The following is a 55,393-nucleotide window of genomic DNA, read 5'->3' on the forward strand; positions in this document are numbered from 1 at the left end:
CAGTCACGAAAGGGGCTAGGCCGCTGGAGATTTACCACAGCAGGTAATAGACCTGTTTTTTAAAGATAACACAAATATTTCATCTAGAAGCAGACAGAGAGGGTTACAATATGCAGTGGAAAAGTACGTTCATGAGATACACATTTACCTTAGACCTCCATGGTGAAGGCAAGCATTAGCTATAGATAACGACTCAAGCATTACTTACAGTTGACTTGATTGAAGATTACAAGAACTATGACGATAATCCATGATGACTACTATTGCTGATACATTTAGTTTAAGGCTAGTGGTCCAACGCAGTATACGAGCTAGACCCGACAGTTGTGTCACTAGTCACTAGAATGAGGAAAAAAGTGAGAGCTGTCACTTGCCAACAATCCTCCTCCATAAAGGGGTGAGACGTCAGAGAATGGTATGCTGCACATTCTAGTGTATCAGGTCAAATGATTGATTACACTAACTATAAATGTATAGTGATAGAGACCAAAGTAAAAATACCTAATAATAAAATAGACCTAGAGGGCGACAGTGGCTTGGGAGTAGAGCAGTCGTCTGGTAATCCGGAGGTTCCCGGTTTGATTCTCGCTCCTCCCGGGCAGCGTGTCGAAGTGTCCTTGAGCAAGACACTGATGAGCAGGTTGGCACCTTGCATGGTTGCCTCCACCGTCGGTGTGTGAATGTGTGAGTGAATGGGTAAGATGTGAGAAACAAATTGTAAAGCGCTTTGGATAAAAGCGCTATATAAATACAGCCATTTACCATTTACCAAAATACCTGTAAATCACAGTAAATGGGTACAGGTCAGGACATAGCTTTTCTTATAACACTAAGTATAAGTTATATTTAATATAAATATAAATAAATGCATATACAACACATTCTCAAGATAGATCACTCTGATTAGAAAAGAAAACATGTAAATATGAATATAAGAAAATATGTACTGTACTTTTACTTTTGAAACTTAATACAGTACTGTAGTGATTGTAATGGTACATAATTCACCCACATACCTATTGTTAGGAACATTCTAGAAAATGTGTGCCGCCCGAACATTCTGGAACGTGTGTGATGATGTCATGGCAGTACATTCCAGAACCTTAGTCCTGCCTGATCATTCTGGAACGTTGGTGATGATGTCATAGTAGACCTATGATTAGTCTACAGGACTTGCCAGTAGCAATGCTATATGTATTAAGATGTAGCCTGCTGCCTAGGCCTACAACTTTTGAAAACGTTGTATGTTTTATGTCAACTGCTCACTGTGACATAATTTGCTCGATGTGCAGCTTGGACCCTGTGAATGGCAGCTTGCATAGGAATAAACTTACATATGAACATTTATAAACACAACTGTTTTTTAAACCAAACAGCATGCATCCATTCTTCCCATTGGCATGGACCTTGAGTCAAAAAGTCAAATGAGTAGGCTACATCAATATACTTTATCCTTTAGCTAAGGTTCAGGTAGCAGCCAGACACAGGTCACTGAATACTTTTTATTTTTGCTCTTATGAATGCAGTGGGAATAGACACTTTACTTTTTCCCTTTCAGCTCTAAGAATAAAAGGCTCATTCCCTATCTTACTGAAACCCTGCATTAGCAGGCAGTATCAGAAACATGTTTTTATGGATTCTCAGTGAAACTCTGGTATAGTTTCAACCAGCTTTGTCGACTGCATCTGGAAAGGGTGATAGCCTGTGCCTACATAGGTGTATTGGCTAGTCGTGGGCTATGTTGCTTTTTAATGGTGCAATGTTCACAATTATGGTATCAACAAACCGATGACTAGTTGACTAGAATAGAGAAAGATTAAAAGTTTAAATGTGTTAAGATGACCAGTCGTGATCAGTGGGTCAATTCCAATGGCGGGCTATTATAGCTCGCCATTACTATTACTATACTACTATTGTGTATTCCATGTTTTGTTGTTCTGCAGCCATGTTAATGTTAATCAACCGTAGAGACCCCCAAAATCTGAAGTATGAGCCATCAGCCATGACAGTTGCCCCTTTCACTCAATTTCCCATAATCCCTTGCGTTTCGCAGTAGGCGCATGCGTGCTCGGCGCTAGTCTCGTGGGGCAGTTGCGTTTGTTTATGCGCTCGCTGAGAAAAGCGTAATGGCGGCCGACGACAGTCAGTGATGAGCTAGCGAAAATAATAGCAAATATTCTTGCTAGTAGTTACATCAACCGCGTTTAGTCAGAGACGACCAGGGGTGAGAAAAACCCAGTCGCCAAGATGCAGATAACTCTGAAAACCCTCCAACAGCAAACCTTTAAAGTCGACATTGACGGAGAGGAGACGGTGAGAGAGTTGAAACCATGCATTGACGATGAAGGGGGTGGAGTGGGAGCCGGCTATACCCTGAGCCGCCATGATGACATATACTCCCATTACGTTTCATATGAACGAGCCACATACACGGTGGTTTGTAGGGTCTTTAGCTAAACGTTTCTTTCTGAAAATGTGACTGTCGCATGAAGAGAACAGGTTGAGAGAGAGGTGGATTATTGGGTCAAATGAAGCCCACTACACTAGCTAATGTTGGCTTAACTATTTGGCTAAATAAACGTGCTCCATGTCAGCAGATAGACAGAGCCCGGGGAAGGAAGGTGCCAAGTGGAAATGGATGAGTTGAACACTGGTCAGCTAACACAGCCAACTTGCTAACGTTATATTATTACTATTAGTTTATTACTAACTGTTAACAGTTAGCCAACAACATGTTTAGTCATGTTAGCTAACGTAGCTAAGTTGGTATGTTACTTGGCTAACGGTTAATTACATTGACATGTGCTGTTAGTAAATGTCACAATGATTGGGTAACTTCAAGTGTCTAGTTAAGTAGCTCACTTTACCTCATGCTAACTTTAGGTCTAACGTTAGTTCAGAGTCAGACTAGCTGATGTTACCCTAATTTACCGCATAGGCCATGATGACTAAACTATATATAGAGATTTTATGCAAATTCGAAACTCTTAATTTACTTAACATTAACATTTTGAGTCAATTCCAGATAATAACCCAAGGCCTTTTAAAATCATCCTTGCCATAACCTTGCAGTTAGGTGACATTAGTTTTGAAAGAGGTCACCAGTGTTGGTTAACCTGATTAAATATAACTCACACAAGGAAGAAGAAGAAAAATGCTTGACTTGTTTGTATTCCAGTTGTGCTACAGTTATGGACTCTTATTTCATATCTCATTACTGTCGGGCCAACTCCTAGTCTTTCGAGGTCGGACTCGGTTAGGCCTACATTGGGATCTTCCAGTTTAGGGAATCTTTTGGCATTGGTATGGATCTATGGCTTTGGAGTCATTTGACACCTCAACAATCAGCTTTTCCTGCAGTAGTGTCATGCGCCTCTCAATTTTGTACTTTGAACCAAGTGTGATTGATTGACTGTCATATTATCTCCACAGGTAAAGACATTAAAGGAAAAGATTGAACATGAAAAGGGGAAGGATGGTTTTCCTGTGGCCGGACAGAAACTGATATATGCAGGTATGTTAGAGTGGTGTGATCTTCTGTTTGTCCTTCCCTACATCCGCCTTAAAGTCTCGGTCAAGTGAGAATAATGTGTTCTGAGTTAACTGTTAGGGTTGCCACAGTGATTGGAATTTCCCATGACTAATAAACTCATGACATTACCGGTGACAACGGACAATGATGGTCAATATCTGTAGAGTGCTTACTTTGTTTTTTAAGGTTACACTACATTGATCCACCGTGTCTTTCCGTCTAGATCTGTTTTTAATTTTCAATGATTAGTATCCATTTCTTGGACAGACAGAGTTCACTTTAGGTTCTAATTAAAAATAAAACCAACCTTCTGTCACTTTTCTATCTGTGACAGATTGATCACATACTGCGCAAACATACTGTTGCTGGTCTGGACTGGTCCTCTGAGCTCCTCTCCACTCGAGCTTTTGCTGCTGTGGGGTTTAATCCAAAATATTTCCAAATCCTCCACTATCATTGTGCAATGTGTCGTGTCATCGACGGTGATACCTAAAAATAGCTGCTGTCTGCGCAGACATGCTCAGTTTATAATGTTGTCTGACTTACACGCTTGATAACACGGTTAGTATTTTACAAATGAGCATTTTTTATTTGAATGTGCTCACCGATAGATATGCAACTAAATGTTTTTATTTTATTTTATATATATATATATATATATATATATATATATATATATATATATATAAAAGAAAAAGCATACGCCAGTGGGGGGGGGGGTGGGCAAGTAACATACTCAGTGGATGCCTGAACACCGGTATCACAGACTACTGCAGCAAGCCTATTCTGCTACACAGGGAATGTGTTGAAATCTTTAGGAAACCCCTCGTTGCATCATCAGTAGTATAAAAAAAAGGGGGGGGGGGAAATTATATGAATATGGTGAGTATGAGTATGGCGCTAATCTTTTTAACATTTTCCATTCACATACATGATGCGGGATAGGTAGAAACACCCTATGGTCATACTTAAACATTGTAATAACAACGGTGCTAAATAAAATATCAATTAACTCATTGGACACCACCGCTTAACACTTTGGTTGCCACTGGTTAACATGGTAAAACATGGTTGAATGCCAGCACCCACTTCAATGATAGCGTTGTGAACGCTAAATTATGGCTATGTGTCTAATCTGCCCGTCGCTTATCAATTACTTGTTTGCAGTCAACATTGTCGAAACGGATCGTTTTTTTAATCGGTTCATTTCCGTTTTATAGCACTTTGAAAAGCCCTCGTTTTCTTGAAAGTTTCAGGAAAATATAAAGATTCCGTGATAAACGGCATTTACTGGAATATTCTGGAATACACATGACTGTATGAACGAATAATGGACTCTGTGAAGCGCTCTGAGTCAGAGCAACAGTCAGTCAGAGAAGAGCGCTATATAAATCCAATCCATTATTATTATTATTAAAAACATGTGTCATTTTTCGGCCTATTTATGAATAGTTTTCAAATAAATGCTAGATTATCGATAGTATATGTGTACTTATGCACGCTAGAGAAGCGATCTGAAAAATCTATTCTCATTTCCTGATCAGCGCACACACACACATACACATGGGGCAAACGCTGATATATAGGTGAAAACAGATCCGATTACCCCAAGACTGGTAAAATAGATTCCTTACCTCATATCAGATGTTCTCCAAAAAGATTATTCCAATTCCTGATCGCCATTCCAAATATCGATCGCGTTTATTGATTCAGCGCTGGGTACTGTAAATATGTATTCCACGTTGTTTTCCGGCTCGGCAATCACTTCGGTCTCTTCAGATGCCTCGCCGGATAAGTAAAATGAGGAAACTGGACCCCCCCCCCCCATCAGTCTAATCCAATGGGGTGCAGTTACACAGGGAGAGACGATAGGGGGTGGTATTTTCCCAATGGAGCTCAGAGAGTTTGGAGCACTAGCGTGAGGCTCGATTGATGAAATATGAATTCAAATCGCTAATAAAAAAAATACGACAAACAAACGCTATATAGCGTTGCTGGCATTTAACTGCCGGCATGAACTAACGACAAAGCGTCCGTGGCACTCAAAGTGTTAAGTGCGCCAGAGGGCGGTAGAATGCCATCGCTTTAATCAATGGGAGGAGTGGGAGATTTGCGAGTGCTTAAAATATATCTTAAATTATGGCTATGGGTAGGCCTGCCACGATAACACATTTTGCTGGGCGATTAATTGCCCCCGAAAATATCGCGATAAGCGATATTATTGCGACCGGTTAGAGCATTTTTTTTGAGAAATTTATTTCCCAAAACTTTTATTTTGAAGCCCACCGCTCCGTCTTTTCCGGTTTTAGACTTTTATTTTGAAGCCCACCGACCGGACCGGAAGTATTGTTGCGATTATCCTAAGCAGAACATATGAGCCGACAACATGTCTCGTCCGGTTGTTTTTGAGCTAATAACAAATGTTGAGATTGTTGGTGAACAACTAACTTTAGGTTAGTTTTAACGTTAGCTACTAACGTTAGATGCAGCTACTACAGGCAATCAACGATGAGGAGGAAGCGTCAAAGCAGTATATAATAGAATAGCTGTGGTGCGTAGGCACTGCAGCACGACTCGAAAATACCGGAGTGTTATAATAAATTAATTCATGTTTAACTTGTCCCCGTGTCCAGTCCTTTGACCAGCCCCACCCGTTCATTGTAAACAATGATGCATGTAATTGTATTAACGTTATTCTGTGTTGTACTTGTAGCTATGCTATACGTTGTATTTCGTTTGTTAGCTAATGTTGTTAGCATGGAATGAGAATCAAAGCTCTATCATTCATCTTTATTTAGCAGTCCAGTTTCTCCGGGCAGTAGCGAGTAACTACTTGGGTCTAAAAATAGCTAACGTTACACTACAAATAATGCTACTTGGTTAAAAGGAGCCACACTATTGAGAAATGTAGTTAAGCTGTGGCGTTGCCCCACGGGGCTCCCGTGCTGTACTCTAGTAACGTCAGCGACCCGCCTCCCAACACGGACAGTGACTGACAAGCGGCACTGGTTCCGCCTCATTAAAACAAACGCGCAAATAGCAATTAATCGCGCCCGTCAAAATCATTGCATTCATTTTAATTATCGCAGCAATTAATCGATTTATTGCTTATCGCGGCAGGCCTAGCTATGGGTCTAATACACCCGTCGCTTATCAATGAGTTGCTTGCAGTCAACATGTACAAAACGGATTGTTTTTTCATCGGTACATTTCCGTTTTATACCGTTTTGAATAAGAGTATCGTTTTGGTGATTTCTAGTCATTCCAGAGAAAGATGCGATAATAGCCCTTTAGTGGAATACACAAAACACGTTGTAATTATTCGGCTGATTTATGAATAGTTTTCAAATAAACTCTAGATTATTGATGGTATATGTGTCCTCATGCACGATACAGAAGCGGGCTGAAAAATCGCTTATCCGTGCATTGGTCGGCGCCAACGGCATGCACACACAGACACGTTGTGATCGCTGTGAAAGAAACATCTGATTAACCCAAGATTGGTAACATAGAGTCCTTACCTCACATCTGATGTCCTGCAAAAAGATTAATCCAATTCCTGATCGCCATTCCAAATATTGGTCGCGTTTATTGATCCAACGTTATATATCCAAAACACATAATCCACGTTGCTCAGAGTGTCCCCAGGCAATGTGGTATAATATACTGCATGCCCGAGAAGGAAAACCTGGACCGGACTTTTTTTTTTGATGCACAGTCCCAGCCAATCCAATCCAATTTGATGCAATACCATCCGGGAGACGATAGCCGGCGGTATTTGCCCTTTTGCGAGTTCCCAACGATAACATCAGGTTGGATGGATGAAAATGAATGGATATCGCTAATAAAAGAAATAACGATTAAAACCTGACTATACTCGTGATTGGCGCTCAAGCGTATGCGAGTTAACCCGACTATACTCGTGACTGGCGTCCAATAAGTTACCATGCATATATTTTACATGCATTAGCTGCTAACGACAACATGTTGATAACAAAAATATCTCATCTCTGGACATCAAGATATGCTTTTGCATAGATCAGGGTTTCCGTTAGAAAAAATTGTTGCCGGTCTCCGTGACCTGCAAGATTTCAATCTACCGGACAAATGAGATTAATTCCGGTCATAGTTTATTGAGCTTTAAAACAATTGATAGGCAGGCTATATAAAGAATGTCATCCTCAAGGCATGTAGATTTATAATATTATTACTTAAAACTAGGCTACTTTTGCATATACAGTCATTAATATATTCCAAATAAAATAAGTCCCTCGATACTCCGTGCTGCTGCTGACTTGAAATAAAATAGACCGCGTATGTGGGCAGTCGGTCCGACACTAAACAGCAGTCTGTTATAATCACATTTTTATGAGCTAACGAATTCCGTTATATTGGACATTTGTATTAATTATATCAAGCGAAGAACTGAGAAAGCAGAGAGACGGCAACATTATCGTGGTTTGCGTGACGACTCTCTCCACCTCGCAACGACTTATTTGCAAAGAGTATGGCGCTGCAGAGCAGCTGATTTAGCTGTTATTGGCTCTTTTCTGGGAACCGCACAGCAGCGCCCCCCACCCAACATTGGCTGAAAATGGCTGAATTGGAGTACTGCTGGAATACTGCATTGTGCCACTGTTGCTCTGGCTCTGCAGCTTCACAAAAGTTCGCACACCCAGCACTAAGCTCTCGCTGACAACGTCGTTGTCATTATTAGAAGCAACGAGGAAACAAATGTAATGATCGTTTCGTTCATCGCATAGGCTATTTAATTTTAGCCTATTTTAATACAATTCAAATAATCAAATTGTGTTTAGACTCAGGGAATTATTTTCACCGGACATTAAGACCGGAGAGATTAAATATGTCGGACTTCAACAGATTTTGCCGGTCAAATACCGGTAATTACCGGCTAACGGAAACGCTGGCATAGATGTTAGATGATCACATGCAACCATCATATTTCTATTTATTGCAATAGATAATGGCAAAAAGGTTGAATACAAAATCGTAATTATTCCATTGTAGAAATCGTCGGAAAGGAGAGACGCACAATTTCTATCTTGCGACAACACCAAGTAGTGTGTCATTTATTATCCTTTTAGCACAAGTGACAGCTGTCAGATCTATGCTGTGCTAAACTCTGACAGCTCCTCGTCACCAAACATTTTATCAATGACATTCCACCAGCGCGTCTTCTCTAAGCCCAACCCCCAAAACCAACCTCATTAAAGTGACGGTGCCCCATCAATACATCAAAACAATCTAATGGTGAATTATGTCCATAGCACCCACTACACCATAAACAATATCTTTTATATCAAAGCCCCTTTGAGTCTCCTTTTATTTATAGACGGAGAATCAATCAATAACTACAAGTTCTCATTACATTGGTAGGTAAAGGTTATTGATTTGTCTAGTTGTATGAAAATAAACATGAGGGTTACAAATAAAAAACTTGAAAGCTTTCATATACACATAATTGAAGAATGTTAATATCAATATTGATATCTGCTTGCCCTTTACAGCTCTTTCTATAAGGAAGATGCATTAGCAAACCTCACCAGGTTGCCACTCCCAACATTTTCCAGATTTAAAGTCGGTGGAAAATGCTACATTTTCTAATTATCTTCACCAGCCTGAAAGCTTCTGTTCAAATTGGTTTGTATCAGGGCATATGCAACAATATGCATTATGAACATTGCAGTTCTCATGTCTTTTGAAAACATGTTCCAGAGCCGTTGTCACAAGGTTGTTACCAGCTAATACTTGTAGACTGATTAATATTGTTGTTTCCTCCTAGGTAAAATCCTTAACGATGACACAGCCCTCAAGGAATACAAAATCGACGAGAAGAACTTTGTGGTCGTCATGGTGGCAAAGGTGCGGATTTGAGATTTGTCTTTTTTTTAACGGAACATGCTTGGTTTGGAGAACATCAGCTTTTATTTGTTGGAACTAGGGCTGCACGATTAATCGTAAAAAATAATCAATCTCGATTCATAGACGTATGCAATCATTTCTAAATGACGACGATGAAATGGAGATCAGTTGCATTAAAACACTCCTATTCCCCTATGCATTCACATCACGCTGCATTCACGTGTTGACTTATTTGCTTCGGAACAATCCCAGTTGTGATATCAATCACACTTACACAATGTAAAGCAAAACACGATATTAATTCAACGGTCAATATATTTTCTTACTTTTGTGTTGACTTGTCGCCAGATTCCTGTTTTTGGGTTCCAGGTGAGAGGTATGAGCTGGACAACACAACGGTTCCATAGCCTGAAGTCTTATAGTCATACAGTCCAAAGTTTATAATCCCACAGAAAATTAGCAGCGTTTCCCAGCCCGCCACAGTCTAATTAGTCCCGCCACAGTTGTATAATGAACCAAAAAAAAAATGTCATTAAATATATATATTTTTTTCTATTTAAAATATATATATAAAGTTTGCCAATAGGGATGTATCAGTAGTATTGGCAGTGGCAGTAGTCGTAATAGTAATCCACTATTATTTTATTTTCTAAAAAATAAACCAGTTCAACACAGGTAACCACTTTTGCTTCATTTCTTTGATGGCTCAAATGTATGCTCTAGTCCAGTGGTTCCCAAACCTCTCCTCGAGACACCCCAGCCGTTCCATGTATTTGTTAAATTCCACCACCAGCACACCTTGATTCAACTAATAAAGGGCTAGTTAAGTTGAATCAGGTGTGCTGGTGGTGGAATTTAACAAATACCTTGAACGGCTGGGGTGCTTCGAGGAGAGGATTGGGAAGCTCTAGTCGATTTTGTGTTTTGAGCACAAAGTTCATCATAGATCTAGCCTCTTCATTTTGCTCTCAAAGTGCACCAGATTGATGCATTTAACTTTAAAATGTACAAACAAATAAAGTTCCGGGGGGCATGCCCCCGGACCCCCCTAGAGGGTCGGAGGTTCACCCCCCCATAGTCTCTGAAAATCCTGTGGGAAACACAGATGAGTGTTGTAGATGTTTTGTAATGTGTGTACCGGTAAAAACAGTAATTATCCAAGATGGCTGTCCACTTCATAACAGTCTTGACGCCAGAGTCGGGACAAAGATCTGAACCGAAAGTGGTAATTTGACGAAGCATGGGTGTAAGGGAGGAAAAGAGACTTGAGTTATTTTGTATTTGTTTGTTACAAGATACTTTTAAGTTTAAGCCAAGCACTTTCATATATGTTATGTTTAAGTCGAGCACTTTGATATGTTATGTTGTCTGTTTAAGAGAGTGCAATAAATGTTTTAAATAAGAATCGTGTGAGAATCGAGATCTCAATTCTTGGGAAAAATCGTGATTCACATTTTAGCAAGAATCGTGCAGCCCTAGTTGGAGCGTCTCGCCTTTGACCGTCCCCTTTATAAAACTCTGAATAGAAGCTACCACCAAGTTGCTGTTTCAAGTTTCTTTATTAGATGTCATAGTAAAATACAGAATACTTTTCCATAAAATGCTTTTTTCTGTGGTGTTTAGTAAACCATGTCTGTTCAAGGCCATTGACTCGTGTCCTGAACAGCCCCCGTTTGGTACACATGAGCAAGTAGCTCACACTGTGATCACCACTGACAACGGCAGATGGTTAATTAACTTTCCATGTCATTGTAGGAGAGCGTGCGGGCGAGAGGAAACGTACTTTACTATTCACTGTATGTGGATGATAATGGAGCACAGAGGCTACGTTCACACTGTATGCCTTTACTGCTCAATTCTCATTTATTGCTCTGATCCAATTTGTAATTCTTTTTTGGCTGTTCACATAAAAGAAAATGTGGCTAATATCAGATTCCAGTGTGAATCGGTCACACTCCTGAACTGACCCGCATGGGCAAATGAACAATAACGAATATGGACGTAAACATGAAGGACACTGCAGTTTATGGTTTTGTTTATAAGTTGGCCAGTTAATTCGGATGATAATGCAGGGTGAGAAGGAGGTGAAAGAGAGCCATTTCGACCGGTTATGAGACATCCCCTCGAGTTTTGCTTGTGCAGAAGCTGTCTTCCATGTTTGTATTTACCAAATGACTCCCTCCATAGAATTGTGATGAATGTCACCCAGCAATGAATGAGTGACCTAAAAGTTGCTTGTTAATTCTGATATGACTGTTCAGACTGAGGTTGCATTGCAGTGCACAAAAAAAAGGTCAGATTCCATGTGAATTGTGCCGTTCACACTGTTTGGGCAGTGTGAACGTAGCCAAGGGAAAGGGAAGCGACGTCGTGTCACTCCAGCCACCTCCGCGTTGGCCCTACCACGGTCATTAGACAGGAGCCCACTGTGCAGACTCTACTGTCCTGCTACCTGTTGCAGCGTCTCCTCCTGACACTCACAGTTGCCTCAGCGGCTCATGCAAGGATTAAATATGCGTCAACAGAGCTACAGTATGGCCTCCCTTTTCCTGGAGAGCGGCCACTGTTACAAACGGTGGCAGGTCACATCCTTGGAAAAGGTTGAGAAAGTGTGTTTGTGTTCAATCTGTGTCTGCAGGTGCCCATGCTAATGTGGGTATAATTCAGGGAGAAGTCGGTGTGTGTGCGAGTTCCCCCGGGGATGAAAAACATTGACTAAAATCCACTCTTGTTTTTCAGCCTAAAGCAGCCCCAGCGGCGGCCCAGCCTTCCCCCGCCGCCTCGGCCTCCAGCGCCACGGCCCCCGCTGTGTCTGCGTCGGGCTCCCACGACCCACCAGAGGCGGCTTCTAAAGAGGACAAGCCGGAGGAGACGCCCCCCACGACCGCTGCCCCGGCGTCCACCCCCGTCAGGTAGAACAGGGGATAGATCTACCAAAATGTCAAATATCAAAGTCTCCCGTCTGTAGCCGTGTCTCAATTTAGGGGTTGTAGCCTTTCGAAGGCTGCGTTTTGAAGACAGCATGTGTCGAGTTGCGTCACAGCGGCTCGACCCAAGGCTGTCCCAGTTCGAAAGCTCCTTCAAATGCTGAGCTAGGACCATTGTTATACAGTTTATATTTATATTTAATATATTTTCCAGTAACCAGAGAAAGTAACTATTTTTAGATGTGATGACCGATGATATCTGGTCAGTTTGTCCAAATAATGGCTGTTTGAAAATTTGTCCTGCTATTTTCCTTATCTGTAATTTATTAATCTCTCCATTTAGTAGCTAGATAAAATTTTGTTGAAGTGGCAATAATCAAATAATCTGGATAAAAAATAAATTGCTTTATTTGTCTGATTCAGATGATGCTAACTGGAGCCTCCCTTGATCATATATGGGCATATGTGACCAGGCACAGATAATAGGGTCTTGTTTTCTCAAAATTGAAAATGTTTGCACTCAAAATTGGCAATATCTCCATTTCGACCCATTTCTGAATTGCCCGACATTTTGGGGTTTTCGTAGGAATCGTGAGCTCCCACTTTGGCGTCCGCAGTCGATTTATGCCTCAGAGGACAGCGGTTTGTTTACAAACCAATGTACTTTCTAAGAGATATATCATTTATAGTATTACTATCTGTCCATTCTCATTGTCACTTGAGTGCATAAACCGTGCCTTCATAATGGCTTAAAGAAAATAAAAATCCATCAGTTGGTTGTCATTTTATAGCGTCGTGAATATAAGGTTTATCGCGCTTTTCGTCTAGTCTTTTTCCCAGGAAGCTATATAATAGGCTAAATGTTGGCGCCGTTATATCAAACGCCATTTCTGCTGTATATATACGAATGAAATAAAACAAACTGTGTAGCATCCGGACTATTACAGAGCATCTATGGATGAAATGGGGGTGGCGGGGAACGCCGATTTTAAAACAATGTCCAATCCAGCTGTAATTTGGGGGAATAGTGTCCTACCGTCAGGCCATGTGATCGCCGGCAGCATTTCTTCATTAGTCATCGGATTCTGGTAGATCGATATGTACATTGGCTAATCATAAATCCCATTATTCCAGGCTGAAAAATACGTTCGGTAACTGGATCAAAGATGGAGGGTCTTCGTTTGGAATCGAGGCTCATATGATCCGCCCACAGGACTGTAAAATATATATTTTTTAAAATCCCCTCAATGATACTGCAGTGGAGCGATGGCGCCCCTAAGCGGATCTGGCCGGTAGTGCATGTTTCAAAAATCAAATATGTGGGTAGGTAATGGATCTCGATAGCGGACGTTAATAACGTTATAAATATGGAATAAACCAATAACAACTTGCCACGAGTATATACGTGGCTCTGGTCCACAACGCATGGAATCGAAACACGTATATACTCGTGGACGGACGGCATAGTGTTAACAAGACGGGTTAGACTGTGCCGGGTCACATGTGTGTGCCGTGACGCGAGGGCGTCCCCAATCTTGGCACCAAGAGGATTCCTCTTGTTGACTGTGTCCTTCGAAGGCTATAACCCCTGAATTGAGACACAACTTGTGTCTTATAATGCTGTGGTGACTTTATGTCCACATCTCAGCGATGTCTCGCAAATGTCTGCTCTTCTCTTGCAGTTCCTCTGGCCTCACTACAAATGCAAACATATTTGAAGAAGCAACTTCGGCCCTGGGTAAGACCTCCTTTCAATATCAGATTTGAGATTAACATAGATAAGTTATTGTTTGACCAACATTCTGGTACCATTCATAGATGGCAGATATGTGACAGAAAAACTGCTATATCTGAGGGCTAGACAGATATATGGCCAGCTCGTATTGTAAATTACGTTGGATTTTATTAATCCCTGTGGGGAAATTATTCCTCACCATTTAGGAGCAGTAGGCCACCACAGACAGGCTCTTGATCGACGCCCGGGGACCAACTCGGATTGTAACGTCAGTACCTTGGTCAAGGGGAAAGATGGGAGTGATGGGCATGAGTAATCGATTACTCTAGTACTCGCCGTTTCAACTGAACTTGAGTGGTTTTTTGAGAAAAAAAAAACCCGGGCTCTGAAATCCCGCGGGCGTGAGTTGTTGCAGGAAGCTTGGAGCTGGAAATTGGAATTAGATTAGATTGTACTTTATTGTCATATTTGCATACAACGAGATTTGGGACTCAAACTTGAGGTGCAGTAATAAAATCACACAAGTAATAAAAGTGAACATAAAATACTATAGAAGAAACATAAAATAATATACAAGAAACATAAAATACTATACAGAAACATAAAATACTATACAATAAGGCAATGTTACAATAATAGATTGCTGTGGAGCATGGATAGTACACTTAACGTTACCGCAACATGTTTGTTAGCTTAGCATAATCTAAAATGTGTGTATTTCCAAATTGTGCCGACAACATGTCGCCTACTTTGCGTAGCGTTCATAGACTAGTATTGAGACTGACATGCCGTTCCATGAGCGGAGTGACCTCCTGCAGACACAGTGGAGGTAATGTAATTATTACAAATGGTAACTGACTGTTTTGATTGATGATATGCATTAAGCATCGGGCGACATGGGGAGGTAGAGTCGGGTCTGATAATCCGGAGGTTCCCGGGCACCATGTCGAAGTGTCCTTGAGCAAGACACTTAACCCCTAACTGCTCCTGATGAGCAGGTTGGCACCTTGCATGGTTGCCTCTGCCATTGGTGTGTGAATGGGTAAAATGTGATGAACAAATTGTAAAGCGCTTTGGATAAAAGTAATTCATGAGAGTACTCTAACTGGGAGACATTACTCGTGCCCTACTACCTAACATGCATGTCTTTTGGTGTTAGAGGAAACGGATGGAGAGAATACGCAAACCTTACACAGAAAGGAGGTCCTGTTGGGTTTCAACCCAGAACCTTTTTGCTATGAGGCAACAGTGCTAACCACTATGCATGATATATTGGTCTGTTAGCCCCAAGAGCCGTCTATAAAGTACCTAATAGAATTCCCTAACCCTAACCCTAATAGAACCCTGCGGTATGCTTAAATGTTTTTTTTTTCTTTTTTTTAATATATATATATAAGTAACATACCTACATGTTTCATCTCATTTTCATATTTTAAGCACAAGGCTATTGTGTGATACAGATTTTCTCATTTTCTTTTTGGGGTGTCATTAAAATAATAGTTTTGCTGAAATAATTTATAAATATTTCTAGATTATAAAGTGAGGGATATTTGCAAAGACATACATTTTCCATACTTAAAACTATAATGGCAGTTATCGAAAATGTAAGTATTTTTCTCATCACATTGAACTAGTTTTTTTTTTTATTTAACCTTTATTTTACCAGGTAGTCACTTGAGATCAACAATCTTTTTCGAGCAAGACCTGGACCAGGTTTCTACATTGTTGAGTTCCCAAATATCGAAATCGTCATTGGAGCCAAATATCTCCTCTAACCCTAATCTGAAATCCGCTGTGTGTGTCTCAGTGACAGGTCAGTCATATGAGAACATGGTAACTGAGATGATGCTGATGGGCTACGAGAGAGAGCAGGTGGTGGCAGCGCTCAGAGCCAGCTTCAACAACCCTGACAGAGCCGTGGAATACCTGCTCACGGTAAAGACACCATGTTATTCGCCTACCCAAGGAACAGCCTTCCTCCTCTACCTAGAATTCAGATGCAGAACACTCACGATTGTGATGTCATGTGGATGTAAACCATTGGGCTGATCATGCATTAGACCAGGGGTTCCCAAACATTTCAGGCCGGGGCCCAGAAAATAAGGCGTCAGAGAGCCGCGGCCCAATGCACATCGTCTGGCTTTTTTTTATTTTTATTTTTTTGCCAGGCGACCGATTTTTTAAGCCAAATATCACTTCAAACCTATTAAGTTAGTTCAAGTTAGTTATTCATTTATATGTGCTATTTATGAGAGGGCTAACTTGTTGCAAAATAATAATGATAATAATAATAGCCTCATTAAAATACTATTGTTGCTTCGGTTGTTTTCAGCGTTTTATGTGCATAATCTGTTATTTAGTTTGAAATGTTCGTTGAAATAAGTAGATTTTTCGTTTTTCTTTATTTATTAAGTTAATATAAAACCATATAGTCACATTTTAGAATACAATAGAATAGAATTTTTGAATACAACTAGAAACACTGTCCTGGCCTGCTTCTAAGTTCAGTGGCCTGACAAAAAAAAATTAAATAAAAAAATAAAAAATAAAAAAAAATGTTTTATATTTTTTTTAAATTTTTTTGTAATTTTTTTTTTTAATTATCTCGCGGCCCATCCGTGGCTGCTCGCGGCCCACCTTTGGGTCGCGACCCCGACTTTGGGAACCACTGCATTAGACAGTGAGTGCATGGAGTGCTGATTTTGTGGGCCTGTAATTTATAATAAAATGCAAGATACTTGTGTCCTAATGATGGGGATAAACGCTCAATGAATAAACCCTATCCCCCCGCCACACATCTATGCTGCTCTTGTTTATTCGGAGGACTGAGAAGAGGGAAGAGAGGTGGGTGGTGACCGATATCCGGGAGGACCAGGCTTCACTCCCCCCCCCCCCCCCCCCCCCCCAAAAACCCAATCCCCCTATTTATAATAAAACACAAGATACTTGTGCCCTTAACACATTGGGTGCCATGCAGTATGCCCATCTTTACCACTCTCTGCCAGTGCTGTAAGCCTATGGAGTGGCTCACCTTCTTTGCAGGGCTATAACTTTTTAAATATTATACAGGGTTCGTACGGGTGCTGGAAATCCTTGAAAATGCTTGTATTTCAATGTGCTGTTTTCAAGGTTTTAAATGTGCTTGAATTGTGTATAAAGTGCTGGAAAGTTATTGAAATTGTAATTGCACTTTATACTTTCATAATAAATCGCTATCTGACTGAATAGTTAGTTTTTTAGACAGAAATAAAATAAGTCGGAGCGACTCGAGCGAGCCTATTTTGCGTTCACCTTTCACGCAAAATGAAATGTGGCTGGGCTCGACCCGTAGTGTTTTTTTACCTGTGCCATCTGAGAACAGCGCGCGCACGGCCAACATGCCGGGAGGCTGTCGTTTTAATGAGCTCTGGCTTGGAGATATAAAATATAAGTCATGGTTAAAAAGAGGAGAAAATCCCAGAGTAGCCATGTGCAACATATGCAGAAAGGACTTGCAGATCTTTACCATCTTTCGAGCCACATGAAAGGTGAGCCAATGAGCATGGATGTTATTAACGTGTCTCGGCCTGGCTCGCCGAGTTTGAGACTACAAGACTCCACACCTGTCTCCGTAAATGTTCGTTATAAAAATACCACTTCAATAATCGAAATAGTCAAGTAACAGGCAATACAATCCAATACAATATTGGAATTAGCTTCTAACGTTAGCTTCTAACCAAGTTATCCATGAGGACTATGCTAAGCTAACTAGCGTTAGCTGCTAACCCTGGAAAATGCTCAAAGCGGACTCCACAACACTACCGTAGTTCCATTCGTGAGGAAAGGGGGTGGGTTATATTGACGACGCTTGACAACAGAAGTTTAAACATAACTTCATATTTATTGGTTATTCGTTTCTTTATATCATCCAGTTGTCATCTCCGTGTGTTAAACTCTTCCTGTTTACATTCGAGTGTGACATCATCACCTACGGCAGCTTAGACGATCAAAACGCGAACCTAGAACAAAACCCGAGGGGGGGGCTCTCGCCCGTTCTCGCCCCCTCTCTCTCTCTCTCTCTCTCTCTCGCGCTCTATCTCTACATTCAATGATTTAAAGTAGCCAAACGTTACAGTATAAATACTAACTGGATAGTTGATGATATAAACATTTTATTTCATTATCTGAAATATTCTAAAATCATTAAGTCTGCTATAAGCCATTATCCCTTTGTGTGTGATTATTATTTTCTCACAGTAGTGTATATACGTGTGTTTGGCTAAAGTGGATAGAAAACACAGTACTGTGCAAAAGTCTTAGGCACCCAAGAGTTTTTATATAAATGGTCTTGGATGTAAATCTTTTTTATTATTGTGTCAGTAGACTACTCTTAGTACATTTTCATTAAATTTTTTTTAAAGCATCTTCATGGTTTAATAATGCAAACATATGTTGCAGGGACTTATTATAATCATCATATTGTCGTGACTGTATGCATCAAAGGGTTAAATCAAGCATTTTTAAGTGCTTTAGAGTAGTGATGCACGATATATCGGCCGCCGATATGGCCGTTTTTTGTACACATCGGTATCGGTCCGATATCAAGATAGGGCCGATAAAAACAAAAACAAAATGTTTTTTTTCTTAACTTTTTTTTCTTTTTACATGTTTTGGCCTTAAATATTTTCAAAATATCAGTAATTTCTGAAAATAAGTTACAAAAGTAAAAAAAAGTATGCGCTTTGGAAAATAGCTCTTTATTTGATTATCATAAAAAAGTGTTTTCTATACAGAGATATCGACATCGGTAAATATCGGCCAGAACAGCAATATTAATATCGGTTATCGGTATCGGCCACAATTTTCACATCAGTGCATCACTACTTTAGAGGAAATGTAAAAATATCGCGATATATATCGTGTATCGTGATATGGCCAAAAAATATCGCGATATCATTTAGAGCAGGGGTTCTCAACCTTTCTGCTGCCAAGGCACCCCTGTGTTCAATAAAATATTCCAGGGCACCCCTACATACGATAAAGACTTTCCCGGTCCTGTCTTTTTTGCTACAATGATGATACAATGACTCTTTATTTGCCGTGCTGTCGTTGAGATGTTTTGTTGTTTGTTTGTCTTTGTTGCTTGTTGGTGAATCTGCAAATATGAATTGCCCCACGCGGGATCAATAAGTTGTCTGAATCTGATGACAAACGTTTTTTTTTAAATACAGAAAAGGATCACTAAAGTGCTATCTGTTGCAGCTGCACTGTTCTCCATAAAAATAGCATATTTGTATAAGTTTGACAATTTCTCAAAAACAGAAAATCATGTATTTTTTTTAAATACAGAAAAGGATCACCAAGTTACCATTTCTCAAAAAATATAAATAAATACAGAAAATAAGCACTTGTTCACTCAGTGGACATTTCTAGCTCAATGCGAGGTCCGCTGCTGCTGGCTAATAATACGGTCAATACGTGGGGAGATCTTTGACAAGGCAACACGCATGTCATCATCAAGGCTCAACTTGGCCCTATATTTTGTTTTCAGAGCTGTCATGGATGAAAAGCCAGCTTCACACAGATATGTGGGGCTGAATGGTATCAACACCTTAACTGCAGCATCATGAGATACTTGGTACTCAGCACCACACTCTGAAACTAGCTCTCCAGGTGGTATCAGATGAGATTTCAATGAGTTCTTCCAAGAGTTTGGATGGAGATGTGTCAGGAAGCTTTGTCTCAATGTTGTCTGTAAAGTTTTTTTTTATCCAGAGTAACTTGGTGATCCTTTTCTGTGTTTTATTAAATAATGATTTTCAGATTTTTAGAAATGGTCAAACTTATCCAAATATGGTATTTTCATGGAAAACAGTGCAGCTGCAACAGATAGCACTTTAGGGATAATTTTCTGTAATCCAAAAAGAATTAGGATTCACTATAAAGTGCATGTTCACTATAAAGTGCCACGTTTTGATATATTGAGCTTTAAACTTTAAGTGCATTTTTTGGAACACGCAACCTAAAACACCTTCCTCTCCCAAACCGTTCCTGCAATTGTTTTATGTTGCATGATGATCATGGATACATTTATTATGTATTGTATTTTTTATGTTTAAATATCAACATAATCTGTCTGTCCACCCTCAGTACATTTACTATCAATATAATATAGTAGTCTGACTTCATCATCTTTTCAAACGCACACACATAGAGGGAGAATGCCCCCCCCCCCCCCTCCTTCCCAGTCATCCTTCCAAGTCCCCACCCTGCTGTTCTCTGTCGCTCTGAACAGGGCTTTAGCTTGTTGTTAGCTTATGGTAACGGGACATTAATTCCGGTCTTAAACACAACGTGGTCATAAAGGAATGGCAAGGATTGCAAAGCATGTTATATGCATTTGACCCGTTGCGGAATAAAACAGCAGGGATTTGTTTTGGGTCGCAAAAACACTACCCTTGCTGTGTTTCAATGTCCGCGTTCCAGATCCAGACGCTACTGCTGCTGCTGAGCTGAGAGACGCTACTGCTCACTGCTCAGCTGCATCCTATTGGCTGTGTGCTGGAGCGGATATGAGTCACGACTAGGGGTGGGAATCACCAGTTTCATCATGATACGATACGATATCGATTCTTTGGACAACGATACGATATTTGCCGATATCACAAAGTCTCTCACGATACAATACGATACGATTAGATTCAGGTGCCTGCGATCGATATGAGATGATATCATATGCCCATTTAACACAATCAGTAACATTTAGATCAACAAAAAAAAGGTAATGAAAATATCATTTGACATTTGTATTTTTGAGCTCTTCCAGACATTTAAAGGAAAATCAATCTATTGTTTTTAATACAAATAGACCTCCTGTTCACTGTAAAGTGCCACTTTTTATATATTGAGCTTTAAACTTTAAGCTACATTTTTTGGAACTCAAAACTCACAACCTCCCTCTCCCAAACCGTTCCTACAACAATTTGTTGATGTTGCATGATCATGTATAGGCCTACATTTATTATGTATTATATTGTTTATGTTTAAATAACATTTAAACATCAAACTCCTCTGACCTCATCTGGTCTTTCCAAAGACGCGCGCACACACACACACAGAAAGGGAGAATGCTATGCTGTAACGTCTACACACACGGAGCTACTGCTGTTGTTCTTGGGCGGATATGAGACTCGCCACAGGATTTTCAAAATAAGAGTATCGATATGAATCGATCTTATTACATCGCATCGATCCGATTCGATTGTTGATAATTACATCGATGTATCGATCTGGATCGATGTATCGTCCCACCCCTAGTCACGACACCACGGATTTTCAAAATAAGAGTATCATAATGACCTTAATGTTGCTAGCTTTTGGAGCCTAGTTATTATAGCTGGAGCTGCGCGTGGGCATAAATGAGACCCGCTATAGGATTTTCAAAATAAGACTGTTGTCATTCTATATTTTTAAAGAACATTGCCAGGCATCTCGCGGAACCCCTGACAGCTCTCCGCGGAACCCCTGTGTGCCGCGGAACCCCTGTTGAGAACCACTGATTTAGAGGCCATATCGCCCAGCCCTACATCAGGGTCCCCATGTTCAATTCATCATGACATTTATAACATACACGACATACAGATATACAGTACGTTACTGCATAACACATCGGCTCAGCCAGGTTATATATGATGCCAACTCTACATCATTTTGGTTGTTTATAGCACAATAACATCTGATTTAATGTGATGGAAGAAGTGAAATAATCATTTTGAGTAAATATTTAATTTACCACAGCCGCATAAGATGCTGGAAAATCTTGAAAATGCACCTTGAAAGTGCTTGCATTTTGCCTTGGAAAAGGTGTACAAACCCTGATTATAGCTATATCGACATTACTATGGCCCATTCAACATCGGGTATCTATCGTTCCGGATGTGGGAACGTTATATTTTTCCATTCATACATTGTCGTGTTTGTACCGTAGAGAATATAAGTATGTTTTTAGACTGTATAGCAGTAATTCCTAGAACGCGCGCTATAGGCCCTGACGCGTATTATACATTATCGATTGCCGTTTTCGTCCCTATACACGCTATATAAAAAATGTCAAATGCATATGATCGCTATACATTATGCTCCCATCATGCGTGAAGGAAAGGGGGGGGGGGGGGGTCGTTTATGATTCCTTGATTGTCACTAACGGCTTTCTTTAGTAAGACACCATACGTTGATCGGACAGATTCCAATGAAATAAATGGACAATTGAGCTGGAAATAACGTTAGATTCCTCTTACCTCCGGCTGGTGCGTCTAAAAAAATTAATAAAAATCTATTTGACGTCGATCTGCTAGATCCATTTTCCGTTTGTATGACGCAATAAACGCCAAAAGCATATTGATTCTTGCGTCTCGAAAGTGACCCAATGCACTCGAGGTGTGTATATTGATCCATGTTACAAGATGCACCGAGCGCCACTTCCGGTTTAGAGTGGAGTGTAACTCGCCCGAAATCCACCAGGCGGCGGCATTGAGGCGTTGCAATATCAGACAGGGTCCAGCTGGCTCCCGGAGGCTTCCTGGATGAATTATGAATGCCAATAGCGAATAAAAGAAATAACGATCGTAACGAGTTTACTCGTTGTTGGCACTCAATGCATGGCGGCCAATAATGAGTATAGATAATTGCCAATAACGAGTATACTCGTTATTGGCAATTAATGTGTTAATGATGAGGATAAATGCTCAATCAAGAAACTCAACCCCCTTGTCAAACATCTATGCTACTCATGGGGATCAAATAAAAGGTCATCATATGTGTGTGTTGGGGGGGGGGGGGGGGGGGGGGGCTACTTCCCATTTTGCCACGTGGAATGCACCCGATTGGATACATGACGTGCTGGTGCTCTAGTGCGACATCTAGTGGCTGAATGTTATCTATAGCACCTTTTAACAAACATGTTCCACACATTCAAGAAACTCAAAATACGTCCCCTTTAACAATGAAGGGATGTGAAAAACATACACACAGTCGACACAGAGCAGTTTTAACCGAGTACAAGAATGACCCTAAGCGCTTGACTTGGGGACAAGAACCAAGCCTGATTCATGACTCGAATGCTGGGACGGATATGCAAATCTGTAGAGCATGTGAAATGATGCACATGTCTCATTGGTCTGCCCTTGGACAGTGCTGTAATTTACTTTTCAGATTCATTGAAGACTTGATTTAGCATGACTTGTCTGGATCTGGGCTTGTGCCAAAAGCTGGAAGGGTGAACAAATGCCTTTGCAGCTCTAGTAGCTCTCTTCAACAAACACTACTCTGGATTAGTGTTGTCACCATGCTGGAATGTCTAACAGTCCATACAATACCTTGAGAGATATCGATATTTGATACTGTTTTCGATACTACTGGTATTGGGCCCTGTTCAGTTTCTTAGCTTCATATGGGTTTGTATTAGGGATGCACCGAAATTTCGGCTTTTGGCCGAAAGAGTTTTTTCACCGAAAATATGTCACCGAAACAGAAACAACATGTAACCTAACGCGTGTTGTTGTGATGATGTCGCGCTGTCGGGAGTCGCGCTGTTTCTATGTAAACTCTGCGCGCAACGCGTCCAATAAATGCGTCTTTAACATGCTTTTATATCCTTATTTACTATATGCCCGTCGCGGTTAATCACTGAGTGATCTAATATGCATATTTTTTTTTATCCACTTTTTCTCCCATCCCAATTTCGTATCATCCAATTTCAACCCTCCCCTGTCACGAACGCTGTTTCTTGCCTCCCACAAGCCGGCTGCAATGTGGACTAAGTCATACATAGCACGAGTCCCCTCCGATACTTGAGGTAACAGCAGTCGCATCTTTTCACCTGCACAGCGCAATCTCTCAGTGGCGAGGAGTAATGCGTGGGAGGCTCACGCTGCCCCCGACACTTCCTGATTCTACTGCGCAGGCGCACCAACCGACCTGTAGGAGTCGCTGTCCACAACGCCCGATCCCCACCCATCAGTTTCCCACCCCCTAATACGGCCAATGTGTATTAGTACGGACGACCAGCTAAACTGAAAGCAATGTGGAGCGCTGGGCTCGAACAGGCGAGCCCAGCGTCTCCAGTATTCGTGGCGAGCGCCTTGCCCACTACGCCACATAGCCGCCCTAATATGCATATTATTCAGAGCGAGAGGGGGGGGGGTTGTGTTTCTCACATTGACGCTGTCTGTCGCGTCTACTGTGCCGAGTAAAGCGAGCACATTCAGCTGGGGACTAGAAAGGTGCGCTCAGTAGAGCACAGATGTCCGCTGCGCAGCCAGAGAAAAGATGGAATTAATGTACTGTATGCATTCAGAAGTGCTGAATAAATGTTTTATATACCCAAAATAGTGATTATTTATTATTTAAGTTAAGTTTTGCCATAATCATATATTTTTCCATAATCATAATGTTCCACAACATTGGTATAAAAAAAAATTCTATTCTATGAATCATTTTCGGGCTTTCGGTTTTCGGCCAACTGTTTTCTATTTTCGGTATCTGTTTAGGCCAAGAATTTCCCATTCGGTGCATCCCTAGTTTGTATCATACATCAGCTGGTATGAGTTGTTTTAATATAGCTGATAGGGTAGGCTATGAGTTGTTTTAATATAGCTGATGGGGTAGGCTATGAGTTGTTTTAACACATTCCAGGCCAACCCCGAGATATCTCTGGTTAACTCGCCATGCGCTGGGCGCCAAGACCTGAGATATCTCGGGTTTTAATCGATATTTCTTTTATTAGCTATATCCATACATTTTTCATCCATCCAGCCTGACGTTATAATTGGGAATGGGTCTGAGCTCGCAAAGGGCAAATACCGCCGCCTAACGTCCCCCGGGTGGTATTGCACATCATTGGAATCCCTCTGGCTGGGGCTGTGCATCGATCTAAGAAGTCCGGTCCAGGTTTTACTTCTCGTGCATGCAGTATCGTTATAACGGATGGACTGGGGACACTCGGAGCAGCGTGGATTATGTGTTTTGGACATATAACGTTGGATCAATAAACGCGATCAATATTTGGAATGGCGATCAGGAATTGGATTAATCTTTTTGCACTACATCAGATGTGAGGTAAGGACTTTATGTTACGAATCTTGGGTTAATCCGATGTTTCTTTCACCGACATCGGAGCGTGTGTGTGAGGTACGGAGAAGCGATTTTTCAGACCCTCTTCTGTTTGCGCATGATGACTCGTATAATATCGATAATCTAGTATTTATTTGAAAACTATTCATAAATCAAGCGACAAATGGCACGATTTCTAAGGAAATACATTTAAACTTGATTTGCTGGAGTTTATTGAGATTAGAATATATAAAATATATTCATATTCATCACGGTATAAAGCGGAAATGTATGTATGACATTTTTTTCGTTTCGTGCATGTTGACTGGAAGCAACTCACTGACGATCAACGTGTTATTTAGATCTATTGCTATTATATATATATATATATATATATATATATATATATATATTAGGGCTGTCCGTTTATCGCATAATTAATTACACTGCAAATGATCGCGTTATGAAAATTAACTCAAAATTAATTACAATTTTTTTTTTATTAATTCATTCATTCCATAAGAACGTAGAATACACATTTACATTTTTTTTTTTTTTTTTTTATAAACTTTGACCAGTCAGCTGGTTCTTTTAGCGTTTGTTTATCGCTTTTTCTGGTCAAGCATGACCGACAGAAACAGGTTGAATGGGGTATAGATCGGGGGAAAGACACTCTGAGAAAATACGGCGAGTCCGGGAGTCGAACTCGTGTACCCCAGTTCCGTGACGCGCACGGTTGTCCCCGACGCCGAAATAGCGTTCGAGGTACGCGGTGAGCTACTGGAGCTCCCCTTACAGACTTTTTTTTTATATGGGCCATTTGCATGTTCTTGGTATCTGATTCTAGGGCCATCTATGCATCTCAGGGAATGTATTCCCAGTGTCAAAAATACTGTGTCTGTTACTAGGCTTGAGTAAATTGTAATGAACCAAATAAGAATATCAATTACATTTTTTTTTTTTATCTTTGACTGTGAATAACACTATGCTCAAATTGACCAGACCTGAAAAATCTAAGCAAATTAATAGATGGAAGATGATTAAACCGTTTTTGTAGATACAGTACTGAATTCTGCCATTTGAAATATGATTATAGAATATCAGGCATAAAATGGTTATGTGATTAAAATGCGATTAATTACCGGTAATTACAAATCCTGTAATTAATTAGATACATTTTTTAAATTGCCTAACAGCACTAATATATATATATATATATATATATATTTTTTTTTTTCTAGGGATGCTCGACATTGGCTTTTTTACCGATATACTGATATTGTCCAACTCTTAATTACCGATATCAACCGATACCGATATATGCAGGGTTCCCCCCCCCCCAAATGGAATAATTTCAGGTAATTAACATTACATATCTCTTGTTGTGGAATTAACATTATGCATACTTTTTTTTTTTTTTTAAGATTTATTTTCTTGGCGTTTTATCACTTTATTACTACTGGGCAGTCCAGTAGGGAGATACGGAGGAGAAATGGGAGACAGAGTGGGGGAAGACATTTGGGAAATAACGACGGATTCGGGAATCGAACCCGGGTCGCCCGTGTCGTGGCTGATGTGGTTTGCCACTGGGGCGCCCCCATTATGCATACTTTTGACAATAAATAAAATCAGAATTTGTTCTTACTTGCTTGCCTGGATAAATAAAGGTTATAGAAATGTAAAAAAGAAAAAGAAAATTCTATTTTATTTTTGAAAACCGATACCGATATTTTCTGATATCACATGTTAATGCCGATATCGGCCGATAATATCGGACAGCCCTAATATTTTCTATTTTTCTCCCATCCCAATTTCGCCTCGCCAATAGACCACTACACTTCCGCGTTACATTGAAATCGGGGAGGAGATTGCGGGGGGAGCAAATGAATGAATGTGGATGAGAGCCGTGATGTAAGTGGTTGCAGATACGGCTGTGGGGGTGCTAGAGACATGATCGAATAGACGTTTATGCGCCTCAATCTCCTGAACACGGCGCGACCCATTCCTAATCGATCAGAACTAAATCGGCAGAGAAAAAGCCCATTTTAAAGCACCTATTCCGCATGCACATGCGCAGATTGCCCATGGAGTCTGGATGACGCACGAATGAATGTGGACTGTTCCATCAGAGGGGGGAGCTTCGGTGGCCAGTGTCCTTTCAGCCGAACAGGATAATGAAGAAATTATCCCACTAAATGGCCAGACGCGTCTTATGGCGACATCTACAATTACCTCATTGAGTCTCCAGGTAGACTAATGTTTATATTTAAGTGCAGCGGTCTGCAGCCACTCACATTACCACCGAAGCTCCGCCCTCCGTGGATTCCTGCGGCAATGGAAAGCCACTACAGCTCTCTTGAGAAGTGGGGTAACGTGGGCTGATTTTGGTAGATTGGAGATCAGGTGGGCCGCTGTGTTATGTATGAGTTGAAGTGGCTTGGTGGAGGAAGCCGGTAAACCAGCTAGCGGTGCATTGCAGTAGTCAAGGCGAGACATGGCAATACAGTGACCTGCAAATTTTTTTCAAGTGAAGTGGAAGAGACGAGAGTTTTTAGGGAGTCCCTTGAACACGGAGTGAGAAGGCAGGGCCATTCCGTTTAGATATTTTTGACAACACTACTCTGTATTATTGTGTTGTACGTCCCATATCTGGTCTTTAGAAAGACCAGATGACGTCAGAGGAGTTTGATAGTATTTACTGAGGATTGTCAGATAATGTACCCTGTGTGGTTGTCATATTTCAGGGAATCCCAGCTGGAGAGGAGGGCCACGCAGGAGGAGTTGACCCGGTGCTGCCAATAGTGGGAGGAACTCAAACCGTGTCCACGGGCGGGATGACGGTCCCTGCTAACACTGGATCAACAAGTGCTGGAGGTGAGTGTGTGTGATTCACAGGCAAAGGCAATTCGTTTTGCAGCAAGACATGGATACAAGATGATAAAATAGAAAAGGCCTACATAGGGTACATCTAACGGACTCTGGGAAAACGACAGTGATCCCAGCCCGACCTTCTCAATCATAGAATTGCATACAAGAATGAAGTGCTGACTTTCGGGACATCAATTGCAAAGATTAACATATCATTGATATAAATACAACATGGATATGCCAGCACACTTATGTAAACAACATGGCCAACCATGTCATCATAAACAAAATCCACACACTGAAGTTAGCCACGGTCAGCAGCATCGTGAAACATTGTTGCATCCAATCCAATCCACTTTATTTATAAAGCACATTTAAAAACAACAAAATTGACCAAGTTGCTGTACAATTCCCACAACAAATATATACATAAAAGGATTAAAAAGATAAAAGCACACAATAAAACATATATAATATGTCGCATAAAAAAGGCAGGTCTCTTAAACTGTGTGAAAACCAAAAGCCAAAGGAAATAAACGTGTTTTGAGGCGTGATTTAAATACCTGCAGAGTGGGGGCCTGCAGAGGCAGCTCATTCCAGAGCTTTGGGGCTGCCACTGCGAAAGCACGGTCCTCCCAAAGCTTCAGCCTGGACTTAGGAACAGCCAGGAGGAGCTGGTCAGAGGACCTGCGGGACCTTGGAGGAACATGAGGTTCCAGCAGGTCTGAGAGGTAACCCGGTGCCAAGCCGTTCAGACATTTAAAAGCAAACGGTAAAACCTCAAAATCAATCCTAAAACGCACAGGAAGCCAGTGGAGCGAAGCCAGTACAGAGGAAATGTGCTCTCGCTTACGTGTTCCAGTTAGCAGACGAGCAGCAGCGTTCTGGACTAACTGTAAGCGGGAGAGGGAGGTCTGACTGATGCCAACATACAAGGCATTACAATAACCAAGACGAGAGGTCTTGACTAGCATGTATAACATTTTCAAAAACACTAAAAAAAAAAAGGTGTGACCTTGGACACGATGGACAGCCTCCTATGCTGAAAAAAGCTCTTCCCACTACAACATTTATCTGTTGGTCCATCTTAAGGTCACAGTCGATCTTTACCCCTAGATTGGTGACAGTTGGCTTCACAAAGTCCATGGGGGCCCACGTCACCAGGAGGAGACGCATGCGCATTGCTGTGACCAAACACCATAGCTTCAGTTTTACAGTCATTAAAATATAAATTATTTAGTGCCAACCATGCTTTGACATCTTCAAGGCACGCTAACAATGGTTTTAAAGGGTTAGGATTGTTTCTTTTCAATGGCATCATCATCAAAGACCATCACTACTAAGTATCTACCAGCTTCCTGCAACAACTCACACCTCACAGAATTTCAGAGTGAGTTATCTTTTTCATTGGCACAAACTAGCATTTTTGGTGGATGTAAATAGAGAAATAACAAAAAAAATCAGAACACCCTCAAAAATCACTCTAGTTCAGTTGAAATGAAATTGTACTCAAGTAATTACTCACGCCCATCCAGTCTTTACAGGGTTAAATCTGAACCTGGAGCCATACGGTAGGATCTGAGTCACTTTAACCTTCAGCACCACCTGTCTGTTGGACAGGTCAGGGAGGTCACTTTAACCTTCAGCACCACCTGTCTGTTGGACAGGTCAGTGAGGTCACTTTAACCTTCAGCACCACCTGTCTGTTGGACAGGTCAGTGAGGTCACTTTAACCTTCAGCACCACCTGTCTGTTGGACAGGTCAGGGAGGTCACTTTAACCTTCAGCACCACCTGTCTGTTGGACAGGTCAGTGAGGTCACTTTAACCTTCAGCACCACCTGTCTGTTGGACAGGTCAGTGAGGTCACTTTAACCTTCAGCACCACCTGTCTGTTGGACAGGTCAGGGAGGTCACTTTAACCTTCAGCACCACCTGTCTGTTGGACAGGTCAGGGAGGTCACTTTAACCTTCAGCACCACCTGTCTGTTGGACAGGTCAGGGAGGTCACTTTAACCTTCAGCACCACCTGTCTGTTGGACAGGTCAGTGAGGTCACTTTAACCTTCAGCACCACCTGTCTGTTGGACAGGTCAGTGAGGTCACTTTAACCTTCAGCACCACCTGTCTGTTGGACAGGTCAGTGAGGTCACTTTAACCTTCAGCACCACCTGTCTGTTGGACAGGTCAGTGAGGTCACTTTAACCTTCAGCACCACCTGTCTGTTGGACAGGTCAGGGAGGTCACTTTAACCTTCAGCACCACCTGTCTGTTGGACAGGTCAGGGAGGTCACTTTAACCTTCAGCACTACCTGTCTGGTGTGCAGAACTCTGCGTCTGTTCCCCTCTAGAGGTCTCTGTACCTCTGTCTGTTCCCCTCTAGAGGCCTCTATACCTCTGTCTGTTCCCCTCTAGAGGTCTCTGTACCTCTGTCTGTTCCCCTCTAGAGGCCTCTATACCTCTGTCTGTTCCCCTCTAGAGGTCTCTGTACCTCTGTCTGTTCCCCTCTAGAGACCTCTATACCTCTGTCTGTTCCCCTCTAGAGGCCTCTATACCTCTGTCTGTTCCCCTCTAGAGGTCTCTGTACCTCTGTCTGTTCCCCTCTAGAGGCCTCTATACCTCTGTCTGTTCCCCTCTAGAGGTCTCTGTACCTCTGTCTGTTCCCCTCTAGAGGCCTCTATACCTCTGTCTGTTCCCCTCTAGAGGTCTCTGTACCTCTGTCTGTTCCCCTCTAGAGGTCTCTGTACCTCTGTCTGTTCCCCTCTAGAGGTCTCTGTACCTCTGTCTGTTCACCTCTAGAGGCCTCTATACCTCTGTCTGTTCACCTCTAGAGGTCTCTGTACCTCTGTCTGTTCCCCTCTAGAGGCCTCTATACCTCTGTCTGTTCCCCTCTAGAGGTCTCTGTACCTCTGTCTGTTCTCCTCTAGAGGTCTCTGTACCTCTGTCTGTTCTCCTCTAGAGGTCTCTATACCTCTGTCTGTTCACCTCTAGATGCCTCTATACCTCTGTCTGTTCCCCTCTAGAGGTCTCTGTACCTCTGTCTGTTCCCCTCTAGAGGTCTCTGTCTCTGTCTGTTCCCCCTCTAGAGGTCTCTATCTCTGTCTGTTCTCCTCTAGAGGTCTCTGTACCTCTGTCTGTTCTCCTCTAGAGGTCTCTGTACCTCTGTCTGTTCTCCTCTAGAGGTCTCTATACCTCTGTCTGTTCACCTCTAGATGTCTCTATCTCTGTCTGTTCACCTCTAGAGGTCTCTATCTCTGTCTGTTCCCCCTCTAGAGGTATCTATCTCTGTCTGTTCCCCCTCTAGAGGTCTCTATCTCTGTCTGTTCCCCCTCTAGAGGTCTCTATCTCTGTCTGTTCCCCCTCTAGAGGTCTCTGTCTCTGTCTGTTCCCCTCTAGAGGTCTCTGTCTGTTCTCCTCTAGAGGTCTCTGTCTGTTCTCCTCTAGAGGTCTCTGTACCTCTGTCTGTTCTCCTCTAGAGGTCTCTGTACCTCTGTCTGTTCCCCTCTAGAGGCCTCTGTACCTCTGTCTATTCTCCTAGAGGTCTCTGTACCTCTGTGTCTGTTCTCCTCTAGAGGTCTCTGTACCTCTGTCTGTTCTCCTCTAGAGGTCTCTCTGTACCTCTGTCTATTCTCCTAGAGTTCTCTGTACCTCTGTGTCTGTTCTCCTCTAGAGGTCTCTGTACCTCTGTCTGTTCCCCTCTAGAGGCCTCTATACCTCTGTTCCCCTCTAGAGGCCTCTATACCTCTGTCTGTTCCCCTCTAGAGGTCTCTATACCTCTGTCTGTTCCCCTCTAGAGGTCTCTATACCTCTGTCTGTTCCCCTCTAGAGGTCTCTATACCTCTGTCTGTTCCCCTCTAGAGGTCTCTATACCTCTGTCTGTTCCCCTCTAGAGGTCTCTACCTCTGTCTGTTCCCCCTCTAGAGGTCTCTATCTCTGTCTGTTCCCCTCTAGAGGTCTCTGTCTGTTCTCCTCTAGAGGTCTCTGTCTGTTCTCCTCTAGAGGTCTCTGTCTGTTCTCCTCTAGAGGTCTCTGTACCTCTGTGTCTGTTCTCCTCTAGAGGTCTCTGTACCTCTGTCTGTTCTCCTCTAGAGGTCTCTCTGTACCTCTGTCTATTCTCCTAGAGGTCTCTGTACCTCTGTGTCTGTTCTCCTCTAGAGGTCTCTGTACCTCTGTCTGTTCCCCTCTAGAGGCCTCGATACCTCTGTTCCCCTCTAGAGGTCTCTGTACCTCTGTCTGTTCCCCTCTAGAGGCCTCTATACCTCTGTCTGTTCCCCTCTAGAGGCCTCTGTACCTCTGTCTGTTCCCCTCTAGAGGTCTCTGTACCTCTGTCTGTTCCCCTCTAGAGGTCTCTGTACCTCGTCTGTTCCCCTCTAGAGGTCTCTGTACCTCTGTCTGTTCTTCTCTAGAGGTCTCTGTACCTCGTCTGTTCCCCTCTAGAGGTCTCTATCTCTGCGTCTGTTCCCCTCTAGAGGTCTCTGTACCTCTGTCTGTTCCCCTCTAGAGGCCTCTGTACCTCGTCTGTTCCCCTCTAGAGGTCTCTATCTCTGCGTCTGTTCCCCTCTAGAGGCCTCTGTACCTCTGTCTGTTCCCCTCTAGAGGCCTCTGTACCTCTGTCTGTTCCCCTCTAGAGGTCTCTGTACCTCGTCTGTTCCCCTCTAGAGGTCTCTATCTCTGCGTCTGTTCCCCTCTAGAGGTCTCTATCTCTGCGTCTGTTCCCCTCTAGAGGCCTCTGTACCTCGTCTGTTCCCCTCTAGAGGTCTCTATCTCTGCGTCTGTTCCCCTCTAGATGTCTCTATCTCTGCGTCTGTTCCCCTCTAGAGGCCTCTGTACCTCTGCGTCTCTGCAGGCTTTGGTTGGTTTACTCTCCCTCTCTCCCTCCAGGCAACCCTCTGGGCTTCCTGAGCAACCAGCCCCAGTTCCACATGATGAGACAGCTGATCCACCAGAACCCAGCCCTGCTCCCGGCCCTGCTTGCGCAGATCGGCAGGGAGAACCCAGAGCTTCTGCAGGTAATGGAACTGACCGCATGGGTCAGGGTGTTGAGACAAGTGGAGCCGCGAGGACCCCTCATGAAGGCTTCTTCTTACACATGTTAGAGGAATGGTTCATAGAGCTGAATTAACCACATAGCGTGCACCGGGACGTATACGTACCTTTCATACAAGAATTGCAGCCCAAAGTGCAATAATGTAGACATTAGATTCAAATGTATTGTCATTATACAGCACTAGTACAGTACAACGAAAATAAGTTTTGGCATCCAACCAGAGTTCAAATGTAGCAGTAATGTGCAGCAATAGACAATGTACAGGATATTAAACTGGGTACAAAATATACAAATGAGTACTGCTGATTGTAGTGCTAATCAGATGTATGTACAGAGTTGTATCATATGTACAGTGATACAGATGTAAAGATGGTACGGTAGTAGTCATACTGTCCAGCAGCGTAACTACTAGCAAGAGTAGGATATGTACAGATATAAAATAAAAGCAATAAATAAAGTGCAGACATAAAATTTGTATAAAATAAACAATAATCAGAATAAAAGCAATGCATAAAGTGCAGATGTAAAAATAGACAGTTTAACCTCAGTTTAACACGCACCCATTTTTTATTTGAACTCGAGGACTGCATACTTTTTTTGCAAAGCTTAGCTTTATACTCTATACTTATAGCACATGCATGAGCCTGGTGTCTTTTGAAAGATAACATTCTGAAGTTACTAATGCAAAAAAGGTAAATCACTTTTAGTGCTAATGAAATAGAGTAACAGAGGTCTGAACTTGAGTTGGACTTGAACTTGTGTACTCATATTTTCCTGTAGTGGTTGCAAGATTCCATATCCCAATATTCCAGCATAGAGGTATAAACAAGCATAAGGAAAACACTGTGGTTCCATAGCCTGAAGTCTTATGTAGTACCGGTCCAAATTTGATGAACATCCGTTCAGAAATTGTTTTTTTGAGAGACGTCAGAGTAAAACCAAAAAAAAAAATAAAAAAAAAAAAGCTTTCCAAAATCCATTTCCTTATCCACCGCCATGTGTTCTGAAGTCTGATTCACTTCCCCGCTTTTGCTCGTCAACGTTCACCTAGTTCCCTTATTCGCACCCCCCCACGTGGGGTATTGTTGGAAAGGTACACGCGCTGGCTACAACGCTGACTAATCATTTTCGCCATCAGCGGATGATTGGCAGTTCTGGAGCATCTGGAGTCCGGGGTGGTCATCTGACGAGCGGTGCGTAAAAAGACGCTTGTCTGATATATTGTCATGTAACTCGAGAACCGAGGCACGGATTCGGTTGAGTGAGGTGGCGTTCGAACGGCAACAAATGGATCTTTCGAACGGTAAATGCAGCCGCTAGACAGTAAGGTTAGTTAGTTAGTTTTTAATTTCGGATAATGGTATGGGTATCTGATCGGTACTCGGTATCGGCCCATACCCAAAGGCAGGTATTGGATAGGTTTCATCACGATACGATATCGATTCTTTGGACAACGATACGATATTTGCCGATATCACAGTCTGCCACGATATGATACGATTCAATTCAGGTGCCTGCGATCAATATGAGATGATATTATATGCCCATTTAACACAATCATGAACTCAAAAAAGGCAACGGAAATATCATTTGACATTTTTATTTTTGAGCTCTTCCAGACATTTAAATGAAAAACAATCTATTGTTTTTAATACAAATAGACCACCCGTTCACTGTAAAGTAGGGGTGTAACGATTCAACCCCACGATTCGATTACGATTCTTCAGGCAACGATTCAATGCATCATGAAATATCTTCATTTGACCACGATTCGATACATTTCAGTCAGTTAATTCCCCCCAAAAAAGATTATACACAAATGTGGCTGGGGGAACTGATTCACTCAAGCATGAATGGACTATAGGTCAATACAAAAATCTACATTAAAATAAATAAAAAATAATAATAATTTAATAATCGTTTCTTAAATTTTCAAATCGATGCAGTTGAATCGTCACCTTAGGATCGATGCATATCGATGCATTGTCACACCCCTACTGTAAAGTGCCATGTTTTGATATATTGAGCTTTAAACTTTCAGTAATTTTTTTTGGAACTCACAACAAGCAACCTAAAACCCCTTCCTCTCCCAAACCGTTCCTACAATTGTTTTATGTTGCATGATGATCATGAATACATTTATTATGTATTGTATTTTTTATGTTTAAATATAAACATTATCTGTCCATCCTCAATACATTTACTATCAATATAATATACTTGTCTGACTTCATCTGGTCTTTCCAAACACACACACAGAAAAGAAGAATGCCTGCCCCACTTCGATTCGATTACGATTCTTCAGGCAACGATTTAATGCATCATGAAATCTCTTCATTTGACCACGATTCGATTCGATAAATGTTCGATCAGTTAATTCCCCCGAAAGAATGTATACACAAATGTGGCTGGGGGAACTGATTCACACGCATGAATGGACTATAGGTCAATAATAGGGGTGTAAATATTTGACCTAGGGCTGGGCGATATGGCAAAAAATCATATCGCGGTAACGATATGATAATGTTATCATATTTCTCGATATCGATAATTATCAAAATTGTTATAAGTAACATTTTTATTTTTTATATAAACAACAGATGTATGTTTATTTTGCAGCAATTCTTTGTCGTTGCCGCCATCTTTAGTGTTACATCCCCTCACACTCCAGTTCTCAGGCTGCAGCTGGTTTAAAAGCGAAAGTAAACCGGCTTCTCTGCTGGCTGTGGCTCCAACTTTAGCATTCCGCTCCTGCCAAATTGCTGTCAAGTTCCTCCCTGGGCTCTTTTCATGTGCGGCATCGAGATGAGATCAGTGCCTCGGGCCCAGTCGACCTCCTGCAGGCAGTAGTCAGTCCTAAGCTGTTCCCCATCGCTCAGAGTCAGCTCAGAGGCATTAAGATTGATACAATGAGATCGAGCAGATATCCAAGTTGGTGAATTGTATCACTTAAACGCCAAGGATGAGCTACATTTTGCATTGAGACTCGGATCAGACTGCAATGTGCAGGGAAGAGCGGCAAGGTGGTGCTCGGGGTGAGTGCGGTCAAGTTAGGAAGACCAATCCGGCCAAGTCTAGCAGAGCGGCTGCTTTCAACTCATTTCCTATGTAGAGCGAGTGTATGCAGCCACGAGGTACACGCAAGGTACTGCATACGCTCCTCTACTGCATACGCTCCTCTACTGCATACACTCCTCTACATTGGAAGTTAATTGAGTGCAGCCTTGGCCCGGCTGCATGCTAGATTTGGCCGGAGGCGGGTCGGAACGAGCCTTCACCGTCATTCCCTCCCTCTCACCCTATCCTGACCTTCCCCTCTATCCTCACTTCATTATTTGCTCCTCCCACCTTCTCTCCTCCCTCCATCCCACCCTTGTATCTTCTCCTGTAGGAGATCAGTAACCACCAGGAGCAGTTCATCCAGATGCTGAACGAGCCCAATCCAGAGGGGGTGCAAGTGGGTGGTGGAGGGGGAGGCGGCAGCGGAGGTGGAGGTGGTGGGGGAGGAGGAGGAGGAGGAGGAGGAGGAGGGGGGGGAGGAGGCGGAGGAGGAGGAGGAGGAGGAGGAGGGCCGCTGGCAACTACCGACGCCGCCACCGCAGGAGGTCACATGAACTACATCCAGGTCACGCCCCAGGAGAAGGAGGCCATCGAGAGGGTGAGGAGAACAATCAGCCCAAATGCTATTTATGAAAGTTAAAATATGAAAACAAGGCAACGGTCAAATGTCCCCGTCGCGTGATATACTTTACTTTATTACTCCCAAGGGAAATTCAGCACCACAGATCGCTCACAATAAACATTTAGGTCGTTAAAGAAATATATATAATAATACACCGTCAAAAGATATATATTCTAAAATATGTTGTGGTTGAAGTTGTTACACTCAGATTTGTCACCCCACGCTTGTGTACTGTATCTCAGTTCTAAGTTTGGTGTTGACGTAGGGATGTGCATAATTATTATAATTTTTTTAGCAGGTTATCTTCTCTCATTTACCGGTTGAATCGCTTTTTTCTTTTTTACGTAAAGTGGTTCCAATTAGTCTGCTGAGCACAATCTGCCCATTTCACATCCTCATTATCTCGCTCTGTCAACACAATATGAATCCATCTAATGTTATCGGACTACATTTGTACAACACAACGATCATCCATGAGTTAACATTACTGCTCATCAACAACATAGGCTCCACACAGCGATCATCCATGAGTTAACATTACTGCTCATCATCACACAACAATGCTTGCTAATGTACAATGTTGGCTAACTACAAAAATACAGCGTGCCTGCATGATAACTGTAATTTACTTACTATTAGTAGCAACCCTTGCAAAAAAATAACTGAATGAAACTCAGTACACAGTATTTCTATTTTTCACCCCTCCATTTAAAAAAGAAATACCCTGTACCCTGTTTTCGAAAATATCCCGTCCACAACAACACTGACCTGATGGCAGGCTGCAGGGATCTCTCCAGGGTCCTGATTGCAGAGAAAATACTCTTTTAATCTGACAGGGGCATTGGTCATGATGTTTTAACGTTTTCCAAAAGCTCAGTTTTAGCTCCGTTTCACCCGTCCACACATACAGGCATAGACAGAGTTTCTGAAAAACCTTCACCCTGGAAAGTGTTTCCGAAAAGCTCCGGTTTCAGTGGACGGGAGGTAAAAACTAGGAGAAAACACTTATGTTTTCAAAAACATCTGTGGATTAAAAAAAACCTTCCTCCCAGCTCCTCTCTCTCTTTCTCAGTGCAGAGTGAGGTTGGCTTGAGAACAGGTCGTCTCTGAGCTTCTCATTGTTTTCACCTCAACTGTTTCTTGGCACTGGCAGGAAATGGTGTAGACCTCGCTCATTCACCTATTACCATCTCATGTGTTCACTTTATTTAATATGTTTAAACATTCATCACACTATAAAATCTATACAAAATCAAATGAAACATTTAACTGTTAAGAATATCCAGTTAATTTAAAATGACGGATATTGTTGTACATCCCTATGTTGATGGTACAAATATATATTTTTAAGTCTTTCAAAATATCAGAAAATCTAATCCGGTGTATAAAGAAAGTTCTACAGGCAAGTTGGTGCCACCAGGATAACTGTAGATGTAATATCATAATTGCCGGTGACTCAACTTTGTCGAGATCAGATCAGTGGTGTCTGAGATATTAGGCTTGATGAACAAACGAAGGAGACCTCTCCTTGCCTTGAGGTCTGTGATGTGTTGCCGTCATGTTGGCTTACTGTTACTTACTGGTGTTCCTCCCATTTCTCCCATTTCCAGCTAAAAGCCCTAGGATTCCCGGAGGGACTTGTTATACAAGCCTACTTCGCTTGTGAGAAGAATGAGAATTTGGCCGCAAACTTCCTTTTACAACAGAACTTTGATGATGATTAAAAAGGAGCTCTCGTCCTTTTGAATTTATTTTTATTTTCTTTTTTTTTTGTTTGTTTTTGTTCTTGTTCCTCTCTGCTTTTTGATTGACCATATTGCATATATAAGCATAAACAACTGGGCCTTCTAAGTTTCCTTTTATTTTATTATTATTACAAATACATAATTCATTCAGTCATCATCACTTGGTAACACTGGATCATTATCAGCTGGTGTGTTGTTTTTATGATCAGTCTGAAATGGGGGGGGGTGGGGTTTAAGTAAAACATACTTGGTTCATCAGAAATCACCTGTGGGCTCCCAGTTTCTTTCTCTTAATGTATTCTTTAGCTTAAGACCAACATGATTGTTATGATCCTATTGATTACTAGAAAGGTGCACCCAGTAGAGCGCAAATCTCCACCAGGCGGTAAGCCGACATTCCCATTCCTGTGCCTGTAGTCGATTGGAGGGCCTTCGCTGGATGTTTAGAATTGCCCATTTCTCCTCCCTTGTTGCGAAGCAGCAAAATTGCTATTATCTAGTCTTAACTAGGGATGAGTAAAACTCACAAAATTACTATTCAATAGCCACTGGGAACTATTTGAATACAAAAAAACATCTCCGGTCTCTTTCTTCATCTTTCATTTATGTTCTCCCAGCTGTTAACTAGCTATGGAGCTGTACCCAGCATGCCGTTCAGTGGTGTAACATTTAATAGGGTCCCCTCTCGTGTAGTTGCGGGTAAAAACGAGGGGAAATATATTTTGAGACTAAATTATATTTGCATAAACGATTTGAATTTTATAATTGAACAACTATTTTAATATTGGAAAATCTATGCCCCCATTCCAGGGTCTTAACTAGATTAAATATCCAGTCAGATATTCAATGAGCCTCATATTCACTGATTGTCATTTGTAGGCAACATACCTTAAGATTAAATGATATATTCCTTTATTGATCCCCTTGCGAAAGAGGGAGACAAGTCACTGCTGTTAGCTAGGTTCATATTCAAATAGATTTAAGATGTAACCTACCTGGTGACATTACTACTAGCGTCAGCTAGCTTGACACGTATATCGAACTCACTCCACAAGTTGTTCTGGGACAAAAACACGATCTCCTGAGATACGGCCACACTGTCCTCAGGTCCTGCTCTTCCCTAAATCACTTGTTGTATTATGCTGCCACCTGGTGGAGATAAAAAATAATCCCCAATGGGCACTCACGCATCTCCCCTGTAAGCGTGTTACCACTCCATTGGCTTGTTCGTAGAGTTCGTAGAGTCATAATTGTGCACAACAAATGACCGAATGGCCTTTTTAGTTTGTGAGATTTGGTTGTGGACACACCGATACACCGGAGCGATTACGTGATCTCCAGGCTGCAGCCTGGTGGAGATGATGAATACTGGTTGAAATGGTTGAACGCAGAATGGGGTTTCCCAATGTAGACGAGTGAGTTAGGCGGTGTATGTGATTGGGAAGTTTGTTATGGTATTCATATACTATTTTTCCTGTTTGATTTTTTTTTGTATCTTTTTGTCTCTAATGGGGATCCAAGGATGTTATAACTGCAGTTTTAAATGACAGTAAAAGATTTTTAAACAAGCAACATGTGTAATGATACTTATTTTGGTTTCTTTTATTTTTGTAAAAAAAAAATGTATTAACACTTTGGTTGCCTTGGGTTAAATTCATGATATACCATAGGTTGCCGGCTCTATTTGTCTATGGAGAAAGTCCCCTTCTTTGCAGGGCTATAACTTTTTAAATTCTATTGCTACATTGCCATTATTAGGGCCCATTCAAAGTCCTATATGTATTGTTCATTGTGTAGCAACGTTAAACTTTTTCATTCACATATTCATAGTAAAGTATGGTCTAATGTATAAGTATGTTTTCATCTCTTTCTGCAGCTTTCTCCAGAACGTGATATATAGCCCCAAATGCATTATATTGATGATGAAATACAGTTTGATGGCAATCAGCGCGATATAAAAAAATTCCAACTAGACGTACTTCTAGAAGTTACTACACGTCATCTGATGTTGACCGGATGGGCCAGGGGGCGTTTATAATTCCGTGGGCAGCGTTATACCAATCATCTAATGTGGGTTAAATGTTGATAATAGCTGTTAGTATCGAAGACGGTAACGTTACACGCTGAAACTCACCCCAGTCTCCGCGCGCCGTTGGGCGATCATCGTAGAGTAGAAATCTTATCATTATGGGATATATTTTTACCCGGTCCATCTCCAGCTTGTATAATGGTATATACGTCCAAATCATGTTGTTTATCGAGTTATTGCCAATCGATCACTGTGTAGCGTGACGAGCCAGAGTCCCATGACCTATAGCGAGCGCCCGGAAGTACTACGGACGTCTAGCACAACCTCTATGGCACATCCTGTTTGGCGATTGCGCCGATCGGCCACCAGATGGCGCTCCTGAACCGCCAGAGAGCTCAGTGGGTCCTGCTGGTGGATCTCAGGCCAGCGGAGGGGACATATGAATCAGATCGCAGATTTTTGAAATATTGATATAAGGACGCTGTACAGCGTCCTCCGGCAACTTGAGCATGGCCCGCAATGACGTCAAAAGACGTTTCATGGCAGTCAAAGTGTTAACACATTGACGACCACGGGGATTAGACGGGCCCCACTCTATACGGCCAGCATATCATAATAAGTCATTGTGCATGAGGCTGTTTGTAGAGCTAAATCTATACTTTAGATTATTGCTATCTGTCCATTCTCATTGTCAATTGACACTATAAACCGTCCCTTCAATATAACAAATAATTTTTTCATCAATACGTTCCCATTTTATAGCGTCTTGAATATGAACGTTATAGCAGAATGTTCTGGGATATTTCTTGGAACATGAGATACTGGGCGCTAAGCTAATAACGTTAAATCGAATGGTGTTTTGGCCATAGACAAGCTAGAGATAAAAATCTAAATTAGGGATGGCCGATATTATCGGCCGATATCGGCAGTAAAATGTGATATCGGAAAGTATCGGTAAAAAATAATAAAAAAACAATAACAATATTGCATCCAGTGAAATTATTAGTTACCTGAAATTATTCCGTTTTTTTGGGGGGGAAACCCTGCATATATCGGTATCGGAAATTAAGAGTTGGACAATATCGGAATATCGGTATCGGTAAAAAAGCCAATATCGAGCATCCCTAATCTAAATGCATTTGATCGGTATCATGGTCCACCATGAATGCATGGGGGGGGGGGACCGACGTCGTTTCTGATTATTGATTACCAATAACGGCATTAGCCTCAGTAGCCTAATTTGCTGATCGGGTGGATGGCTATCAAAACAAGGCCTGATTGGGCTGTAATTGACGTCAAATATCTCTTACCTGTGGCCGGTTGGACTGCAAAAAGGATTTCCCAGTTATCGATTGCCATCTGGTAGATCCATACCATAGCTATAGGCTAACAGAAAAATCCATCCATAAAAAAATAAAACACCGGTCTGTAACAGGGAACACTGCATTGTCGAGACAGCGCCCCTATGAGGATCTGGCCGGTAATGCACTTTTCCGAATTCTAAGAGTAGGGTAAATCTGTAGTGCCGCTCTGTGACATTGAGTAGGATATTAAAATGGATTATTACATGGCGTTTTCACATTCGCCGAAATGCTTGCTTGTGATTGGTCAATAGCGCGCGTCAGAGGTCAGTTATCAGATAATAATGACCGCTGTGGGACAATAATGACCGCTGTGCGCAGCTGTTCGCAATCAAGCCCACTGACATCACCGCAATCAGACACTGCCGGTGTTCTGCTGCCGGGGAAGCTGCCGGCGATGACGGGTGGCGGAGCGACGAGCGGAGCCAGAACCAGTGTTGCGAGTCGATGTAAAATGAATTAGGTATATTGTTAGTAAGTTAGCCATGTAATAAGCGGGATAATGTATAGCTATACTCGATCATTGTCGCAAAATAATTGACCTTCACTGACGTTTAAAACACCTCGCCGAGGCGGCTCGGTATTTTAAACTGTCAATTATTTTGCGACAATGACCTCGTAGCTATACATTATCCCTTACATAAAAGCCAAAACAACCTTGCCACGGAGTAGGATATTAAAATGGAATAAAAGCCAAAACAACCTTGCCACGGACATATCCGTGGTTGGCCCCGAATGTGTTAAGAATTTCTGCATGCAAATGACAAGTTTGTCCTGAGAAGATGACAGAAAGCAGGTACACATGGATACTCTATCTATACCAGGGGTAGGCAACCCTAGGCACGCGGGGGTATTTGCATAGGCACAGGGGGCAGCAGTAAAAAAAAAAGTATATATATATTTTTTTTTTTTGCTTTGAAATATTATAGTGAAATATTTTGCACTGTTGTCGCATTTATCTTGTTGAAATCCTCCCACAGGTTCTTTTTACTACCACATATTTAATTGAGACCCTTTATTTGTTTATTATTTCAATTTAGCTGGAAATACATTGCTACATCATTCAGTAACATTTGCAGAGCCTTATAACAAAAACATTATTACGGTCACCATTGTGACCAGTGGGATTAATCAACACATTTTATTATTTATTTTTCTATTTAATTGAACATTGCACATGTTAAAAGCCATTTTTTTTACTCAAAATGTGAGTATTACCAAGTCAACTTGTGTTCTTAAAACAATGACAATAAACATAGTTTTATTAGGTTGAAATAATGTGGTTGTGTACTTATTTTTCTGTTAACTTATTATGGATTGAAAACTGAAAACCTTAATGCGCAGTAACTGAACTCAATATTTTTAAGTTCTGGTAACTTATTATTATTTTTTTTTACAGTGTAGTCTTGCGATCAATCAAAACTTATTTACACGATATACCTCACATTCACCCTCCATTCACATCCTGGTGTTCTCCTGGTGTTCTCCATTAGGCCTGTAGGTGGAGCTATGACGGCACACGTACAGTACACAAACCGATGGTGTGTGATGTGTCCAAAAATGAATGGGCAAATGTGAGTGAAATGGTTGCACTGTATGCAGCTGTTTGTCTGCATTGCATTCCCCCCCCCCCCCAACTCAGATTTAGGGTTGATACAACCATCATAATAATATTGTTAATAATATAATAATAACAATAATGATGTAATAATGTAAAAATTATCATTAAAAATACCTGATTATGAGGGGGAAAAAATTACGATGCATGGAATATTGTTGAGGCACACTAGTTACAACTATATTTCAAACAGGCACTCCATGTCAAAAAGGTTGCTGACCCCTGATCTATACGATCAACTCTTGACCTACTGTCGTTTTTACAGAGAAATTAACCTTTTCAAGGTAACAAATGGTGTCCACACCATTTCTACTGTGTTTACCTGTGTGCTGAGGAGACCGCTGCAGGTCGAATCTTAACCGTGACTCAGACTTCTGTGACAGACGGAAATGTGTGTTTCAGCGGCGGCTGCACAATCTGAATGCTTTTTCTCATTTAAGCTTCACCCTTGTGTGGCGTTGGGGTTTGCGGAACCCCTTTTCAATGTTTACAAGAGAAATTATACAATTATTCTTTTTAACCTGGGACGCATTGGCCATGGCCTATTTTCTGTGAAGAACATATAATAAAAGAACACATTACATTGTGTGCACCCTGCCTACACATTTATGACATTTGTGTTGTAAAGTGTAGAAATTGTAGGTGAAAATGAGTAAATGATAATATAACAAAAAGGTCCAGTGTCTCTTCACTGTCTGCCTCCACCTTGTTTCATTTATATTGTTCAAGATAAACGTGATTCATTCCATTTATGTCTGGATTATAATTGATTTAATTTTAAAAATCACTTTTCTCTAAACAAATTGCACTTTTATTAATAAATGTGATCTATCTAGATTGCTTGTAATTGATATCAAGTTAACATCTCTTGAGAGTATTTTTACATGGCTTTATTGTTTCGAAATCCTAATGTGGGTCCATCAGACCGGCGAACATTGGGCGAGTAACAAAAATGCGAACGCCACACAAAGGGTTAATGCAGCTTTTTCTTGTCCACCTGTGTCACAGAAAGTGGAGCTATTGCGGTGTGAGGGGCGAATGTGACATCATGCAAGGTGCAGTTTACAATACATACCTACAGGGGGCAGCATAGACCACAACATAAGTCTCCTCCAAACCTAAAGAGGTCCTTAATTTCATGATCAGGTGTAGAGATGAGGGTCCAGTATAGGGCGCCGCTACCATAGACTCAAGACTTTCCTTTCGGTTTGTTTTTCATCACTGAAAGAATAACAGTTCTATGCGATGCAAATAAAATAAATTAAACATTTGTGATTTATTGCTGCATAGATTGTTTGACTTATCTTATGATTAATGAGCCTTAAATTAAGTCTTGTTTCAATCCAATCACTATGAGGTTGTTTGCCATTTGGACATCCTGTAACTCAATAGTGAATTCCAGAAATGTTCTGTCTGGTTTTGATTAATTCGGCACCATTGAAAACAGATGGTAGGATGTTTGTGGAAATAGTTCTTAATGTTGTTTGGTAACAATAACAGATCATTAGTAGATGTCCAATAGTGCATATATTACAGTACTTTATTCAGTTAAGAGTGATTTACAGTTTGTTTATTACAATCACAAGAAACACATCCCCTGTAGCAGAAACATAGTCAGATACTATCTCCCTGTAGCATCTTGTGGGACTGTATTCAAAGTGTGCACCTGATAGCTACATCAGACCTATACAGGGTTCAGAGTTGAAATAAGATTTGGTGTCACCATTGAATGTCAGCCAATAGCTTGGCTTTCCTCGTCCATTCTTCTCACTGACAGTTGGAAAGGGAGCCCCATGGAAACAGGACATTGTAGAAGTGGAATCCCTTTTTTTTTGAACATCTTTTTAGCGGTAACATTGTCTCAGTTCGCCCGCGGCCATCTCACTATTATCAGGGGGAGGGGGTATTGTGTGTGAGCCTGCTGTGAGCTATTGTTGCATTTTAAATGTGCTTATCCATTGGCAGTCATGGAGTCATGGAGAGCTTACAATTAACCACAAACTCACTGTTCCAGGGATATCGTAGACGTAAAGCGCTCATGAAATCAGGATGAAGCTTCTTTCACAACTATGAGAAGTAGTACATTCGTGTATTTCAGAATTTTAACTTGGAAGAAACTAAAATGATGCACTGCAAAAACAAATTTAAAGTAGCACAACAATCTTGTTGGATGTTATATCTTGATATGGTTCCTCTTGCTCTCATCTATTATTTATGTATTTCTTTTTTTACTTGAGTGCAACCAGAATCTGCAATATGCATCGGACATGAACGGTGCTGTATGTTTTTATGATAAAATGTATTTACTGTACTTGTTAAAACCATTGCACAGGTAAACATCCTGAAAGCATACATATGTCTAGATGGACTGTACAAAATAGCAATTGTATATCTCATTTCAAATACATTTTATTTTATTATGTTGGAAAATACATGAAATACAAAACATTAAGAAAGCATTTTTATTTACAAATGTACAAAACTTAAAAGATTATATTACATATTTTTGACTATAAACAAAACAAAACTTTGTTCAGAGTTACTCATTTCATAAAAAAATATGAACGTCTCATATAAATTATTGCACTTTGCGACCACAGTGCATTGAAGATTGCCATCACCATTGAGAAGCGAAGTGTTCACCTGATTTAAGTCAAATTGTGGAGGGGAGAGGTCTCCAAGAAACTCACAGACAACCATATGGCACTTTTCATATATATATATATATTTCTATTTTTTCTCTCATCCATTTCCTATTTTCTTATTGATCTTTGGTACCTTTCCTTTAATACACTCCTTAAGAGTCACTGAGCACCATCCTGTAACATATATAAATTAAATTTGTACCTGAAATTAATGGCTTAAAGACTAATGTATAATATAAATATAGTTTGTATTTATTTCATTAATACAGTATGTTGAACAGTGTGTGTTGTTGCTGGTAGAAGGCCTCTGGGAGATGTTTGTCTGTCGCTCCTAGTTTCCCTGACGATAGTACATTATTTCCAGTCATACTGTACGTAGTTGGCACCTGGTCCTCCCAAGTTTTGTCGATTAAATAAGACCGGGGGAAAAAATAAAATTCCAGTTTGGTCCCTTTAAGAAAAAGGTTCACCGCCTTGACTGAGGGTGTCGGGTCAAAACGCCATCCTGAAACCCAAGGGTCTCTAGAGGAATATCTGGGCTCTTTATGGAGTTAACGCTCCTCTTCTTATCTCTTTTTCTTGCCGTGAATAACACAGCTTGTCTTGATGCTGGACGACGGCTTGAAGGCAAAGCATGGCTTTTTCCAAAAAAAAAAGATGGAAGTCACAAGTTTGTTCAGGTTTTTGATAAAATAGTTTTTTGGCTTTTTTTTTTAAATTTTTTTCTTTCTTTCTTGATGTATTTTTTTTGGCTTGAGCCATGGCAGTCCGGTCAAGTCCAGTCTCATAGGTGCCTCTTCATGTGAAGCGCCAGGTGGTCCGACCTCGAGAACGCCCGGTCACATTTGGGGCACTGGAAGGGCCGGTGGCCTGTGTGTTTCCTATAGTGACGCGTCAGCTCGTCCGAACGGGCAAACTTCCAGCCGCAGCCCTCCCAGTCGCAGTGATAAGGCTTCTCTCCTGTGATACACACACACACACAGAACAGAACCCAAAACAAAGTGCAGTTAGTGTTTGGCCCCAGGGGTAAGAATGGCCCAACCTGCAGTAGAAAAAGAGGTCCATCCTGTCCTGCAGCTGCTGTATAAAGGGTAAGCTAATCAGGCTATGGTTTGTATTTGAACAGGGATCAGTATCAACCTGTACATCACACCTGCCAAATGACCTGCCCCCCTCTTCTCCCATCTCCCATCCCCCCCCCCTTGCAGAGGGGTTTATTCAGTGTTTGCAGAACAACAGGTTCTTGCAAGGCAACACAGGGTGCAGTAGTTGACGGTAACACAGCTGGTTGTTATACGGTCGGAGTCGACTACTACTATCCCTCATGCAAACATGAGAGGTATTGTAAATCGCTCTCCCAAGTAAAGATAAATCAGGCCAGAAGTTATGCTTTTTGGTCACAATGTAAAAGAGCCCCATGATAAATCTACCGCCAGGAACTCTGATAAGGGCGTGCAGTGTGTCACATTGTTATATAATTTAAAAGCAAACTAATGAAAAGCAGAGGATGAGACCAGAGGGGAGGATAGTGTTGTAACCTGGACCTAATAAAATATATAAATCACCTTTAGCGTTATCTTAAACGAGACACACACACACACACGCGCTCACAAAAGAAAAACACAGCCCACCTGTATGCGTGCGATGGTGTGCTTTGAGGTGGGAGCTCTTGGTGTAGGTTTTGCCGCAGCCGACGTAGTCGCACGTGTGCGTGGCGATCCTCTTCCTGGGCCAGGAGCGCCGGCCGCGCTTGGGCTTCGGCTCCTCCGGCAGGCAGTCCCCGCTGGACGTCATGAGCTCTGCAGGGTCACAGGGGGTCAAGAGGTCGGAGGTTAGCATCGCAGGTTTAACGTTCTATCTGTGTCAAATAAGCGAACACATACGTGGACATTCCATAGTGTGATAAGTAATAAATACTTATCTTACATAATTATTCTGTGACAGACTACGTCATATATCTGCTGAAGGGAGCTCTGGGTTTTCTTTTATATTGATTTGAAAAATCAATATAAAAAAGTGTCACTAATCCTTTATATACATGAAACATAATTCTTATTTAACTTTGTAAGGTATACAAACGGTCTTGCAGTAGCATAGTCATTACCTAGGACGGATGTGCACATTTAGTAGCTAAGTGAGATTGCTATTCAATCTACAACAGTCCTTGCCTTTCTAAAACCGTGAAGGATAAAGTGTTATACTCGACTTAAGACGTAAAGGTAGAATCGCTATAATGTCGCCAACAACAGTGGCCTCTAGGCAATAGATGACAACATGGTACTGCACTTTGTTTACAGTTTTTGTTTTGTGTCTGATGCGTTGGTTGTATTTCAGTGGGTATAGGGAAGGGGGTACTGCTGGCCTCAGGCAGAACATTCACAGTACAACAAAATACTAAACTCCAAACCACACATCAGACCAAAAAGATCAATAAAAATAAATACCAAAAAAAGAATTATTTTGCCTAGAGGTCGCTGTTTGACGGCATTACAGATTATAATAACTTTAATAATCATTTGGTCTGTAGTAGTTGAAGCATGTAAGACTGGCGCTGACCTTGGTACTGCATGGAGGGCGGCTGAGGAAAGGGGGAATAGCCTTGCGGGGCGCTGTGGTGGTATCCCTGGGGAGGTAGAGAGAGCTGAGGGTGCGGATGACCCAGGACTTGGTGCTCCCTGCCCAGAGGGTGGTCCGGGGACAGGGAAGAAGAAGACGAGGACAGTCTGCCACCCGCCATGGGGCGCCCCGCCCCGGGGAAGCTGTGGGGGTCCAGGTGACCGGGTCTCTGTTGGCCCCCTCGGCCCCGGGAGTTGACCCCGCCCGAGTGCAGGTCCATGGAGCACGAGATGTCACAGTTCTCCTGCTTTATCCGGTGGCATGGGAACGGCAGCGAGGAGGAGGAGGAGGAGGACGATGAGGAGGAGGATGCGGGGTCCTGGGCGGCGCTCACGCAGGCCTTGCTCACTCTCACCACCTGGCTGTAGTCCCCCATGTCCATCGTGGTCTTCACCACAAACTTGCCGTGGAGGCTGGTGGGGTGGAGGTACGCCGGGTCCAGCTCGGGCCTCATCAGCTCGGCCACGAAGCCTCCGGAGGGGGAGACGTCGCTGATGTCCGGGATGGTGTAGAGGAGCTCGCTGGCGGCGCTCTGCGGGGAGGGGAGGGAGAAGGACGCGGAGTAGGAGCCGGCAGACGGAGACAGGGCCTGGGCTGAGCTGCCCGCCATCGCCTCCTGTTGCTGCTGCTGCTGTTGCTGCTGTTGTTGTTGCTGTTGTTGTTGTTGTTGTTGGAGCATGCTGTTGGATAGGATGAAGTCGTAGTCCAGTAAGTCCAGGTCCAGTTCTGGTTCTTTTTTGGTCATGCCGGTGGCGGCAGCAGGGAGGTCGGAGTCCGAACAGCTGCTCCCTGTCGTCACGCTGTGTCTCTTGAGGTGAGCCAGCTCCTCCTTCCACCTCTGGAGACAAGAAGCCACATGGACGTTAGCAACTCGCATAACTACATGAATATACACTAATATATATATGCTGGTGGAATGTTATTGGATTGAAGAAATATATACACTAACAACAAGAACTTACAAACAACAAACGTCAACTCTAAAAGGTATTGTAGTAAATACGTAAACACACACACACACACACACACACACACACATTATGTCTGTTATGTGAACTGTTTTGGACAGATAACTTAATTTGATGATACTATTTTAGGACATTCAACGTGTAAGAAAAATTAACAGCAAATGGAGGCATTCAGATTGACAAACGATTTGGCTCTGTGATGATTTGTGGACAAGTGTCCTTGTATAGGAAACAACATTACATGGCTATGAATAAGGATTATTCAGTGGGCTATATTATCAAGTATAAATTTGCTGTTACAGAAATGATAATGGTAACAACATACATGTTATGGAAATGATAATGGTGAACACTGCAGGAACGGCATGGGGACAGCCTTACGAGTATTAGTATGTATATTATTGATCAGTATTATGTAAAATAACACCAGGACGCCTGTCCTTCTCTCTACGAACGGCACAGGATGCTGCTTAGAAATAATAGCATTTCATAATTATTAAATTCAGGAACTCAGTCCGATTTGACAGCAGGTTGTTGTTCTAGAGGAGTTGGTCGCCTGTATGCAGAAGGCTTCTGCTGCGTAATAACAGCCCATGTGCGCTTCTGATCCACTCACACCGACTCCGCTGCTGAAGGATCTACAGTGGCTGGCTGGTGCAGCACGCCCCAAGTGCGACACTGGCTGTACCATAATAACACAGACCTGGTCCTGGACATAATAACCCCAGAAACGTTAAGAAGTTGAGAAAATGAATAAAAACCCACTGCAATACGATAGTCTATTGAAATACGCCCGTGTCTATTTGAGGTGAAACAGGCCTATATAATAATTGTGATCGTGGGCTAGTATATAATATACTCACTACATTGGCAGGTCCCATGGATTTACTCTTGACAGTCGGGCCGCTGGCAAACGTGGATATGGACGGCAGAAGCGTCCCACTTAATGCCATATCGAAGTCACTTGGTGGTTGCCTGAAATTTAACAAAAAAAAAATACCGCAACTCCGTGTGGTATTAATATTGTCCTCAAATGAATGAGTGTTAGAATCCAAGAGGCAAACGTTCAGGAATAGAAACCAATTGTGTCAGTCACCTCATCAATTAAAATATGTCTGTGGTGTCCTTTTGGATGTATATCTGTTCTTCAGTCAAACGCGGCCGGCGTTGTCTGCATTGGCTTAGATCTATTAGATCTATTAAATCCCTGCAGGTTAGTAGTCCGCGCTGCTGCTGTCTGTGCGCTATAGTTTGGTCCAAGGAGCCATGCTGCTGTTGAAGCAGGGCGCGCCGGGTTGGAAGAGCTAGACACACACACACACGCACACACACACGCCGCGCTTGCTCGGGTTAATGTTGTGGATGCAAATGGTTCAGGAGGGACGAGGGGATTCCCTGGTCCGCCTAGCTGCGCCGCTGCCACGCCATGCAGGGACCGGCTGAAGACTGAGCTGACGAGACGCGTGGAGCGGAATCCCGCTTTAAAATCAACGCCCGGTGGAGACCTGGAGCCCGGTGGACACGCCTTCCCGCGTTGCCCCGGCAACAAGCACTACAAGCACTACATAGGGAGGGAGAGGAGGGAGGGAGGGAGGAGGAGGAGGAGGAGTGAAAAAAGGAAGGGGAGAGGTGAGCGACAGAGAGAGAGAGAAAGAGAGACTGTTTGTTTGTATTCATACTTAGCAACAGCGTCTATCCTCGCTGCTGCTTTATGCATGTCAAAATGTGAAGTGTGATAGATGTAGGCTGGTATGAGAGCAAACCTGCCTTGCAAAGACTTACCTCATTATATAAGGCAGGTTAATGACTTAATAGGCCTGTTAGACCAGTGCATTAGTGTCTCCAATTAAGCTCCTGGAATTACTTGAGATAATAATTAACCTTTTGCGGTTGTTTTCATTTGATTTCAAACCTTTATTTCAACTCGTGATTGAAAACTTTATTAGATTGCAGAATGGGTACAATACAGTACAGTGCAATACCCACAATTGTTAAGAGGATGCAGACCAGAGAAAAACTTTCGTCTTGTTTACATCAGGGTCCCCCATTTTCAATTCATCATAACATGACATACACACATACAGATAGACAGTACTGCTACATCTATACATTTATGACATACCAGATCTACAAATACAGTACTGTTTGTGATACAAAAAGAGTCTAAAAAAGAGAGTATAATTTGACGTAGAAACTGTACATTGGAGGAGGTTTGGTAGGTGGGGGGGGGGGGGGGGTTGGGTAGGTGGGGTGGGGGAAACTGTACAACTGTGCAAGCAAAACTGCACATTGGAATATTGACACAACCTTACTTGGTCCCAAGAAGAGGGTCTCGTGTATTATTGGGTTAGGACATTTACTGTACATTTACAGGGGCCAGTTTTGAATTGCAGTCTCCCGTAGACGCTCTTTGAGAGTGGAGAGTGGTTTCGTAAGACACAGAGGTTATACCCTCATTCACAGAGATGACGAACTTACAAAACAAAGACACAGTTTATCAGCATTAAACAATAAAAAAACAAAACCAGCTAAGACAGTTACTTACAAGTCAACACACAGTGGTCGGAGACTTACTTTTTAAATGCAGCAAAAGAAGAAGGAACTTTCAGTTTCAGAGTCAAAACCTTGACGGTTTTATTTGACAGGCCTGTTGATATATGATTGGTCTTTTTTTGTGCATGAATAATATATTTATTATTGCAGCCAGAACCGATAGCAATTAGGCCTATATGTATAGCCTATCTATGATCTCAATTAGGGATGTCCGATATTATCGGCCGACCGATATTATCGGCCGATATCGGCAGTAAAATGTGAGATCGGAAAATATCGGTATCGGTTTAAAAAAAGAAAAAAACAATAACAATATTTGTTATATATATATCCAGTGAAATTATTAGTTACCTGAAATTATTCAGTTTTTTGGGGTGGGAAACCCTGCATATATCGGTATCGGTTGATATCGGTTGATATCGGTATCGGAAATTGAGAGTTGGACAATATCGGAATATCGGTATCGGTAAAAAAGCCAATATCGAGCATCCCTAATCTCAATACAATCACCATGGTTAAAGGGATGGTTTTGATTTTTTTGGAACCCAAGCCCTATTAAAATAGCCCAACAGGCTATTGTTGGGGTGGACCCTGACAATAGCCTGTTCAAGCTGCTGCGATCAGGCAAGCACCTCTGCATACTCTGTACATGCAGCAAGAACAGAGAGACTCAGACTCAGCTTCCTCCCGAGGCCATCAGAACACTGAACACTGATCTCTCCACACACACAGACAGACAGACAGACAGACAGACAGACAGACAGACAGACAGACAGACAGACAAACAGACAGACAGACAGACAGACAGACAGACAGACAGACAGACAGACAGACACACACACACACAGACACACACACACACACACACACACACACACACACACACACACACACACACACACACACACACACACACACACACACACAGACAGACAGACAGACAGACAGACAGACAGACAGACAGACACCACACGTCCTCACTTGCACTCTCACACACAAACATACTACAAAAAAGGTCACTTTAATAAACACAACTGTATATTATCGTATATAGTACCTTTATTCTTAAGCTTAGCATTGTATTGTATTTTATCTTAGTACTTTTTATGATGTCTATTTTATTATCTATTCTATTTTATTATTGTATTTTTGCACAATCAAGGCGGGCATGGCCACCTTCATTTCACTACATGTCTCGTGTATGTACAGTATGTGACCAATAAATCTCTTGAATCTTGAATCTTGAATCTATTTGCTACTCACCAATGATGATGTGGACTTGGTAGAGTCCTTTCTCAGCACAATCCATGCTGTCGCTCCTAGTTCCTCACACTAGCTCCGGCTAGTTAGCTGGACTCCACTCCACAGTGCACATCGAGTCAATACCAGTGAGGCCCAGTCAGCTTAGTGCAGACAGGAGTGCGACCCCATTGAATTTGCATTGGTTTGTGGCAAACTATGCCCGAGCTCGTATGAGGAACAGCATGGATTGTGCTGAGAAAGGACTCTTGTCAGCAAACATCCTCATTGTTAACCCTTCCACTACCACACTATACCAAAGGGTTAACCCTTTCAATGCGACAATACAGAAGGGTAACCCTTTCACTGCCACGTGACAAAATGGTTAACCCTTTCACTACCACACTATGTTAGAAGGTTAACCGTCTGTAGTGTGGTAGTGACATGGGTTATTATAGCCTTCTGTAGTGTGGTAGTGAAAGGGTTAAGTAAGAAATAGGATTGCTATTTCAACAGAACTATCCCTTTAAGTGGGCCTATAGGTTATAAGCACAATGCAAAATCCTGTTCAAACGCAAATAGGTATATAGGCCTAATTACTCCCGGCATCTGCAGGCCTATACAGTACGTTTTATGAGCGTGCAAGTTCCTTGAGGCAGTGCTTGGAATAATAACCGTATGTTACGTTACATGAAGTTGATCATAATAAAACATCACCGACAGGTTTCCCAGGCGTAGACAAAGCCTTAATCTTGTATGGGGGGGGGGGGGGGGGGGGGCACCAGCCGTACATCTTCCAAACGTTGAGCGTTCAGAATTGTCTGGCTTGTTCTCACTGAGTTTGAAGTGGGTTCAGTCAGTGTTTGCACAGAGCCAGCGGAGCTAACATAAACCCATCTATCTAGCATAATTAGAGGCATCAACTCGAGAGTTCTGTAACGAGAGCAAACAACGTGCTCGCTGTTGATCCTGCTCCATCAGGATCTTGTCCGTTAGGCATGTCAACAGACGTCCTGGCACACACTTCACCACAGAACACATTTACACAGTCTCTACGTACACCTCTTTATCTTCTCAGTGGCTCTATACGCATCCTCGTTCAAAGTGTTCCTCGCATGACTACACGGCCGTCTTGTAGGCAAACAGCGTGGTGCGATTATGCTCGCAGTGTCGCAGTGTTAGGGATAGACATTGAATTTTGTCAGATAATGAGGATAAGATAAGATATTCCTTTTATTGATCCACTTGGGGTTAATTCTTCATTGGAACATGGGAGGGGGGAGGGGAGGTACAGGTATGCGCAGGGTCATAGTAGAAAGACATAAATATAGGCAATAAATTAGATCTGAATATGGTTATATTAGTATATTTTACGTTACAATAATTATAGCCAATAAGGAATTGTATCTGAACGAGTTTAATTCTGAATCCTTGATTTATTAACAAGTGTCGCACTTTTCAAGGCCTAGCTATCTTATCTTTAAACGCCCACTGCGTCGAAGGCGTGTTACAGTATTGCTATTAACCCGTTCACTACCACACTACCAAAGGGTTAAAAAAAACGTTCACTGCGACAACAATACAGAAGGTTAACCCTCTCACTGCCACACGACAAAGGGTCAACCCTTTCACAACTGCACTGCAGAAGGTTAACCCTTTCACTACCACACTACAGACCGTCTGTAGTGGGGTAGTGAAAGGGTTAACCTTCTGCAGTGTGGTAGTGAAATGGGTTAACTCGCACCCAAAGTGGTGAACTTAAACAGCTCCAGCACGGCGTGTTACCCTCCATATCGTCTTTCTGAAGGGCTGCTTCCTGCAGCAGGCGGGACCACAAGGCATCTATCTCAACACAATCA

The 55,393-nt window shown here is 42.0% G+C and overlaps 2 protein-coding genes across 2 annotated transcripts; one reads left to right on the forward strand and one right to left on the reverse strand.

Moving 5' to 3' along the window:
* The first annotated feature begins 2,120 nt into the window (after window positions 1-2,120).
* On the forward strand, window positions 2,121-40,077 carry rad23b (RAD23 homolog B, nucleotide excision repair protein). The gene is made up of 10 exons (XM_084323995.1): window positions 2,121-2,313; window positions 3,433-3,514; window positions 9,336-9,415; window positions 12,155-12,327; window positions 14,025-14,080; window positions 15,885-16,012; window positions 27,910-28,039; window positions 32,913-33,040; window positions 36,470-36,736; window positions 38,371-40,077. Exons 1-10 carry the CDS (start codon window positions 2,248-2,250, stop codon window positions 38,482-38,484), a joined length of 1,224 nt encoding a protein of 407 aa, XP_084180121.1. The 5' UTR covers window positions 2,121-2,247; the 3' UTR covers window positions 38,485-40,077.
* Window positions 40,078-45,113: 5,036 nt separating this feature from the next.
* klf4 (Kruppel like factor 4) lies at window positions 45,114-51,187 on the reverse strand. The gene is made up of 5 exons (XM_084324740.1): window positions 50,839-51,187; window positions 50,606-50,717; window positions 48,715-49,612; window positions 47,790-47,957; window positions 45,114-47,118 (listed from the first exon to the last, which is right to left on the reverse strand). Exons 1-5 carry the CDS (start codon window positions 50,841-50,843, stop codon window positions 46,943-46,945), a joined length of 1,359 nt encoding a protein of 452 aa, XP_084180866.1. The 5' UTR covers window positions 50,844-51,187; the 3' UTR covers window positions 45,114-46,942.
* Between the last annotated feature and the right edge of the window lie 4,206 nt (window positions 51,188-55,393).

The sequence above is a fragment of the Notolepis coatsorum genome (genome assembly GCF_963971535.1).
Source record: "Notolepis coatsorum genome assembly, chromosome: 11".
Lineage (NCBI taxonomy): Eukaryota > Metazoa > Chordata > Actinopteri > Aulopiformes > Paralepididae > Notolepis > Notolepis coatsorum.

Excerpts from the sequence above, each read along its gene's own strand:
- rad23b (XM_084323995.1), top strand. The coding sequence starts at position 2,248 with ATGCAGATAACTCTGAAAACCCTCCAACAGCAAACCTTTAAAGTCGAC. Across the intron at positions 9,416-12,154 it reads TGGTCGTCATGGTGGCAAAG|CCTAAAGCAGCCCCAGCGGC; the intron begins GTGCGGATTTGA and ends CTTGTTTTTCAG. Across the intron at positions 16,013-27,909 it reads CCGTGGAATACCTGCTCACG|GGAATCCCAGCTGGAGAGGA; the intron begins GTAAAGACACCA and ends GTCATATTTCAG.
- klf4 (XM_084324740.1), bottom strand. Across the intron at positions 49,613-50,605 it reads CCATGGGACCTGCCAATGTA|AGGTGGAAGGAGGAGCTGGC; the intron begins GTGAGTATATTA and ends TCTTGTCTCCAG. Across the intron at positions 47,958-48,714 it reads GCCCTCCATGCAGTACCAAG|AGCTCATGACGTCCAGCGGG; the intron begins GTCAGCGCCAGT and ends GTGACCCTGCAG.